General features: G+C 43.1%; 2 protein-coding genes across 3 annotated transcripts; one reads left to right on the top strand and one right to left on the bottom strand.

Annotated features, from left to right (window-relative positions):
* The first annotated feature begins 32,685 nt into the window (after window positions 1-32,685).
* On the top strand, window positions 32,686-50,540 carry TMEM179 (transmembrane protein 179). Its single transcript, XM_076345561.1, has 4 exons — window positions 32,686-33,158; window positions 36,814-36,951; window positions 38,476-38,554; window positions 40,602-50,540. The coding sequence occupies exons 1-4, from the start codon at window positions 32,857-32,859 to the stop codon at window positions 40,779-40,781; spliced, it is 699 nt and encodes a 232-aa protein (XP_076201676.1). The 5' UTR covers window positions 32,686-32,856; the 3' UTR covers window positions 40,782-50,540.
* A 2,592-nt stretch (window positions 50,541-53,132) lies between these two features.
* On the bottom strand, window positions 53,133-62,583 carry C7H14orf180 (chromosome 7 C14orf180 homolog). 2 transcript variants are annotated; one of them, XM_076345559.1, is made up of 4 exons: window positions 62,272-62,583; window positions 59,770-59,893; window positions 57,812-57,838; window positions 53,133-55,034 (listed from the first exon to the last, which is right to left on the bottom strand). In XM_076345559.1, exons 1-4 carry the CDS (start codon window positions 62,581-62,583, stop codon window positions 54,832-54,834), a joined length of 666 nt encoding a protein of 221 aa, XP_076201674.1. In that variant the 3' UTR covers window positions 53,133-54,831. The 2 variants fall into 2 exon arrangements, with proteins under 2 accessions (XP_076201674.1, XP_076201675.1); XM_076345560.1 differs by having other exon boundaries at window positions 53,133-55,031; window positions 62,272-62,403.
* Window positions 62,584-71,631: the final 9,048 nt, after the last annotated feature.

The raw sequence follows: 71,631 nt of genomic DNA, 5'->3' as shown, positions 1-71,631 counted from the left end.
CAGATGCTGGGCGCTTAGTGTTAGACTGCTCAAATTTTGTGCTGGGTTTGTGGAAACCCAACAGCTGATGGTGCACGCCTTGAGGTTCAGATATTCAGCTTCTCCCCAGCTGGACCCAGACAGCTGAGAGGTCAGAGCTGATGAGATGAGACCAGCCCCAGCCTGGAAGCTGTTATAGGCACATCGATGCTGGACTATGACCGAACCATCCACTTTGCTTCCCAGCAACTAATGATGCTCAACAGCTTTCAGCCCTGAGCTGGGCTTACACCTGCCTGCTCAGCATGGTGGAGCTTAGTAGTGTTTGTACCCAAAGGTTTACTCTGCCCTTGAAAAGATCTGTTTTCCAGAAGCTACCAAATAGTCTTTAGTCCTTTGTCAAAATATGAGCCTTTAAAAATGGCTCAATAGGTCACACAGAAAGAGACCTGCTTGAAATCATGAATTGTTTCTCAAAACCTTGACCTTAATCTCTGAAAGGATGCTACCTTCTGCATAACTCAGGCAATACTACTAGACATATATAACTTGAAGCCATGCCTGTGCAGGTCTCTGATGCGTACAAGCTTTTTGTAGCACCTACTTGGCAGAGATGCGGCAGCTCTGCAAGAGTGAACCGGGTCACCTCCCGCCTCGTGCATCAGCAGCAAAATTGGGAGCTCAGTTCTGGTGGCAGGACCTTTATCAGTGGTGATGAATGGCAGAGGGGATTTTCATCTCTTTGATTAATTTTGCAAGGCTGACAGTTAGAAAGATCACATCTTGACTTCTGTGCCGGGAGGTTTAAGTAAGGGAGTCCTGGGGAGATGTGGGTGGTAACTTTACTTCTGCAATGCCCAAACCTCGAGCTCTCACAGCTCCTGCATGCCCGAGGGTGGGAAGTGGGCATGCAGCTAAGCTGGCAGGCTTGGAGAAACCACGCTTGCGCTGTCAGGCTGGGAAGAGAAACACTGATGGATCTGAAGTCATTGCCTTTGTAAAGGAAATATTGAGGCAAGAGCAGCACATTTTGCTCACAGGAAGAATCTCCTTTGCTTCTGTGGGATGTTTGGTAAAAGAGAAAGGCAGGATGGGTTTGACCTCTTTTGCTAGGTGTTTACTGGTTTGCGAGATGGAGGTTTGTGCCCCAGGGACTGCTGTGGCTGTGCCATGGCTGGGGAGGAGGGAGGCAGACTGCAGCAGCTGGAGGGTGCCACAAGTGCTGCTGTGGGCATGAACCTGGCATGAAGTGGAGCAATGGCTGGACAAAGCCTCAGGGTGAGGGTTTTAAGCAAACATATGTGAGCTTTTCTTTTGCTCCTCACCTCCTCCTTGCTGCTGTGTTTCACGCATTCTCCCTGCCTTTCCCCCCATGTCCGCTCCTGAGCACCTCTGTCCTCGGTGTCCCAGGTCGCATATATAGGGCATTTCCTTGCTTTTCCTTCTGCCAAAACCAGTTATTCCTCACTTGGCTCATTCTTCTCTCACCCTCATGCTCTCCTCTACAGCCACAATAAGGAGCTGGCTATCTCTTCTTGAGATATCTACCTACAGTCTGGGTCTGAACATATTTTATTAGGGCAATGCAAATCTAATGCTGCCCCACTGCTCAAGAGAAACTAGTTCCTGCCTCCCCTTAGGGCACTGTGATCTTCTTCCTTGTGCTCCAAGGGCATAATATGTGAATAATATGTGATATTTCAGCTATGACCATGAAACTCAACAGATGAAGGAGCCTCCAGTACTTCCACAAACACAGAATATTTTTCTCCCCTTTATGGCAAAAAAAAAAAAATCTTAACTAGGTTACAAACAGTGTAGCATGATGAGCAAAAGGAAGGAATATGACAATTTTATCCCAGTCCCAGGGGATGCTCTGGGCTGCCTATGGGACTTCAGACACTGAGTGATCTTGCACTTCATTTCTTATTAGACTGGGGAGTCCCAGGCACAAATCCTAAAGAGGGCAGCAGAATCAAACCCAGACCTCTTGCCTATGGCCGGCTGAAGCAATGCTAGTGCTGCTAATTGAATGTGCTTTATGTACAAATGCAGTTCAGTACATACATCCAGAACACGCCGCGTATCATTTGGTGATATACAAACCGACTGGGACAATTTACAATGGTGATTTTTCCACTGACGGCTAAATTAATGCTCTCTATTATAGGCATTTAATCAATGCCAGCTCCCTAAGTCTCTAAACAGGCCACCAAGATAGAAGATTGATTGGTCTGAACGCATCATATATAAAACAGGAATACTTCATAAGAACATAAATGACGTGTTTGTTTCCCAAAGCCACAAAGACAGCTCTGTGGTAAGAAGGAGTGTTGACAGCCTCTTACCGAGACACAACGAAGGGACGAGACTTGGGTTTGTTGTGGGGTTTTTGTCTTGGGCTTTGTGTTGTGTTTTTGTTTTTTTTTTTAAGGCAAGAAGACTGAAATGACCTAGAGATGGGGAGGAAGATCCTGCTAGCTCTGCACATGGGCATGGTTATTTGTCTGGAGGGGAACCTGGAGATCCTTGTGCTGTCTGTGTGGCTTATGGAGATGCTGCGCTTGCACTGTGCTTCGTGGCAAAATTAGCAGATCATCATAGAGCTCTGAAATTTGGCTTTGTAGTTACACAGGTGGCCAAAACTCCAAAGATGCCAATCCCCCACCCCATCCCCTTTATTAACGTTATTTCTCTTTTTATTTAGAACAATATAATGATTTGCTGCTTGGATCAGCTGAGAGGCTAAACCTCATTTCCAAGCCATGGACTGGGCACCCAGGGGCTGTTGGTGCAAAGGATTTGCTGGGGCCATGGGAAGCCAGGGTCTCCCTGAGTGTGTGGGTGCTCTTAACTGGGACAAATGCAAAGTAAAACGTATTAACACAAGTATCCCTGAAAAAGGTATAAACTGGCTCATTTTATCTCATGTGAGCAATGGGTTAAAGTACACAGGGGGTCAGTTTGCATTGCTTCCTGACCTTTGCAAAGTCATTAAGCCGAAGTACTGAGCACTGATTTGATTTTGAAACTGAGACCCGCCTTCCTAAATCAATAGGATAAAGTATACCTTCTATTATTATGGCTAAACACAACTCTAGTTGCATAAATAAAAGGGGAACACACAAAGTCATGGTCACTCTGTCAGGACCCTCAACCCAAACTGTCTGTGAAAGCCAGTGAGGCCAGCGAGGCTCAGGCACTTAAACCTTAATCACGCTTAAAATGGGATTTAAGTGTCCATATGCCTCAGAAGTTTATTTCCTTTGGCTTCCTCAGGTCTGTGAGATTGTGATTAGGAAATCAGGCTAACTTCACAGCTGGAAAGATTGTCACCGTATTCCTCCCAACTGGATGGCCCAGAGCCACTCTTGGTTTCTGCTGATGGAAAGCCAGAGCGCTCAATAAATAAGACCTGGTGTCTTGAAACTTCATTACTTTACACCCACAGAGTATCTTGTATATGCCACTGAAATTAAGGAGGAAATAGGAGTTTGTGGTAGTGTTTCTGAGGTAGCAGGGAATTAGTAGCATCCTTTTAATATATTCTGACTTTGTTCCTGCACTGCTCCTGAGTTCAGTCTAGCTTTTTATCCTTTGTCCTGAAATCCTCTGCTTTGTGAGCTGGTTTATCTTCTCAATAAGACACATGAGGGTATCATTTACAGCCCAGTAAATTCATACCTCGCGCATTCGGTGGCACATGGCCTTCGGGCTCCCGGTTAACAACACACAAGTGTGACTCACTGCACTGTAACTCACGCTCTGTCACAGCTCCTGGCTTAATTACGAAGCACTAAAAATGTGAAATAACAAAAATAATTACTGTAATAAACTAATGAAATAAAATATGATTTGCTGAAATTAAAAAAAGTCTCTGTCCAGGCTGAAAGGTCCAAACATTAACTTGTGTGTAGGGACTAATTATGGTCTGAGGTACGTGACTGCAATGATGACTTCTGTTGGACTGCTCCGCTTCCACGATCAGATCTTCATTGTATGGGGAATATGTCCTTACATTTGCATAACACTTCCAACAGATTTACCTGAAACAGGTAACATTTTAATTCACTTGCTTTTTTTTGGCTTTGAAATGCAGGCTTTAAGACATCAGCCACATGCATTTGACTTCTAAAATCAGCATTTAGGCTTCTGAAATCAGCACCTGTTTTTTTCATTGGAGCAACCAAATATGAGGTTTGGTGTCTCTTTTGCATCAATTGGATGTATATTAAATGTCATGAGGACAGCAGTTTTCATTGACAATACCGTCAGGCAGGGCCAAATTTGCCTTGTTGACAGGAGCTAAGATGTTTGGGGAAACAAAGCCACCATTTGCCAGGGCACTGGCAGTCTCCATCCGAGAGGTGTGTCATGAAGAGGCATAAATTGCATCTGTAACATGCAAATTGTGTCTTTAAAAGCAAACTTAGAAGTGACTGAAGCATCAACCTGTTTGCTAAAGTTGCATTCAGAGCAATATCCCTGTGACTTACCAGTGGTGAATCCAAAATCTAAAGCAGCGTGGGAACAGGCAGCACCACAGAACTGTGCCCTTACCTGGCAAAACACCAAGAGTAGAAATTCCTGTTGTGCACTCATCTGACAGACTTGCTACAACAGTGCTTGGTAATTTTTAATACTGCTTTTCACAGAGATTAAATCTTTTCCTTTAGGATTTTTGTGTTTTAAAGGGTTACACATGATCCCAATTGTCAAACAGGCCCCAGTTCACCCAGCACAGAAGGAACTTCTGCTTCTCCCTCAGCGTTATCTGGCCATGAAATAGCATTTGGGTATAGCAGCTACTCACTAACCTGTGAAACCAGGAATGAGAATTGTGTTTAATGGGCCTCTTAAGTAATGCATGTACTCAGGATTTCACACGTTTCTGGCATTACCACTGATTGTGGGCTGCCATGCAGATAACTGCGATTTGCAAAAACGCACAATTGTTATTAGGATTGACTCTTGCTATTATCCGTGTTTGTGTGTCATTTACAGTGAGAGCAGGTTTTAAAATGTAATTAAGGGAAACGCTTCACAGTTTTTGCCTGCTTTCATTCTTAACCATTGAAGTTAAAATAAGTTCTAGCCACCAAATGTTATACAAGGCCTCAGTATAGCGCTGGACTCATTAGAAAGTGGGTGTTTGGCAGCACTACTGCCCTGGTAAACTCCATTGGCATATCTCTGCTAAACATAGACTGGGGGCAGCAGAATTCAGTCTTCTTCACATAGTCCTGAACCTGGTTTCCATCCCTGCTCACGTGATTCCTCTGAGTGCCTGCAACAGTGGGTCTTCATTGTAAAATAAACCCAGCTGTAGGTTTGTGCTAAACACACCGCTGTTCCTTACAGGCCAAGTGGGCGCCAGTTCATTAAGCAGAGAGCACAGGAGAGCAGTGGCTCAGTTTCCACCCAGGCTAACTGGGACCCAGTGAAGGGAAAGATTTTATACTTATTCTACAGTGTTTAGAGCTTTTATGGAGTCTCCACACCGGTCATGAGTCCTTCCTGTGTTCACTCTGGCAGAGGTATTCAACCTGGACCCTCTCTAAAGCGGCAAATAGAGTTAAACCATGAAGTATGAAAAACACGCCTTGGGGACCAAAAGAGCATCCCCGTGTGTCACCTTATGGGAGGCAGCCCCAGTGCAGCTGTGCCCAGCTGTGTGTTGTCAGAGGAGGTGCTGAAGGAGATGTCCAGGTGTAGCTAGCAGCATTTACTCAAATCTACAGATCGTCCTTTAGGGTCATGTTAGAGACTAGCGCTTGCCTTTGCACAATAACAAGAAATTTCAGGTTTAGGATTATCAGATTTTCCAGCTACTCTGCAGAAACAGCTGTCAGCAAATCTGTGACAGCAGATGTTGGGATGTTATTCAGTGTACTGTGTGCTAATCTGCTGCTCTGCCCTCCCCAATTAGACAGTAATTTTTTGCTATTACAGGAGGAAGCTTGGACAAATACTGTTATAAGAATGTGCAGCAAAGTAGTCTGGGTCCTTCCAGAGCAAGGAGCCTTAGGCAGGTGCTCACTTTTCCAGTCAATTGACCTTATTTAAAGAGTCCTGTCAAGACAATCATTTCGTGCTTTGCTTCCCTGCCACTCCATGGGCACTATCAGGGTGGATTGTCTCAAAAGAGCAGGGAAGAAACCTGTGGGGACAGGGACTGTTTGGATGTGACAGCAAAAGCAACACACTGCCTGAGCTGCACTCTGGTAATCTCCAGTGAAGGGCCTGATCCAGCTTGCAGGCAGATTGGTGTAAATTGTGGCATACCTTGCAAATACCATCTCCTTTGTATGTGAGATGTACGTTATGCCTTTGGGTATATGTGAAAGGATCCGCCAGCCAATCCACAGGGCTAGCTGCTAATGAAATCCAGACTCATGCTGTCCTTTGACATCCCAGCTGGAGCTCTGGAGACAGCATTTTCTAGTGCTCAGCCACTAAAGCTCAAACTCAGAAGAAGCATCTAATGTAGTCCAGTTTCATACAACTCTTTCTTGGCAGCAGTGCTGGTTTAAGCAGATCTCCCAACTCAGTCTTTGAAGCTTAAAAGGTCTGAAGTCCCCACCTTGGACAGTGTCTTCCCTCTTTATGATCCGGAAACATGCAGAGCCAGTCTTGCTAAGAGAAACTCGCTGGCTGAACTCTTTCTGTTGATCTTTGCGACTGTCATGATGTCCCCTTGTTTCTTTGTTAGGTGAGTGTAATTCTTGAGTGAATCCATACATGGACAAATCCAACACATGATTTCTGCATGCTTACCTGTAACCATGTCATTGGACAGTCTGAATTTCAAAGCGTTCTAGAGTTTGTACAGTCTGGCAAAGCTCCTTAGAAATCTCAGATTATTTTTTATCTCTGCAATTTTTGAATAAAATCCAAAACTAGCAGAAAGAAAAATAATTATGCATTTTTACCCAAATTAATGTCCTGTATTATGGGAAACCCAACCGTTACAGAACTGAGATTACAGATGCAAAATTAGAAGCAAAAATGAGGCTGGTTTCTTGGATTTTCTCTGTCCAATAAAGACTTATAGAAAAACCTGCCTGTCACCTGGCTTGTAATGTCTATGTCTACCTCAGAGCTGGTCATGCAAGGCCCTTGCTACAGTGAATGGAAAGAAGGTATTTAAGGCCATGGTTCATCTCATCTATTTTAGAATGAGATGAACGATGCCTTGGAAGTGCTTCTGTGCCTGTAGACAGAGTCAAGGTGACTTGCTTAGATACAGAAGTCACGTTGCTGACTTCTTTTGGTAAGAAAAATCCCGCTTGTGGTGATGATGTAACTGGGTTTAGAAAAATACTGTAGAAAAACACAAAAAAGAGAAGGAAAGGCTGTATTTATATTGCACCGCATTTTGTACTCAGTTATTATTAAAGGCAAATGCACATTTTTAAAAGCGACCCAGGTCTCTCAATAGAATCATCTGTGTGAGCTGACAGGAAAGGTCTACAAAGCAGTATTTCATAACGTCTGGTAAGGATGCTGTGCAAACTCATTGTTTGCCTTGATCTGGAAAGAACTGCCCCTGGAGAGGAAGAGGAGGAAGCAAGATACAATAACTATGGTTTCTGAGAAACTTTGCAAGGAAATGAAACAATAACAGGTAGAAGATCAACAATTCCAGGTAAACAACATGCCAATATATTGCTTTTACATGTATGGGAATTTTCATCCTTATATTATTAAACTCCCACAGCTAATGTTGTGATTAGTGTTCTCCTTCCAAAACAAGTTAAAAATTAGCTGCAGTGTCTGTGGAAGGGATTGATAGGACCTCCCATATTATATACAAAAAAATAATGATTCCCATGGTGACATTCTGGATAGAAAGTTCACTGCTTTTCAATTTCCATGTGAAAATACACCAACATATCTCTTTTGTTTCAGCAACACCTGGGATAAGTCTATACCACAGAGCAAGGCTGTTGCTATCCCAGAATGAACTGCTTTGCACATGCTCGTCATAGTAATTACTGCACTTTTGCTGACTCTCGCAGTTTTATCCCACATTCACATTTGCATTGATTCAAAAAGTTTTCAACTCCAGTGAAAAAAACCTCTAGTTTCAGCTTCCATCCCCTTTCTTTCTTGTGATTATTGTGACCAAACTGGTGATTTCCTGCTTGGTTTCTACCCTGGTAGAATTTAGGTTTAGAAAAATAGTTTTGCTGAGGCCATAACCAGATGTTGTTCTGCTAAAGCATGGCTGCTCACCGTTTATGGTCCTGACAACCTCCTATTTCAGAGATGGTCATTGAGTCACAATCCCATCTCTCTTTAATATAAACTGTGAGCCTACAACAAATGACGATCGCAACTCAAAAATGCACAGAGCACTCATAACATCACAGCCGGAGTTCATAAATCGGCCATAGGTGGTCCCCAAACTGTCTCAATGTGCTGGTCTGTCTGCCTTCATGGATGCGCTCCCTAACCCTCTCTCTCTCCCTTGACCAAATGCTGGCCAGACAATCACTTCTTTCAGGATCCACAATGCAGTACTTACAGTGAGATTAGTTTTATTTCTTTCTGGTAAGCTCACTTGCTGGTCTCTCTTGCACAGAATACAAGATTACCCTGAAGAATAAAATAAAGGAATTAATTGACATTTTAATTAATTACAACTTTTAATTAATATTCACCAGGGTGACAAGTATTCTGGAATGCAAAACAGGAGTAATTCCTGAGATAAAAAGGGAAAGGCCCTGCAGTTTGTGTTCAGGTTAAATGAAGACCTTGTAGCTGAATATATGATTATATCAGGTATCTGCTGACTCCATTCAATGCCTGAAACTTTTGCTTATTTTGAAACAGCATGGACAGTTCTTTATTAACAATATCAGGAGCTGTGAGCAGGGCTCAGAGGCAGAGTACACTGAGTAGAAAGCATGGTCCATAACCTAAACAACTCAATGACTGAAAACCTTGGTTGATCTCAAGCACTGTACCACAGAGAGAGAGAGGTCAAGGGATGGACATGACAGGTGCCATCTCCTTCTGTTTGCAGCCTGCCTTCTCCCATGTGCTGAAGAAACCCATGTAGGAACACACAGGAGATCTGCAGCCTGTTGATGGCTCTGCAGGAGCTGAAGGACTCCCCACAGCCACCCACCGCCCATCCTCAGTATGAAATACTGAGCAAGGATGTCATGAACTGTTGCGTGGATGTGCTGTATTTCATTTGCATAGTGGGGGTCCCTTGCCTGAATTGCTATAAAAACTGTCCTGTAATTTTCTCCCAGGCATGAACTATAGCTCTTTGACAGGCCTGTGAAAGATGGGCTCCTTTTACTCACTGGTGGTAAAGAGGGGGAAGGGGAAATTCTCCCTGTATATGATTCAGTATTCACTTTATAATGCAGTTTATATGTTAGTAATACTCCACTGATTGCAAGGAATAGTTGGTGCTTACAGGCTGTGATCCTGAAGGATGGGGCAGGGCTGTACTACGGGCAGAATCAGGTGTTTGGCAAAAGAAAGAAACCGTTGGTTTTTTTCTGAGTTTAAACAACTGTAGCTGTTTGTGGAAAGAGGTGAACTAAGAGCGGTGGAGGGTTCCCTGTCCTGCCTTTCCAGCATGAAGATTTGTATCTTCTGCAGAGATAACTACTAAAATGGAGGAGTGCCAAAAATTATCTTACTGCCAAAAAATAGTTCTTAGCTCATTTGACTTTGCAGTAGATTTGAAAGGATGAAGGTGGAAGAGACTTTGCATCCCTTGGCTATTCTCTGAAACATAGAAATTTCCCTTCACAAACGGAGGGCATGATCACACAACACAGTCAAGCTGACCCAATGATTGATTTTCACTAAAAAAAGAGCTCTCCCTTCTTCCTCTCTCTTCCTTTCCTCCTCACCCTCACCTGCACTCCAGCAGCAGCCCCAGTCTGCCAGCCTGAGCCTTGCATGAGCCAATGCAACTTTTTTGCTGGGTTAGTTTTCTGCCAGGTTAGTGAGTTCAATCAGTTCAGTAAGAACCGCGAAAACCATTCCAGTCACAAAGAGTGAAGCAGAAACACCCAGCGGGGAGCAGGGGAAAAAGAAAGCACGGAGGCTAGAGGGACAAGGACTGACCTCTCACAATGCAATGACCATTAGACTGGCTCAACTGTGTGATCCAAAGGTCTTGGAGAATGTTTCACTTCTCAGACAACTTTCTGATAGCTCAACAGTTGGGATACTCCTTTACCAGCTCAGAGGAAGTGTTAGCATCTTGGACAGTGTTTTCATCTATTGGGGTGCCATACAAAAATTAGACCATGATACTGTAATCCTTTCTCAGGCAAAACTCTCCTGGGCTGCAAATGATCTGTTGCAACACCAGAGCAGTCCATGGCAGAGGCTGAACCTGCTCCTTTGGAGATCATTGTTCAGTTATGCTCTTTTATTGATGGTGGCGATAGTTTCCAAGCTGCCCATGACTTGTCCCAATCCTTTAGTGACCTAGAGGTGGTAAGAACCATTTTTGAAAAGAGTTAGGTCTACACTCATGTGCTTTGGAAGTGGTTTGAAGGAAGCTGGGGACCCTTCTTGGGCCTCTCTGCTTATATTGGTTGTGTGATGTTACCACAGTGGAGGAGGAATAGATGGAGTTGGACTTATCTGTCCATCTGGCAGCTAAGCTGTAGGTTATGCTCTGAGACACAGAAGACTTGTTGACTCCTACACCAGGAGGAAAAGATGAAGCTGAAATCACTCAGGAAGTGAACGGGGAAAACAGTCACCAGACCTGATTTTGTGGCCATTCCAGCACTCCAGAAGTCAAGAAAACCAACCGACTTCAGGATGAAAATACAGATCCCTCTGTGCATCAGCTATGCAGAATCAGTCCCTAAATAGCAAAGGAATTTACTGCAATCCAATCTTTGCCAATTAAATGTCTCCTGCTTCTAAATTGAAGGAAGCTTCAATGTTAATTTGAAAATATTGCTGGCATTTATCACAGTAATTACTGTAGCCATGTAAAACTCCAGACGCCATAAATAGTGTTGATACTATAGATTAAATGCTCCCAAGGTACGTATTACTGATGCTACAAAACACACATGCAGACAAAGATATTCTTCTCCAAGCTCAGCATTTGTTGGGCTCATGCAAAACCGTTTGAGCACACAGTTGCCTCATCAGATTTCTGAAAATGACTGATGTTCCTTGTCAAAAGCCATCCATCTTTACCAGTGACTATATTCTGGAGGAGCAAAAGAAGCACACCTGGGCAAACACACTCACAAGCTGTAATATGAAAACATGCTTCATTGCAATTATGTTTTTCAATTAGTAACTTTTAAAGGTGGGAAAAGTTTATCTCAGGGACTTTGAATTTCTATGGTCTTCAGTTTCCAAATTCTCAGTCTCTGAAAATCAGATCTCTTTGATCTCTTAAAGATATTGTGGGTATATAACCCATAAATGAATCATTCCGAATTATTCATCAGCTTAGAAAATGTTCATCTTAATCTACCGCTGTGGACCTCTCCACCCAAAAGCAATGAAAGGTGTCTGTGTCGGTAGGAAAACCCAGAGTCTTTATCAGACACCCTTCCCTAGTATGGACAGGCTTGTGCAGACACATATGAAAAGGTGGCTAGGGCAAGCATTTAGGGATGTCAGAAATAAGCTAGAAACTGATAAGATAACAAACTGTGAGGTACTTGAAACCAGAAATTACACATTGGCCAAGTTTACACATGTAAAGTGTGACCATTAGTGTAATCAGCTGATGTCAATATTATCTATAATACTATTGATTATAGGCACACCTGACTGGGAAATATGCTGCCCTTCTGTGAACATTAGTAAAGGGCATTGTTGCCAAAGAAGGTAAAGAGATTTCTCTTTAGATTTGGCTCTGGGTGCTCCCTGCAGACGGCCTGCCCCATCAGCTGGCTGATGGTGCTGATGAAAGGCTCCCTGGGCTTATGCTTTCTGTAGGTTTGCCTGTTTACAGGAGAAGGCTGTATAAAGCCTGCATACAGCAGGAGATGGCTGCACCGTTGGAAGCAGCAATATACATATATAGTGATGTGTATTGCGTAAAATACACATTTATCACTCCATTGCTCTTTATTAATAGGAGGAAAGATACTAAAAAATAACTCAACCCCAAGACACAGAATGGAGATAAAGCTGTTTTATAGCATCTGAAAGCATGTGGAAAATTGTTGCATAGCTGGAACTTATTTGGCACTAGGGAAACTATTTGTTGAGCTGCCAGTAAAACTGTAGAAGAGGAAATACTTCTAAGAAGACACCCAAAGAAGCACCAAGCTTCCTTCCCCTGAAAATCAAGGTCAAATAGAGTACTTGAAATCATTAGGAACACCTGAAAAAATGAGCCCATTTTGTTGCTGGGAATTACTCAGAAAATGGTTGGAAATACAATGTGTTTGTAAGGACCAAATAGCTTCCTACCACCTGGGGAACTGCTCAGAATGTATTTTTTGTGCACAGTGACTGGCATAGCTTGGGCAGAGTTCCCAAAATTCAGCTTGATGGCCTGAAGGGTGAGCTCTGTCTGTAATGCCATTGCTCTTGCTCATGTTTAACCCAAGAGGAGATTTCATTGCACATTAACTTCCATCCAGGAGATGTGGCTGCATGGTCTGGCACAAACTTGGTCAGCTTCTGCAATGCAGTGCTTCGAAAAGCTGTATGGCTAATCTGACTTCTTAAAAGGATACATATTTTGCTGTGGAAAACTGCATCCAATTTGCTTTCATATGGAAGCATTGGCTTAACATTAATATTTTGTGTCCTTTAGCCACAGTGGCGTTGTCCTAAATACTCGTACAAGTATTTTTGCATATAATGTTTATATAGAAAATATTCAGTGACAGTAAGAAATCACAGGCAGCCAGCACACTAGAAAGTTTATTGTTGTAGGGATTTTTTTATTTTCACTGAAGCTACACTGGCTTTTTCCAGATGACGAACTGACTTCAGAAACAGAAATAAAACTGTATATTTCTACATGATTTAAAACTTTCTTTTACTTTATATTGCATTTCACACAAGAGAAAGAAGGGTGGGGTTTTTTTTTTGTTTCCAAAGTGAAATATATCAATGTACATTTTGCCCTGTTTCCATTTGCCATAACTAAGAGTCTTCTGTGATCATCTTTTGCAGCCAGTATGTTGCTGGTTGTTTAAGAACTTGTGGTCATTATGGAAGATAAATGACAGTCCTTGGAGCCCATGGCTGAAGCACACATTAGTCACTACTAAATGATGTATAAAAAATATTCAGCTTGCAAAAAGATAATGGTGGTTCCTATTTGAAAATGCAGAAAAATGCACATATCTGGAGCACAAAAGTGTCTCATCAATATCTCTGTGGGTAGAAAACTAACCTGTCAAGAAGAAAATGTTGAAGAGATGGAGATATTTATGCACTCACAGCACTGATCATAATGATGTAAAGGACTATTAAAGCAAACTTAAAATATTAGATACTGCAACTATGCCACTTAATTGTTTTTTCCATGCAGCCTAGGAATGCTCTAAAAATATTTAATATGGAATTGTTCATTCCACATCTCTGACCTCCAATGAACCTGCCTTTCCCCATTTCACTGTTATCCATAAATTTAATAGTCATTCCTGGTTTGACCTTTTACTAATGGCAAACTCCTTCACCCCCTCTGACGCTGGAGCTGAGGACTGGGACTCACAGGGAGGGAAGCCCAGAGGACAGAGTCTGTCTTGGTGACTCTGGCATTGCCAGGGCTGTAGCAGCATCTGCAACACTGATGCTCCCCCGCAATGGGGACCTCATGGCTGCACTCTTCTCTAACCCTCTTCTTCCAGATGATGACTCCCACACGAGACATCACCCCTGCATTACACAGAAAATCTCATTGCCCTCCCAGAAGAGGGCAATTCTGCCATTTCCTTGGTGTGGAAATTGGGTGCCATTATCCTGTTTCAGGGCTCCAGCCCCCAGCCTTTGGTTAGCAGCAGATCTTGCCGAGTGAGCCCCATCGCAGGACCAGGCTGTTGGTGTACGATGGTTGAAGACCTGCGGTGGAGAAAGCAGCTGCCTGCAAAGAGAGGGGCATCTATTTCTAGCCAGTGGCTCACGTCCTTATGGGCCTCTTTTCCTTGCCTTTCATTCCTGGCTCCCTTAGCCTACCTAACGAAGGACCTTTTCTGCATGGCTTGCTGGTAGGGCTGAAGCGACCTAAAGACTGGCAAAGCCAGTCCTACTCCACTCCCTCTACCCTTAGGCTTAGTGTTGTGGCCTTGCCTTCTCCCTTGTGCTAGATCTAGTGCTCTGACTCTTCACTGAGCCAATTTGACTCACTCATCTGGAAGAAAACAAATATAAAGATTTTATATATATACATACATACACACACACACACACACACACACACCAAAAAAAAAAAACCCTGGATTTTTAACTACCTTAATTTTCTGCCAGTTGTGTGCAATCAGTGAGAGGTCCTCTGAGGACCAGGGCAAGTGAACGGAAACAGCAGGAGAATGGAAAGGAAAATGGGGGAAAAGTGATGGGGTGGAGAGAGCAGGACCACCCTTTCCCAAGGCAGTGAACCATTAAAGCTGCCCAGCTGTGCATTTGAACAGTCATTTAAGTATACAGGTCCAACACAGGGAAACTTGACATGAAGCTGGGAGAACCAGTGGGAGGGCGGGCAGCAGTTTGCTGTTGCTGTAATGGGTAATTTGGTACCCACCTGGAGGGTTGGCACTTAGACCTAGAGGGCAAAATCAATTAATCAGGCTAATTTTAATTTTCTTTTTCATTAGTAACTACAAATTCAGCTGGAAAGGAGAAAAGTAGCAGAGTGACACCTGTTGAATGTTACAGATGCCAGAGAAAGCTACTTGTACTTATTCCCTATCAACACCTAGAGGCAATACAAACTCCTTCATGGAAGCCCTTTCTGCCTGTGCAATGCTCTCTGTCACTCTGTGCAGCTACCAAACGATCTTGTAGATAAATATTCACCTTTAGTTCCTTCCTGGCACTCTTTGCTTTGGAGGGGACGGTATGACACCACAACCTGAAAGGTTATATAGTCCTTCTTTTACAGTAAAAGCCTGTAAGGTGCAAAAGGGAAAAATTGTTCTGTAGATCAGTAAATGGTGTATGTTGGTCAGTCAGATGCTGCCCAGCTGCTCGAAACAGAACCTGGGGTCTTCAGCTGCTCTCAGCTATGCTTGAACAGTCTGTTGAAGCTGTCCTGTTGTAGCAGAGATGACCTTGGCTCTGAGTGCTTTTCTCCATCCTGTAAAGATGCCACAGTTCTTAGCGTATTGAAATTTTGATATTCGGTCCCTTTTTCAACTTCTATAACCCATGAGAATAGGGAGATATTTTGCAGAAAGGGAAGCCTGGAGAATTTGCCTGTCTTCTGCTAAACCTTGCCCGTGTGGTCTGCACTTAGGGGAGATCAAAGATTAGTTTAACTCCCTCAGCATAACAGAAAGCTGTTTGGCACTTGTACACCAAAACAACAAATTGAACCTGCCCACCCTCTGACCTGTTCAGCTCTTCTATAATGAAAAGCAGCCAAATTCAGCATGTCGCAACTTTATTATCAGAAATGAGAGAGAGGTCTCTTTAGCAACACTTTATTTACTTCAGAAGTAACCTTGAGCTGTCAGCTGGAGAGGAATACGTTCCCTCTCTGTATCCACTTCACATTTCCCTTGCTTCCAAGGTTCAAATTCAAGGCAGTTTCTGCTGCTGCGGGAAGAACAATAGCATGTTGCTGAGTGCCTGGTTAAGATATTTATAGGTGCACATTTAGAGCCAAAGACTGTGCTGTAGCATTATGCTTTCTAGACACAAAAAACGGTTACATGTTTTCGGCTAAAATGGTTTTTATTTGAAATGAAGACAGCACCATAAAAAGTACAAAATCAAACTCACCCAGAGGCAGCCTGCTGAGCATTTTTGATAAGAACTCTGCTGCAGGAACAATGAGAGCAAAACTGCTGCCTTTCCAGGAGTACGAGAAGGGATTTTAGGAAGTCAGTCCCCCACTAGCAAAGGTAGTTACCTGACAGCTGCTTATTAGAGCAGGTTGGGAAAGGGTGCTCGCTCTCATTCACAATGTTTCTATTCTGAAACAGTGCGCAACCAAAGTCTTTGAAGTTTTCACTGAAAATGGGGAAGGTGAGGGAGATTCTGGAAATGCAAAGCTCTTGTTCATCTCTTCCCTTCCTCTGCCTCCTGGCCAGGGCTTTTACTGCCATGCTGCTGGGGAATCTGGGGTGGAAACCAGCTTCGAGGCTGTCTTACTTTGCATGAAAGCTTTTTATATGTGTGCCCTGCATCCTAGGGAGCAAGGAAGATAGATTTTAAAAAAAAGGTGAATAGAGGAACAATTAAATAGACCAGAACTCTTTAGCATGGAAAACAAATGACTGATTGATGTCTACCTACCTGGATTACCTTATGTAAAACAAACAAACAATCAAAACCCCCAGATGTGTCAACTGGGAGATATTTTTAATTGAATACATCATTGTGGTTTGAGTAATGATGTGGTCTCTTCCACAAGCAGTTGACTACAGAGATTAAAAAACTTACTCAACATAAAGCCCAGCCAACAGAAATCATCACTGAAATTGTTTTAAATGTTCCACATGTGGGGGTGAAGTGCAGCTATGTACTGTTATGGAGAAAATAAAAACACACAGTCAGGCAGGATGCTAAGAGAAAGAGAAGTCCAGTAAGTTTTTAAAGCTTCTGGCTATGACCAATATGGTTTTATAAGGCAAATTATCTATTGCACATCTCTACGAGTTGGCCCTTAGCCCTTGAGAGTCCTTTTAACTTATGTATTTTGCCCTTCTTCCACTTTCTTCCCCTCTAAGGAAGAGAAAAAGTGACCTCTGAAAAGCTTGGTTGAGGAGAGAGCACCCAGGATGCTGGAAGACAGTTCTGTGGTGGAGCTGATTTGATGGCCAAGGAAACACTCCAGGAGGAGATGTTCTACTGGGGTTTCTGGCTCTTGCCAGTCACAATGAACCTCTCTTGGATGTGCTTGGAAGAGAACAAACTCTCCTCTAAAGGAACAATATGGGACCCTGCCCAAGCTTCACTAAATAGACTGGGAAAAAGACAAAGTTTATGAGCTTAGGCAAATGGTTTAGCCTATCATCATTGGCTGGAAATTAAACTTAAAAGTTTACAAGAGAGACAGTGGCTTTTGGAAAATGATGTCCTGTAAAATGTTAGCAGCTGAGGCTAATTAAAGCTACATCTTCCTTTGGAAATGGGTCATTTGTACATTTGCTCTAGGATTAAAACCAAGGCTCACTTTGGCTTTTGGTGGATATTTGTGAACAGTGATGAATAGCTTATATATTTGTTTTAAAACATCTCCAGGATTACAGCTTAGAAATGGAAACGGAGAAAAGAAGCAGACTTTACTAGAATAAATAAAACCCTGCAGTCCAATTTGTCATTTGAATAAATTATATTAATTACACAATGTCTTGGAATTTTGTGTGCTAGGTTTTGACAGGGTTGGCCTCCGAATTATATCCTACACTGGAGAAATTATCACTAGATTGAAGACTCTGAGTCACATCAGCAAAGCAGCACTCCTCGCAACACATTTTTGTTAATAACTTCTGTTGCAAAGTCAAACAAAGCAATACAATTGCAGCCTGACAGGGGAAAGAAAGGCAATGCAAACAGCCTCTGCAGCACTCACGCTATCCATGAGGCACAAACCCTATCAGGGAGACAAGAGGTTTTTACCACACCAGATAATTCTTCTCCCAGTGGTCAGGAATTAACAGAACAGCAACCAAATGCAGGGCATTTTCATTCACTCAGACAGCTTCTCACTCCATGCTCTCAGCTTTCAGGAATCCCATTCCTCCCTGCTTAATTGTCCCCCAGCACTGAGCACTGGCTCTTCTGTGGAGTACGTAATCCCACTGCTGTCTGGGCATCTAACACCTCCCTTGCAATGCCTGCGTCACTAGAGGACTGCTTCTTTATAACTAGTTCCTTCTCTTGATTTCTTTCTAAAAAACATGTTGATAACCTGAAAGCCTGGATCACTTTAACAAAACAAGAAAGAACGTGAGGCTGCTTCAGTTTGAAGTTGCTCTTCTGGTGCACTGGAGGGAGCAGATGGCAATTCATGTGAGGGAGAGCACCCTTGCCCAGGTAGCCCTCAGAGAGCAAAGAGAGAGTGAATTAGAGAATCCTAATTGTGAAGCACCATCAAAAAGCCTCTGGGGTGGACCTGTTTTACACTGCCCCATCTCTGAGACCTTTCCTGCCCCTATACTGGAGGTTTGCAGCAGTGGGGTGATGATGCTGAGGAGCTGGCATATGCTGGGAGACTGACAGCCAGCTCTGCGAGCGGAACTGGCAGCATCCCCCCTGCTCCTGGGTGATGAGAGCGGAGGCCTTGTCATGGGATAATAAAATATTCATGTTTTTTGGAAACATGTATTTCCCTCACACTTGGGCACTGTTCTCCATGACTGTGGTGCAAATCCCAAATAGCTCCTTTGACATCGGGGTGTGTCTGTGTCCGTGTGTGTGAGACTCTGGTTTTACACCAGTGTGAGAGGTATTAGGGAATCTGACGCCTTCTACCAAAACTGTTTGGAAGCTGTTGGTTCAGGAGGAGCCTGGCATTAAGCAGAGTCTAGGGATTGCTATTTATACATATATTTTAAACTGCAGTTGTACTCAGAAAATCCGCTTTAAAAATAGCAATATGCCGTTGTATTCCCCTGGTTGCCATATGAGATGCCGTGTGTTCCCAAGGATATGTTTGGGTTTTTTCCTCCCTAACTGCCAGCACTAGAAATTCAATCTCAGGTCTGAGAGCAAACCACATCCTTGTCTTCTCACATATCAACACCAGTAATAAAAACCTGAAGATCAAAGTGTGCCCTTGGTGACACATCTACAACCACTTTATCTGCAAGTGATCAGCCTTTGGTAGGAATCCTGCCAGCACTTCTGTCCTGGGTGCCTGAGAAAGGGCTGAACCCAGATTGCTCTTTGTGTTGTGTCTTCCTCGACTGCAAAAGAAAAACAAGAGTAAACCAATTACTTTTAAAAAGGAATGGATGGGGATGTGATTACGTGTAGTATTACCTCACTGTTACTTAACATAATATTGCATCAATGTTATTAATCTGTCAAGAAGGTGCTGATTTTACCTTTGTGGACAAGATGTGCACTTCAGTGCACCTGGACTGATAAATATCAAACTCTGGTGTTGCTGTTACTGTCTCTGACAAGTCTCTTTTAGGTGTGGGGAGTAGAGGAAACTAACTCTGAAACCTCTAAGCCATGGCTTTAAACCCAAGGGTTTTCCTGGCCCAAAGAGGACATACCCATGCAGAAAACAGGCTATTGCTGACCCCAATTATACGGAGTGCTTAAGTAGCTGATGAGCGTTTGACACATGACATGCTCAAATTTAAGCATTTATTGAAACAGGTCCTACGGGCAGACAGGGCTGCGCTTGCTACGCCAGGGGTTGCAGACCGGGCTCGTGGTGCCCTGCAGCTCTGATGTGCGCTTGGAGAGCTGTGCAGCTTGAAGGGATGCACCCGCTGCGGTGGCTGTGGGTCCCAGCCCTCATCTTGCGGGCACCAGAGCTGTGCCTAGCCTTGGATGTAAATTTAATCTTGTCGGGAGCTAACGGACTGAGGAATTTGACACACCTTTTCCCCCTCTGTAGATGGAAGCCATATGGCTCCTGACTCTCACAATGTTCCTCGATCTGAAGTTGAATGAGCATTAACATATGTTCCCTGGAGTAATTAAAAATGTGATCATAAACATAGTCTGACTTATTGAAGGTAGAATGTGTTACCAGGGGACCCACCTCCTGCAGTGAGGCAGGATCTTTGGAGAAAATTAAGGAAATGGGAATTGGAACACGCTTTGGGGGCTGCCAAGCCCATTCCAAGTGTGAGTTAAACTGGAACACTTTAACTCCTTTTTTCATATTCATGCAAGATAGGTTTGATGAGATGCAGGGAAATCTGTTTACACTTTGTCACTATGAAGAAGCTGTGCAGATTGGTTTTGCTGGAGGCAGCTACCAAGAACTGAAGTCTAGCCAGTGCTAAAGAGGAAAGCATCTATCTGTGGTCCCAAATGCAGCTAAAAGTGCAGCAGTTTGTGTTCAGCATCAGAAAGGAGGGCACCAGGAAGAAGAAAGGAGAATTGTTTTGTATAAAACACATTAGCTTAAAGCTTTCTCAAGAAAGTTTGAATTAAAATATTTTAGGGTGTTTGAATTAAGACACTTTATGGTGTGGACAGAAGCAGCTGCTGCAGCTTAGCTGGTGTGAGGTAGCTCACTGAGCCAGAGGAACTCAGTTATGTATCCGAGCCCTAAGAAATTCCTATTGCTGAGCTAGAGCTGAATTTGAGGGATGTTCAAGAATTTTCCTGGGAAGTACCTGAGGACTGGATAGGCCTGGAGATAAAGAAGCAATCCCTAAGGCTGGAGGAAGAGGTTTTGTGCTTCTCTTACAAGAGCTGTATTTCATGGACTCCCTTTACGAGCAATATAGAAAAATATACAATTTTTCCTTAGGGAAGTTCAAGTATCCCATCCTGGAAAGCTCTGTGGAAAAGGAAGAAGATTGCTATTTCCCATCTCTCCTGAGAGAAAGAAGTGACTGGGTGTGAAAGCACTTACAGAGGGAGAGCTTTTCAAAGCAAAAAACCTTCAGAGATGCTCCAAAACGAAAAGCTGTGAGAGCTCCCAACAGTGCAATCTGTTTCAGTGAACTGGTGTAACTTGCTTGTTGCGTGCCTTCCTCTTCAAACAGGTGCTTATCTTCATATCTGCTGGGGGTATCTTGCTAATTGGTAAGATCTCCTTTCCCCTGGGATTAGAAATAGGGGTACTCTGCACCAGGGATCATTGCACAACCATGCCCCCATGCTCTGCTGCACCCCATTTGCCTTTATTCTGTCCCCTGCTCCAAGCCTGGAGCCCCATCACTTGCACTTGGGTTGTGCCTGACACATCCTCTCTGTTTCAAAGAACTCTCCAAAAATTAAAAGCAGACTGAAGGCTGACTTTGGGGTTTTGCACTGTTTTTTCTGCTGCTTTTTTTCCTTCTGTCCTGTGGGACAAGGTTTCGTGATGTGCTACTGCTTTGCCCTGCCCTTGTGTCCTGGTTTTGGCTGGGATAGAGTTAATTTTCTTCCTAGTAGCTGGTACAGTGCTGTGGTTTGGATTTAGGATGAGAACAATGTTGATAACACACCGATGTTTTAGTTGTTGCTAGGTAATGCTTACACTAGCCAAGGACTTTTCAGCTTCCCGTGCTCTACCGACTGAGAAGGCTGGAGGTGCACAAGAAGCTGGGAGGGGGCACAGCCAGGACAGCTGACCCCAACTGGCCAAAGGGACATTCCATACCATGGGACGTCATGCTCAGTACATAAACTGGGGGGAGTTGGCCGGGGACGGTGACCGCTGCTCAGGGACTGGCTGGGCATCGGTCGGCGGGTGGTGAGCAATTGTACTGTGCATCACTTGCTTTGTATATTCTTTTATCATCATTATTATTATTATTATTATTATTATTATTATTATTATTATTATTTTATTTCAATTATTAAACTGTTTTTGTCTCAACCCACGAGTTTTTCTCACCTGTGCTCTTCCAATTCTCTCCCCCATCCCACCGGGGGGGCGGGGGGGAGTGAGTGAGCGGCTGTGTGGTGCTCAGTTGCCGACTGAGGTTAGACCACGACACCTTGGCACAGAAAGGTGAATCTCACTGAAAGCCCATTGCTGGGAGAGTGGCTCCCTGAGAGCTGGCTGGGCTGGGGTTAACCCTATGGCCACGGGATGCAGCACGACCTGTCAGTGCTACCAAAGGAGGAAGGATTTGACATTTTATCCTGTGGACATGAGTGATACGGCCACTCTTAGAGCCAGGAATAGCAGTGGAGCTCGAAAGGGTAACCCAGGCCACCAGGCAGTGCCTGGGGAATGCAGCTCACCTGCTTCCGGAGAGCAATAAAAACTAATTCCTATCATTTGTGAGAGTCCTGGCCAGCTTGCCCAGGCATATTTGTTCCCTTCCTCTAGCAATATTTATTTTAAAATTGCATTGTGACTGACTCCTCAGTGCTATGGTGGTGTGTCCCATCCGTTCAACCTGAAAAGAAGTAAACCCAACCCCTTCCACTGAATTTTTGCCTTCTGTTTTTTGGGGAGCAAGTTGACAGCAGCCTTGAGATCTTGAAGTTCTGGTAGCCAATAAAAAAACACCATAAAAAGAAAAAAAATCGTGTTTTATATCAGAGAATAAATTTTAGGAAACTAAATTGTGAAAGGCTAATCTGAATGCCACTGAAATTGGTGGGAAAACTAATAATATCAGGTGTAAAAGGATTTCATCTCAGGAAATACAATATTGATAAGTGCACAGGGGATTTTCAAGGTTTCAAGATGAAAATTTCCAGTCAATGTTCATGAATATTACCAAACAGATATTCTTTAAGTGATTAAAGGCTTTTCTTGCTTATGATTGGGAAATTCTAGACAAGGTGTGTTGACTTCTCCAAATTAATGATACATTAATGGGAGAAAAAAAGGAAGGAACAAACTCTTAAAACCAGGTTAACATCAGTAAAAAAACCCACCAAAGCCCAAACATATCCATTTGAATTCGATGTTTGGTCTGATGATGTCTGTTACTTTAAGTTATTTTCTGTATATTTTGGAGAGCAGAGGGTTTTTTAAAATGGCTTTTCTAGAGAATTTCCCAACATATCATAGGTCAAAAGCCAAATAGAATAAAAGGCAAATTTGATATAAATAATTTACTGCAAATATTTTGCTTAGTGAGTGATGAAACAGAATAACAGAAGAGATTTAGATCTTCTGCCCCTCTAGGTCATGATATTTTCCTGTCTGCAGGTCCTTTCCCATTCTTCACCCATTCATGTCTCCATAAAATGTCTTGAAAAGAAAGTGAGTAATAGCCCAAGTCCCGATGTCCAGGCACCGTCAAATGGCTGGAGAAAAAAAATGCGACAAATGTAAATGTAAACTCCACACTGCTATGTGATAGTAGGGCATAATTTGCATAAATATTGTTTGCAAAGAGCAATTAGCACTTCATTTACATTCAGTGAAGTAGCAATTTGCACATTTTCAGGAAACAATTTCTTTACCCATATGTGCAAATTTTGTGCACTGCAATTGACACGCTAATAAAAAGATGTTAATAGACCAATTTTTTTTTACTTTATATCACAGTGTGCTGAAATATTGATTCACTCTCCTGAAATATTGATTTGGTGGGCTATTTGTAAAACTAGAAAAATGCAGATTTGAATTTTTAAAACTTGCTTTTAAAAAAAATCAGAATTAATTTCAGATGTCTGCAGTCTTCATGCTCTTTAAGTGCATATTTTAATGGGTATTTTTGTCAGAGAAATATAATAAACATTATTAAAAAACGTTAGCAAATTCAGTCTCCTAATCTGCAATAACAATGAGTATATTTGCATATCGCAGTATAAAAATAATACAGTCCATTTTCTAGTGTCAATATAGCACTCAATTCTCCATTAAATGTTAATAAAAGTATATCACATTTATATAGCATTTTTTTCAGAATTCAGAAGCTTCCTAATTAAGAGACAAATTTTATACTTATTCGGGGTACAGAGCATTTTCTTAAACAACAAGAATTTACATGGGAGCTGGTCAGGGAAAGAATAGCCCCGTGTCAACCAGCTATTGTCAGTGGACATTTCTGGCCTTTGCAGCAGAAGAGATTGACGTTAAGTGAATTTTTTAGACCTCCTACAGCACGGTCACGGGCGGTTGTTTTGTTTGTTGCGTTCCCTTCAATATTTTGTCATTTCTACCATGACGTGTGCTTGGGGAGGGGCAGGGATTGGAGATCCCACAGAAGTTGGGTTGCACTGTGGTTGGTAGCTATTGAAGGAGAGGAGAGAAATCTTTCGGGCAAGATTATTGATTTTTGGAGTGTTGCATTTTTCCATTCTCAATCTCAGTTCCCTAGAAGGGTTATTTTTGGAGATTGTTAAGTCGCCCATTCTGAAGAGGGGTAGGCATTAGGATATAGCAGCAGAGAAGGATGCAGACGGACGTGAATTCCCCTGCCAAGCAGGCTGGACGCAGTTTGCCTCTGTTCTGCAAGCCACATAACAACATGTCATAGCTAGTAGGTCTTGCATCTCTTAGCAGGACACTATCAAATGAATATGTTAGCTAAATTTGTCCTAGTTATGGCAAGCTCAGAGTATAGAGAGAGTTGAATGGGTCTGTCTGTTACTGTCTGTGTAGAAACAGTGTTAGTGGGACATCCAAACATCACAAGACACCTCTGAAAATCTTGCTCATACTGTGCATTTTAGTAAAAGGCATTATTTGTCAATTGTTGATCAATCACAATGAAAATGAATACCAAATATGACAAGAAACAGCAAAAACCTCACCAAATCCCCTTTTTACATGCTTATTAAAGTAATTGTTACAATAATGAGCTTGTATTCCCTGTCTTTTCATCTCTGCCACAAGATAAGGTATCACTATGGTTGCACCCAGGAGTGTGACATTCAGACTATTTTGATGTCTCATTATTGCTGTTGTTGCCTTTTTACTTTGCAAATCACAGATCTATGTTTCATCTCCTATGTCAACTATTCAAAGCTCTGCTTTGATCAATGTAAAATGCGTGTGTCCCTGACACAAGGTGGGACCTCTGTTTGAACGTACAAAGTAGTTAATTTTGAGCTCACATGTGAATCTCTGATTTGCTAATCATTATTTTACTCTATTTTTATTTTACCGTTTTATTCTTTTCTTTTGTTTGTTTTGATAGCATTCTACAGAACTTTTGAGGCCCTTGGCAATAATGCTGCATAACACAGCTGCATCTCAGCTACGCAATAACTTCTGGGGACCTCAGGATTTACCCAAGCAGTGGCTGTTATCCTCCCTGTACAGACCTTTAAATACAAAGTCCACCACAGCATTTTATAACCGATCCCTGTACATTACAAACAAATAACACCCTAATGAGAAGGGGAATAAATAGTTGAACCTTCAGTGTTTCTAAAGCCTCAGAGGGACTACATTTTGCAAGCACCTCATAACATTACAGGAGAGGCTAATGATAAGACAGCAATAATGACATGAAATATTTGGGAGTCCTCTGACCTTCAGAAAGCCCATAGGTTTATTGTTTTCAAAACCAAACAGATCTACCCAATTTTCTGTTGATTACCAATAACTAAATCCAGTGACAGCAACCGATGCATACCCGACATCCATGCACGGGATAAGCTGGGGCCAGCCAGTGTGTGTTAGCTGGCAAGTACTTTTGGCTTGGACTGAAATATGGAAACCACCTGGTTTGTGCAGTTTCATCTACTGAGTTGAAAACTGCACCAAGCCAGGAATATGATGATCTGGGGCTCTTTTTTTTAATTTATTTCCACTTCTTTCTCAGTAGCCTCGAGAGACGATGTACCAGGTCAGACCTCCTGCTGGCTGTAATTAGGTTAGTCACCAGTGCCTTCAGCTGAGGAGCTGAGCTGAGGAACATTTGTCTCTATCTCACATATGAGCAATGTGACTAATGAGGCCACAATATACTCCAGAACTATTTGAGGGCCATAGTCACCTTATTTCCCTCTATGTCTTTGTGTCCTGTGTTTTACTGGGGCTGGCTCTCAGCTTTCACAGCTACCTGCCCAATGTGCATTTTGGCGGTGGGACTTTAGTCAGGTTGACAGAGAATGTCTTTTGGAAGCTGAGTGTGGGCTGTGACATGACTGTGTGGTGGAGAAGCCACAAGACCCTTGTACTTTACCCTTAATCTATGGCTCCAGAAACAGTTGAAGTCCACTTTCCCCCATTATAGCTGCATTGTCCCGTCTACAGGCAGTAGCAAAGCCCTGTCTTAACGTTTTGGGTTCTTTTTTGCTCACTGCCTTGTCAGGGATAAACAGTCACCGTGAATTTCCTCCTGTCTCCAGGAATTAAGGATGTGCCTCTCTGTCCTGATTTATTCACTTTTGAGACAGAGTTTAATTTTGCAAACCATGTCTCTCCTCAGTCTTTGCATTTATTTTTGGCAGGAGCAGTTGCCTGCGGCACAAGCACTGAAGACTAGCTCAGTGTTAATAGTTGTCAGGGAAAATGAAGAGGCTATTTCTCACATCAGACTTTCACCCTGCGTGACAAATGCTAGTTTGAGCAGATTAAAAATCAATGCATGGTACAATATGTCACACATAAAGCAACTACATGTTATTAATCGGCATGCTAGCCATTAGCTGCTCTTAGTATACGTCTATGTGAGTGGAACAGAAACGGGTGAAGACAGGTGGGTCGGAACCTCCTCTGGTATAAAGTAGTGCAGCAGCATTGGAACTAATTGAGATATACTGATTTGTAGCACCCAGTTACTTGGACAAGGGTTTGAGATGCTTTTTTTTTTCTAAAATGTGATTCAACATACATTTAATTAGAATGAACAGCAGAGATACTCTGTGATATGTCTCCCCCTGCAACCTAAAGCATTTTTAACTCATTTAAAAACATGATGTGGTTTACAGAGGGATTTTTTTTTCTGCTTTTCAGCTGTCTTTGTGGTGGATCCTTGATTACTGACCTTGAGAATTTCTGAGGAAAATGACTCCATCTTAAGATACAAATTAGTTAGTGGCTGCACATAAAAATGGTTTTACAAAGAAAACCAAAAGCAGCAAAGGCTGAAGTTCTTCTTCAAAGTCATATTAGGGCTGGGAAATGTTTGCATGATCTTCAGGAAAAAAGCCCTGAACATCACTTTCAAAAGGCTCGGAGTCGGAGCAGCAGCGCCACGAGTGCTGGGCACCCCCTACACCAGGCTCTGGGCGCCAGACTCGCTTCTGCAAAGTGTCAATCACCAGTAAAGGCCTGAGGATAAAACAGTTCGGAGGTCTTCCCCAAAATTGCTGCTAGATTTCTGCATGTCGTAAGAATTACCCCTGTTAAACACACCTTCCTGCAAGAGGTAGAAACAGAGAGGGGGACGTGGACAACACAAGGGACTTTGCTGCTGTGTGGCTGGTGAGGCCACAACCTTGCCTGCCAGTTCTGCTCGGTGCCTTTCATGCTACCGAGCAGGCAGTGGCACTACAAGGAGGCACAGGATAGCCATTTTATCAAGGGAAATAGTGCCTGCCAGTAATTGTCCAGGTAGAAAAAAGCAGTTGAAATAGAGCAGAACACTGCGACAAACTTTATCTGCACGCAAGGGGCTTTCGGATGCTGAATGTCTGGAAGTACAGAAAGCACAGGCTCTGAAGTGCAGAGTTTTGAGCAGATCCAGCGCTTTTCAGATGGACAAGACCTCAGCAACTGCTTGACTTCTGCATCTGGTGATATTGCAGTCTTTGGCAGTCACAGGTTAAGCTGCAGATGTAAGATATTGATGTAATATATAATGACCCCATTTAATCTAAAGCAGGGCAGAGTTACATTTATCCTCAGGCTGGGTTTTGATTGCTCGGACTCTGTGGGTTCCTAGTTCGCTGATCTCTCTTCTGTTGTCTTTTTCCCCCCCTTTCATTCCTTTTATTCTTTTAAGCAGTCTCCAACTCTCCCATGCTTTTCTGACATTTTTTTTAGTGCCAGAAGAAAATATACATTCACTCCTGAAGCTTTTTTTTTAATGCACTCTTCACCTGTGCAGAACCTGGGATCAGAGCCTTGCTAGTCTGTCCTACCCTTGTCATTACCTCTGTCCCCTTAAAAGAGGACAGGAGAGGAAGGTGAGCAAATAATGTGCCATTTTGGGACTGTGTCCCTGCTAGTTGTTATAGCTCTAACAGGCTGTAAGGTGCTGTGTGGAGTCTGACATGCACTAGTCACACATGCTCTGAAAAGCTCAAGCATTTTTTTTTTCATTTATATTTTAGCCACAGCCTGGCCTTGTTCAGTTCAGAATGTGAATAGGTTTGAATATGTTTGTTTTTCTTTGAGTATCAAAATACAGAGGTTATTGTATCTGGACACATTAATGACATTCTGTTGCTTCCCGATAACTGCTCCATTAATGTCTGTCAACATGGCACCTTCTCTGTCCATAACCTCCTCGTACACAAGACAGCTTTCCTAGCAGAATGGAGATACTTTTAAAAAAATGCTTGCACAAAAAAAAAAAAAAAAGGCAAAATGTCAAGATGTTCCCAGATGAGATGCCCTGAGAGATTCATGACACAGTAGTAGCTGTGAAGAAATGCAGATGTGACAGCTGGCTGACAGTTAGGTACTTTGTCTATATTCCCTCTGAACTAGTGGCAGACACCTTCTTGCAGACAGTGATTACCACGAGAAGCCTCTCCCAAAAAGTGGTACTTGCAGTAACTACCATAAGATGATACGTGGGATGCCTGGATCCTTTCTCTTAGTTTCAGAGGACAAATACCATAGGTCAAGACTTGTGGAATAATAATAATGGATTGATATAATAATAAAACAGACCAGAGAGTCTGAATAAAATAGACTCCAGAGCCTGGAGCTGGTTTGCTGCATTAAATGGGCAAACTGCATTTGCTAAACCATTTGGTAAAATGGGCTGAGGCAGCCGTTTGAGCTCAGGTAAACCAGGGAAAAATTGCCTTTGGGTGACTGAAGGGATGGCTCAAAAGCAGCCATTTGGACTGGTTTTCTCTGCCTAGAATACAGACATATTGCTCCCTGGGCATCCTTCTGCAGAGATACCACTGTGACTCTGTGCCTCCTCTCCAGAAATAAACAGCATGTTACAGGTATCAAGATGGTAGCCACCTTCTAGACATGTAGCCATTATTTTTCTTGGACCACAGAAATGATATATCCAAGGTAAAATAAATATATAAATAAATAAAGTTTCTCACAAAAATATTTTTGCCTGAATAATTAATTCCTCAGCAAATTTTCCATAATAAAACATGTCCTAATGAGCTATCAGGAGGAGAGGAAATTCATCACTTACCTCACAAATATCAACTTGAGAGCACTGCTCATGTCAGATGGCATAATTAATGACTTGAGAGGGAGTGTGGAGCAGCACAGCCAAAGCTACAGTCTCCATCAGTCATTCCACATCAGTCCAACGCATACAGCGTTACTTGATCTACAGAGGATTAGCCAGGTGACTAGAAGGAGATATGGGGCTGAAGGGAATACAGGCAAATATGGTACATCTGACCTTGATTTATCCAGGTTGGTTTGCTGCTTATCACTGAGATGGCAATGGCAGTTGATCCTGCAGCCTGTTTTGGTTTTTTGTGACTTTTTTTCAGACAAATAGAATTTACAAACTTTGGACTTCACCCTCCCTGATGCTGAGCAAGTCATCTTCAATCCCATGTCAGCACACAGTCTCCTTGGGGTTTCTTCCCTACAGGAGATGGGAGTTCAATTCCTGTGCAGAAAGCCCAGGTGGGTGCCCTGCAGCAGGCAAGCCCCTTCTGAGCTGCGGGTAGGAGGTCTGGGATGTTGTGTTCAAGATGCTGTTGATCATGGTGGGGCTGCAGTAGGAAGATATCTGTGCTGTGCTCCTTGTGCTGGCACCACCAGAGCTGGGGGAATGTGCAGCCTCCTCTCATCACATGTCCATCTCTTCTTTCTGTCCTGGGTAATTGCAAGCACTACCCCACTGGCTTCCTCCACAGTGTGAAAGGGACCAAATGCTGACCACATGTCTGCTCCAGTGGTAACCCCCTCCTAAACACGTTTACAGGAGCCAAGGTATGGGAGGATGCTTTGGAGGAACAGCTCTCCCTACCTGGATGGCAAAGCTGAGACAGCAGGCTAGTAATGTCAGCTGTTGTAATGAGAACCTGAAACGGCCATAGTGGGTCAGACCAAAGGACCATCTCACCTGGGATCCCATCTCCAAGGACAGCGGCACCACTACGTAGCAGATACTTGGTTTAGGGAAGAACAGAGGATTCTGGAAAATGCAGAGTGATCATTTTGTGTCTCTACTTTCTCAGCAACCTGCTGCTCAGGGACTTCCCGAGCTGCAGGTTACTTCCCCAGCTCCATGTTTAGCAGCCCTTGATGGGCTTTTTCCCATTAGTTTCTCTAATCTCTCTTTGAACCAGTATTTATTTTTGGCCTCTGCAGTGTCCTGTGATGAGTGCCACCGAATAATTATGTGCTGTGTGAAACGTGTGCATCTTTTCTTCTCTTTTAAAATTTCTGCCTGACCTGTGTATTTGATGTCCTCCATTCCCTGTGATATGAGAAAGAATGAATGATCATTCACCTTGCCTTGAGCCTTTCTCCCCCAGTTTCACCATTTTAAGGAAACTAAGCCTATTTAAGTTTTCATTGTAAAACACCGTCAGATTTACTCCACTAAAACAGCTGTATATTTCAGAGACCAAGTTCCAGCCCAGCGTAATTTTTTTTTTTTAGGATTTACATGAGAGAAGAGTATAAGAAATCCAGACAGCTGCCAAATGAGTGACAGCTGACAGGTTTGATTTCTAGCTCTTTGCTCACTCCAGTGTGTGGTTGCTCCATCCAACCAAGTACTGTGCTTCAGTAGCTGTCAAACTCCTAAGTGCAGCTGTTTTACATGACTGTTAACATTTGCAAATGCCTAACTGTATTTTCTGAAAATCTCCGATAAATGCTCTCTTGAGTTTGTTCATCGGCAAAGACAACTTTATGTGCTCTACAAGTGACCTTCACGTTTCACCTCTGCAATAACCCTCCCGCAACAAAGCTCTGTGGTTGCTGGTGGTAAGACCTGAGCATTGGGCTCACCCAAGGCAAAGCGCCCTTGGCATCTGCTGGTCCCTTCTGTGGGCTCCAGTGTAAGCAATAACTGAGCTTTTAAGTTGGTGTTGACCTCCCAAGTTAACTTCAGAAAACATTATCTGGCAAATCTGATGTGTCAGGTTTCAAAGAAAAGAGTTTTCCAGCTCAGTCCAGGTCTGATTTCCTCCCAGATAAAGGACAAAACCCTTTGGAAACCCAGCACTTGGAAGCAAGGTTAAGAGCAATAAGCTTTCTTCCTTACTACCAGACTGAAATATCAGCAAAATCTTTTCTGTTAGGAGTGCACGTCTATCCCCACAGGGTCAGGTCAGTGCTCTATAACTCATCTTGCAAAATTGAAATACAATTTTTGATGATCAGAGTTGGGTAAGGATCAGAAAAATGGCCTGACACATTTCATATATACTGACAAATTTTTTTATTCAAGAAGCAGGATCTGCACAAAAAATACTTTCCTTGTATGGATAGAGCAAGATTTCAAGATAATATGCATTACAAATGATTTACAATTAAGCTGAATTAATATATTCTCCGAGAATCCCTGCAGTGCCTGTCTCAGGACTGTATGTGTAACCTCTTAACAGCATAGAAAAATAATTGTTTTGTTGCCCAATGGAAACAGAAGCCTGAAATCCCATGTGCAGTATATTCTGGGTCCCAGTCCCTCATCTGCTCCTCTAAACACTACCTGGGAAGCGGCACAGTGCCTAAAATGAGCAGAAACAACCCTGGGATTAAGAAGTGATCCGAGACCTGCAGTTGATCTCAGACTGCATAGGGCCAGGAAATTGCATTAGGAAAGGCCTTTACCTGGAACTGGAGATGAATTGCGGTGTCTTGTGTTGGAAAGAGGATTCATGTTTAGATGGAAAAATGAAATTGGGATTGAGGGGAAATTCTAACTTGGGGTCAGTTTAATTCGGATTTTTGTGCTGGGGGGGGGGGCACTGAGCACGTCACCCCCCTCTCTCTGATGCTTTTTGCTTTCTTGCATCCTGGCCATGCAGTTTTGGGCCCTACAGCTGAGGGGATGCTCTGACGTCTTTCCAAGAGTGGTGCGGGGCAGGGGGCTGGTCCCTGGCAGTGCAGAGCAGGGTGGATGCTCACCCCTGGGAATCAAGTGAGTGGTGACTTTCCCTGCCATGCACGTACTATTGCTGTGCTGATCCGTTCTCAGCTCGATGTCCAGCTGGAGCTTAAAGTTATTTTCTTTCACCCCTACTCTGCCTGCCAGCCAGAGGACAATGCAGATGATACCAAACCTGGGCAGCCCCTAACTGGCACCAAAGCTCAAGAAAAGTTACTCCACTTCTGGTGAACCCTTGCTGCCACTTGCAATATCTTGTTGCAGGGGGTGACCAGCTGGGCTAGGAACAAAACCACTCGGTCTGCAGGTCCCAGGGTAGCTGTGCACCCTGTCCCTTATTGCCACCATCTGAGGTTGGTGGCCAGATTTTTAGAAACTGGGGCCAAAACTTGCTGGGATCCAGCAGCCAGGATGAAGCTGGTTGGGTTTTTTGGTTTTGTTTTTTTTTTTTGTGGTGGAGGGGTATGTGTCACGGCCACCAACATGGGTGACATCAGTGTCCTATGTCATTAGGGGGATACCCCACTGAGAGCCGGTGGTACCCAGCCCTGCCGGGGAGGCACAGACTGATTTAACCCCCTGGGCACCAGGGTGTATCAGTGACCAGATTTTCCCAAAGAAGAAGGATCCCCCACAACAGCTCTTCCTCTCCGCTCCCCCCGCAAGCCCTGAAGTCATCAGCAGGGGCAGCTCGGGCGGCGGGAGAGGCAGCAGCTGTGCCCGGAGGAGGCATTGCATTGCATTGCATTGCACTGCGCATCCTCCCTCCCCACCCCCTACTGCTGCAGGCTTCCTCCCTTCATCCTTCCATCCTCCTCCCGCTGCCGCCCCACATCCCTCCCTCCTGCATCCCTCCCTCCTGCATCTCTCCCTTCTGTATCCTTCCCTCCTCCATCCCTCCTTCCTGCATCCCTCCCTCCTCCATCCCTCCCTCCTTCCCTCCCTCTGCCTGCGCAGAGCCGCGGACATGGCGCTCAGCAATTTCCTCTTCGCTCAGTGCATCTGCTACTTCCTGGCCTTCCTCTTCAGCTTCATCGTGGTGGTGCCGCTCTCTGAGAATGGCAACGACTTCCACGGCCGGTGCTTGCTCTTCACCGAGGGCATGTGGCTCAACGCCAACCTGACGGTGGAGAGGCAGCGCTTCACCGTGCAGGAGTGGGGGCCCGAGGCCGCCTGCCGCTTCAGCATCTTCACCGGGCTCCTCTCCCTGCTGCTGGCCACAGTGCAGGCCTGGAGGACCCTCTTCTTCCTCTGCAAAGGGCATGAGGAGTAAGTACCCCTGGGGAGGGCAGGGGGTGCTCATCCCTCCTGCAGGCTGGGGCAAGTGGGAGCAGCCTGGGGGCGAAGCCCTGGGCTTTGCACCATCCAGATCATCCTGCTCCCTAGAGGGGTTTGGGGTGGGGCGGTATATTGCCTGCATCTGTCTGCACACACACCTGTGTCCAGGGCCCTCTCTGGAGGATGCTACCCTGCAAGAATTCGGTGTGGGGGGCCAGATTCACCGCTATGCGCCTGCTGCCCTTTGGCAGTCTGGAAGTAGCATCTGGCCAGCTCTGCTGTGGTGGGCATGGAGGGTGCTGGGGGCTGCGGGGCGATGCTGGAGGCTGGGGCTCGCAGGTGCCTCCTGACCATGGTCCCACTACATGTCCCTGCAAAGGGGTGCCTTCCCCAGACGTACACCGGGTATGTCAAAAACCTTGAAACAACATGGTTGTGTGTGGGAGGGGGCACAAGGGAGCGGTTGGTGGTCCTCCTCTATTTTTATCCTGCTTTTGTGGTGGACATGGCAACTATTGCAGGGAACAACTATTGCTTGGTTACGACATGAGAGCAATGCTGAGCACTCCCTGCAGCAGCCGCAGGGCTGCACTGACAGCCGGTTACTGTGCTCAGACAAACCAAGGGGCATCAGAGCCCAGCAGGAACAGCGAGAGGCTTGGTGGTCCAGGCAGCAGCTCCAGAGTGCTGTGCTCTGTGCTTGCCTCTCTGGTGGCCTGTCCTGCCACCTTGGGTAGAGCCCCTGGCACAGGTAACTCAGCCTGCAGGTGCTACGGGACCAGGGCCCTCCAAGCATCCACCTGCACAGAGGTGGGAAGGCAGGAGCATGCATTGGTGGCTGGCTAGACTAGGAAAGCCATTTTCCCATGGTTTAGGGACCATGCCAAGGGTAAATCACTCATTTCGAGGTCTATTTGGATTGGAGGTTTCTTGGGTCAGTGGCTGTTATGCACGTTTGGGCTTGTACAACACCCTGATGTTGGTAATATTGGGGACTGGACAGCAGTGTTGTCTCCCTGGCTCTTTCCAACCACTCTCAAGCTGCCTAATACTAAAACATGCTATAGTAAGTATAGACTAGAAACTTATTTCTATATTAAAACTTACCTTACAAGATCTAAATATAACCACGGACTTGATACATTTGAATTCAGCTTCCTCAGGTGATCAGATGCCTATAGAGGATTAGTTGAATCCAGATGCTTTTTTCAGTTTTGCTGTTCAGAACTAGTTAATTTTTGGAAGAAACCAGCAGTAAAACCCTTGTAATAAGGAAATTTGGATCAGATGTTTGGCCTGCTTCTAAACGTGGCTATTTAGTTCAAAACCTTTTGGCAGGCCCCTGAATATTGTCCCTTTAGGATCACTGCTGCCGGGCCAGCTCTGGAGCAAATTGGCCTGAAGCAATCAGGAGTAGCACCCTATGCATCCTAGCAAGGTGGCCAGCCTTCATGTGCAATGGCTTTGAATGATTGCTGTCAGATAGTTAGGACTTGCCTCAGGGTCAGACTGAGCTCAAGTTGCCTGCAGGAGTAGGAAAAGCAAGTGCTGGCTGCCAGCCATGCTCTGGGCCCGGGACTATTCAGCTCAGCTGAAAGGTAGAGGTACAACTCAGATACTTCACTGCTAGGATTGCAAAGCGACTTCTACTTTGAGTGTAAGCTTTTATCATTACAGGGCATTCACTCCATCTAGAATATGTAGCTTGAAATTCTGACCTAAGGAGAAAAATAGGTGAGGTAGAGAGCCGAATCGCCAGAGTTGTCTACCAGGATGCCCTGGCCTTAGGAATCTCCAGCACATGGTGATGGTTACTGATTACCTGGTGCAAATCAAGTGCCATGCTGAGCGCTGCTTTGTCAGTGGAAAGTCAGATTCTGGACCTTGGCACCTCTTACGCTGCAGGGTAGGAAGTAGAGGGAGGACTAGAGGTCCTGGGCTGGTGATGATCCACTGAATAATCCTAGTAACAGTTCTTTTTCTAGAGCTGTTAACTAATTCTGGTGTCAATGCTGTTTTTATTCAGTGGACAGCTCAGGTCTTTTCTGCCTCTCAGGCCAGCATACCATGCTAAGGTGCACACAGTGGATATGGCTTTAGCAACACTCGGGATGAAATCCAGGCTAGGTGTGAAAATCAGGGCAGGGGCAGTGGACGTGCAAAACCATGGTGTGCTCATACCAGCTCCCTCTGCCATATGGGTGACCCTGGCACTCGGTGGAGGTGAGCTGATCTAGTCTGCCAAATCTAGTGAAGCCAAAGGACAAGAGTAGGATTCATCTCAGTGTTCACCTAGAAGTCAGATGTCCTGGCATTCAGCTCCCACTACAGTCTGTAAGGGCACTTCTGGAAGGTGGTTTATTTCACTTCTTTTCTATCAGAGTTGGGATGGGATGACTGTCACTTTGGACAGAACCTAGAAAGACCCTCTAAAGCCACGTCAACCCAGGAACAAACATCCTAACCCCACTGGTAATTGTTTCCTCATCTCATTTTAAAGAAGTCCTCCTGAGGTCACATATGTCTCACCGTGTATAACCTGTAGAAATTAGGATTGTCCAGCCAAGAACCTTCCCAGGATTCAAACACTGACTCTTGGCTTTTCATTTAATGAACCACCAGGGAAAAGAAATGACTGGGTTTTTTTGTTCTCTGGGGTGAGTAGAGTCCTTCTATGCCCAGCATAATGAGAGTGGCACTGATGGGAAATTTGTTGTATTCATCCTTGTCACCAAACCTGAATAGGATGACCTGCCTCCTGGAATTGCCAGTCTTCCTCCGACCTAGAGTAGATGTCCAGTTTTTAGATAATGAGGCTTTCCAAGTGCCACCTAGAGCAGTTTCAAGTAGAGAAGGGCTTGGTCAGAAAAGGAATAGAAAGTTTTCACTAGCTAGAATTAAGGGGGGGGGAGTTAAGCAATGAGGTTGGAAAATGAGTGGACAGTTCCCTGACCTTATGGGGCCACTGTAAGCATCCCACCCTCTACCACTCCAAACACAGCACGTGCCTAGGGCTGGCCCTGTTTGGGCAGACTTAACGGAGCTAAGGTAAATTGACATTCAGCTGGCAGAAATAACATACTGACACCAAAGCCAGAGAAGTCCCAGAAGAAGCTGGCCTGCTCTGCAAATTGCCCATAAAACTGAGATTCGTGTCCTATGATGGCAGTGCTTTGTGTTACATTGCTTAAAATGATTATAGCTATCAGTACTGTGTTGTTTTATTTTTAGTTTCCCTCTCCTAGGCAATTTTTGACCCAATGATCACTTTAGTAATGAAATAATTTTAGCTCCAGTTACTATATAATTTGAGCTAATGACATTTATTTTAACAATGATGATTTTCATCATTACAGCTAATGAAAGCCATGCTGTGTATGAACAATCACCACTTAGTATTTATGATTTAAATCCCCATGCTCCTATGGTGAAAAGAAAAATCAAAATCAAAAGCATTTACAAATGAAGATAATGTGACTCAGAACCATAATCCATAGTTTTTCAATGTATTAGGTGTTCTTAATTAAAGCAGATATGTTTCAAATGGAAACTGATATCTTTGTGCCCAGTGTATGCTGCTTAGAGAGACTGCTGATGTTGTGTTTCAGCTGTTTATGAGTTACATTTTTCTTCCCTTTTATTACAGCTCTTTCTTTTATGCCTTCCTGAATCTGCTGATCAGCGCCTTTGTGGTGTTTATCACATTTATTGCTAGCACTATAGTGAGTGTAGGATTTAACATGTGGTGTGATGCAATTACCGAAAAAGGAAGCATGCCAAATAGGTTAGTATTGAAGAATACATTTTCTTCCTCTTTTTTTTGGTATATGCACAGATGAACAGTGGTGTTACAAATGGTAGTTAGTACATGCAAGGTGAGAAAGGGGAGAAGGCGTCTGTAATGTGGAAATCCAAATTTTTTTCATCTGGAACAAAAACAGCAAATAAAACTTTTTTTGCTTTTAGTTCCCCACAAAGAAAAGTACAGTTGCCGTGGTGTTTTATGGTCTCTTTAAGAGTCACGATCATAAGCAAAGGAAATCCATTAGTTTAAAAAAAATTATTTCCAAAGGAGAGCTAAGTTTGGAAATGTTGTAAGAGTGTGGGGGGGTATGGTCTTGTGAGCAGGGCAGGGACTGGGAGTCAGGGCTCCTGGCTTGCTGTCCTGGCTCTGCCACTGACCCACCGTATGACAGCGGGCAAGTCACTCATCCTGCCTGTGCCACAACACACCATCATCCAAAAATTGGTATAAAGATGCTAGCCTCATAGTGGTGCTATGGATGCCCTGAGAGCTGCAGAATGGAAAGTACTTTGTAAGTACAAAGTACAGATGGTTGATACTTTCTTACAGTGCACAAAGTGTACAGCTCCTAAAATGGTCTACTGTATCCCATGATGCTTATGCTCCTTATAGGAAACATGATAAGTTGAGGTAGATTTTTTCCTATCAAACAAATGACAATGAAGAGGGAGAAAAAGGTGACATTTTATGTCATATGATATTGAATAAACATACTATTTAAAGCATACATTTATGTTACACATTGTCATATGTTGTAAAATGCCATAGTAAATGTTCTGTTTAGGGCTGCAACGATTAATCGAATTATTTGAATATTCGATTAAAAATTGAATTACAAAAAACACCTAATCGAATATTCAGATAAGAACCCAAGATGACCGACAGCACTGAAAAGGAGAGAGAAGAGGCTGCAGAAATCAACCAAGAGATAGAAAGACAACCTCAAAATCCTGGGATTTTTTTCACACCAGTAAAAGTCCAAGTTATTTGTAAAATCTGTAGGCAGCCTCTATCTTACCATCAGAGTACCGTCTCCTTGCTGGAGCATCCGAAACAAACACACCCACACAATCCCTTCTTCTGAGGCTTTTCCTGATGAAGTCAAAAGGTAACGGAGGCTCATACATTTTGTTTCGTTGAGGGGTGAAGCAACCAAGCTGGGGTGATGCCAGATGTGCATATGTGGGAGGCTTGGGGGTAGCGGGAGAAGAGGGTTTTAAGTATATTATTGTCATAATAACTATTATAGTTCCACTTACGGAAGATTGGTGTTATCACTTACATAATTATACTTTTTTTTTTAAAGAAAGTAATTACATGCCTCTTTTAGCCTAGTTTTAGAGAAGATTGGCAAGCAACCTGGCTACTGTAATAACTTGAATATCTTTTGATAGAACACGCCGTTGTGACTGTTTGAAACACGTGTAAGATGTTGCTTCATGTTATGTTTGGTATCTCTGAAATAATTTTCTTTTTTCTCCTCCAAATGCTTTCCTTGGGTAGCTGTGAGGAATTACAGGATATAGATCTTGAACTGAACTTAGAAAACTCTGCTTTCTACGACCAGTTTGCTATTGCACAGGTAGGTCAGACTAGGTCATGGTTCTATCATCTCAGTTCATTTGCCATTTGCTCATTGATCTGGGATTGCTGGAGCTGAACTACCATTCCTCTGAAATCAATGGGAACGTTTCCACTGACTTCAGCAAGTGCTGAATCAGGATGATAGTGATGGACACATTTGCATTTTAAAATCAAAATAGATAGTTTTTAATGCAGACATGTCAAAACCTGACTCTACCACTGATCATGTTACTCATGATGGAAAATGTATTGTTTCTCCAAAGAATGAGCTCTGCAAAAGTTGCAATTGCTGTTCAGAATAATGTCTGACCTGCACCAGATCATGGGGCTACTAGATTTGCCTTCCATGAATTTGTCTGAGATCTTCTGAGCCCTTATAAATATCAGACCATTGCAAATAATTAAAGATTACTGTTATTTAGATAGGGTTGTTTTCTGATGAATCTTTGAGAATTAGACCTCTAAGGCTGTCAGATCTTTCTATTGAATACACTAGCTCTAAGTCAACAATCAGTCAGTTAACACTGGGACTTGAGCACTTGCTTATGTGAGCACTTACTAGTTCTGCAAGGAGGATAATCCCATCCATGCAGGGCTGCATCCATACGCATGCTTCTTATGTTGTCCCACATGGGAAGAGACATTAGCTTGGCTGGGGCACTCCTTGAAGGTAGCTGTGCCTCTTAGGCACAAGCTAGTTTCCTGCCTTCGTTGCCAGCACTGACATCTAGACACCCAGCTCAGACATATCTGTGTGTAGGACAGAAATATGCCATAAAAGTGACCCTTTTATATGATGCTAGCCAAAGGCCAGGCTGTATTTTGTAGCAGATTTTGCCATTAGCTCGTAATCTGCCAGCTAATGGGAGGGTAGCAGAAATAAGCCTGTTATCTGTCTATAGCTTTGAGTTCATGGGAACACTAAATGTCCATGTCCACCTTGTGAGCTTCCAATTCTTTAGATATGGTCATATAAAGCCAAATTAGTATCTCTTATTTCCAAGGTTTGTAGAATAACTCAAAAATATTCTTTACTTGTGAACTGAGATAATTGTAAGTATGGGCAGAAATACTTAAGAGAATTTCCAAAGTGCATAAGATATATAGGAACATAAACTCCATTTAAAAAATAGCGGCCCTTGCTTATCTAAATTGGCTATTAGAGTAAACAGCTGTATTACTGTCTGGAAGTGTTTAAATGGTTGTATTTTTTTAATTAAAAATGCAGCATGTCAAAACTGAAATACAGGGATTCAATTAACGTTTCTTTGCTAAAGGCATCATAGAATTAAAATGGAATTTCTGCCAGAAAGCCTTATTACAGATGAGCCTCCTCTGAGGCAGGGAGGCCAACATTCAAGTACCTGTACCGATCACAGTGTAATTATTTCTATGAAGTTAAGCAAGAGAGACTGACAAGTTAGTGATGGAACCTATTGCAGATCTGAGGCTGTAAGCCCGGGTATCTCACACCAGGTATAAATGAGCCACCAGGAACTTGGATGGATTGGAGTGGGTTTCTCTTGCTGTCTGAGTTCATGCTAATGTGAACCAGTTACCCCAGAGTAACTGTTCAATTGGTAAGATTTTCTCAACAATATTTTGAATAGAAATATCTTAAAATTTATACTTATCCAGGGGTAGTGGAAGGCCCGAAGGACTTGGGAAGAAAGTTTTGGAAAATGTCTTAAAACATATTGCAGTTCCAAAGTGACAAAAGTGAAATAATCCCAAGAACTTTGGGCCGACCAGAATGTCAGATATGGGAAGTTCAATGGATGCACCTGGATTATACAGATTTCTTTTTTTCATTATTGTGCTTAGTGCATTTTTGCTTCAGTTTTTCTAGTACATAAAGAGTTTTTCCTTTTAAGCTAGGAATAACTTGACAGAGTTGAGGAACAGTGTGGCCAGGACCTCACTGGGTGTGACTTGGTGTGACTCCATGGGTTTTGGTCCAGCTGAGATCTTGATATTCACCTGGACAGTTGACTTTGTTTTTACAACACAGTACTGACCTCTTTATCATTTCTTTTCTTCTCTAGTTTGGTCTCTGGGCTGCCTGGCTGACTTGGCTGGGAATTACCATTCTGGCTTTCCTGAAGGTTTATCACAACTACAGACAGGAGGACCTGCTAGATAGTCTGATCCATGAAAAGGAGCTGTTGCTAGGAAGATCCTCTTCACGAACCTCTTTGCAAGATGAGAAAAGTGGCATGATCTAAAGTGCAAGCAAATTTCCAGGGCAGGATCTAGATTTTATTATTCAGTAGTGTGAGCTGAAGTTGAGTCAGGGTACTGAGTGTGTGAGATCTTTTCTTTCCTGAAAAGAGATGTACTTGCGAATCACCCACTTCCTCCATGAGAAATTGTTGGCAGAAATACTTATATTAGGACACAGAGAATGAACGGCCCCATGTGCCATTGGCACAGCAAACTTTCTGTCCTGCGCAGGCACAATCTGTAACCTGCTCTTGCCAGCAGAGCCCCTGTGTGCTATCACTGGCTTTCAGGGCAGGGGCCATTTTTGAGGACTGATCTGGCAAGACCAGGCTACAGAGTCCAGGCTATTTCTTCAAACTATTCTGCAACAACAGTTGTAACTGGGGCTGTGCCCGGTCCCTCTTCTCTCCCTTCTACTCCCTTTTGCCAGTAAAGCTGCCCCTATTCTCACTTTATTCTGGGTAATTGCAGCTCTGGTCCAGGTACAGACTCTCACTGTCTCTGCTTTTGCTAGGTATGGATGCAGTGCTGACAAACCCGTTGCTCCTGCTCTGATTTTGGGTTTATTTAGAACATAGAGACCTGTATTCCAGACTTGCTATTTAGTATTGGACAGTGTTAATCAATTTCATGAAACCACTATATTATTACAGTATCTGTCAAAAACTGTGTATCATTTGGAAGGATGGTGGAGAATTTTTGTGGTTTTGTTTCTTCTTAGATTTTGGCATGACCAACATTTATTATGCCTCCTGAAGTGTAGTGTAGCTAGCAATTGCAGAAGCTTGCATACTAAGAAATTAGGCTAAATAGATAGTATTAATGCTTGTGCATTTATAAATGTAACTTGGTCCCTAACATTGTATACTATTCAGTTTTGAGTATTAGAATTTACTTGTGATATTTATTTCATACAGGGTATGCAAAATTACTGTAAACATTTGCATTGTAGGTATCTATATATATCTATGAACATAGCAAGGAGCTCGAACAGCTGAGTTATTTTATAGGTAGTTCAGTGTTGAATGGTCCGTTCTCCCCAGTCCATGGGCAGGAGACGATGAACTTTGCTGTGAAAAGGGAGAAGAACTGTTATTTTCACAAAGATCACTAGTGACTTCGTTGTTGCTTTCAGTTTTGCTTGGCTAGTGCTTCAACAAATAAGGTGGATGGTTGAGACGAGAAGTAGATCCAATAACTAAGAAGAGTCACTCTGATGAATGTGGGATTTGCATGGCAGAGAAGTAAAGTTGTGCTAGAATTAGGCAGTTATCCCCAGGTACACATTGCATAGAAGACCCCCATTCAGCGGAAAACTTAAGCAAGCAGTTAAGTTTAGGCTGAAGAAGATTTTTTGGGAGTACAATGACACTGCCTGCATTTGAGTTGAGACTGCATTTATTGCAACACAAGTGCAAGCATGCACAACTACATTGCCTGGTAAATAGGAAGGAGGGGAGAGAAGGCAGCAGGCTTCTACTCCGTCAGAGCTCAAGCCTGGGGCTAGCACAACCATGCAGATTTACTGTTGTCTTCTGGGGACTATCTGATGCTTGAAGTTAAGTACCAGCTTAAGCATTTGGTTGAAACAGAATTTGAAGTCATAACAAATCCCTAAATTAGTAAGCATTTTAGGGCATAAAATCTAACATTACATTTAACAGCCAAATTGTTCTCATTGGTTTAGGGAAAAAACCCTCCATGGGCTCTCAGCAGTGAGCTGGCTCTGTGAACATTGTTTATAGCCCCAGCTGGCCACAGCTATCTGCAGAGAGATCTTGTTTTTCAGCATGATTACTGCCCACAAGGGAATGCAATTCCTTTGAAAGCTCTACAGTGGTGGCTTTTCTGTAGTTGTGAATTGACATCAGAGGAGGAGTTCCTGAAGAGGGAATCAGAGATCAAGTTAGTTAATACCAACTTAAATTTCAGAGATCTGGACTGTTGGAGTGCCTTTTTTAATTCATTTGGCCTAATAAGAGATACATCTATGCCCTTTACCAGGGCATGACCTTCCCCTTCATACCCCGAAGAGCTTGGGTCCTGAAAGTTAGCCTGTTCCCTGTGTTTCCCCGGTTGTTTGTCCAACTGTAAAAGACACTACTTCTCCTTTCAGTCTCACTTTGAATTTAAGATTCAGCAGTGATGTGTCTTCCCACAAATTACTTCAGTGCATGCCTTACTCCTCACGTGGAACCATGCTGCCGCTTTGTATAATATATTTTACGTATGTGCCAAATCAGGCTTAGGCTGAAGTAACATGTGGGTTGGGACCACTGCTCTTGCCTGGGGGTTTGAAGAACCAGGAGGCAGAAGACAGCAAGTGTCTCCTCCTCATCCTTGCTCTGAGGTACCAGGGCTCAAGCCTTGTCTCTGGTTCTGAGGAGGAAGAAGATGCTGCTCATTCATGAGGTTGTCCGGAGCTCTCTTTTCTCCTGTCTCAGGGTCTTTTCCTCCTTTCCACTTCCATGAGAACCAGCAAACACTGGTCCTGAGGTTTCTACTCTTGTTAACTTTTGTGGTTAGCATTTTCACAGCATTTGTCACCCTGACATTTTCTCCCTGACACTATCTTCATTGTTTTGCAGCTCAATAGACAAAAAGTAGTATCTTTAAAGCACCTGGGGCAGCCAGGATCCCACCTTGAAGTAAAAGTCAATAGGAATGAAATACTTCGTTTCAGCCTTTGCAAAGTCCAGCCCAACACAAGTACACGTAGAGACTCACCTGTTAACTTTGGCAGCAAAGCTTAGCCTCCCTAATTCATCTACCTGGGTGAATTCTTCTAACCCCAGTTGCATTTCAGCGCCCATGAATGCAAGCATCTTCGCTGTTGGAGTTGGCATGTAAACTGAAAAGAGGCTGAGGCTCTTCTTTGAGGTCCACATGCATCCCAGTCTCTTTTCCCCAGCTACCCTCACTTGACCAGGTGGGGTGAGGTTGGCATCGAGCTTGCAAGCATCAGTGATGCTTAAAAGCAAAGCTAGTTTTAAAGGAAGCCCGTGGGCAGGTGAGAAGGCAGAGTGTGTAGTGAGAAGCATTCTGGCTGACTTGAGGGGAGGAAGGGTATCGTGCAATGCCCAGTTATTGGACCTGGCTGGGCTTTCTTGTTTGCATTTAGCTTTCTGCAACCTCTTCTTCTAAAGCTTGGACACTCAGACCAACCTGGTGATGCCAGGCTGAAAATGTGTTAGAATAGCAGTATTATTTATACACACATACCTACCTACCTACCTATGCTCTCTCTCATACACGTCTCTCTTGTACATTTCTGACCTCTGCTTTTAGTCATCCATCCCAGAGTGTGGCTGCAGTAGGAGTTTCTCTGAGTCAAATGTTGCATTTCTGTGATATTTCAATGCCGCCTTTAATTTGCCGTCTCCAAAAGCAGGCCTCTGGGAACACTCTAGCAAGAGGTATATTCAAAGAACTGGAACCCTGTGTGGTATTTATACTTGTATTTATTTATTGTCACATGGTGGAAAGGGAAAAAACTTTGTGGCCTTTGCCCATGCAGCCCCTCCTGCTGCTGCCCATCGCAAAGCTGTGAGCCATTCTGGTGGAGAATATGGGATGCAGTTGTTTAGTCACCGTGTTCCCTGTGATGCTAAAATCATAGTCAAAAGGTCTTTGTTTTGGCCTGTGAAAATTGCTAGTAACGCAGGGAGAGCCTTACTTGGTCGAATGCAACTGGATGCTGCTTTCCGAGGCACCGGGGTGTTGCCACGCAATTATTCTGTTACATCAAATATATTGCCCACGTCCTGGCTACCATCTGTGGTTAATTTCCCTGCCAATTCCCTACCAGCAGTCCACATTGGGTTAGAAAAATCTGACCTAACAAGTGTCATCTGAGCTTTTAGATCAATGCTGTTTATTATTTTTATAATGGAGAAACAACTGAAGCTGTTTTTTGGAATAGAATTTCCTCATGAGGGCACAAATGCTCATAACTTCTTATCCCACTAATTCATGAGGCATCTTTCAGCTGTGAACTTTCAATAGGAATTGCAAAAATAAGAGCAGGATGATTTATTTTAAAAACTGAAGGACACGTGTGTTATGGCAATGTTTCTATGGTCCCTTAGAAAACTGGTTGCTATAATAACCACTGATGGATGCTTGAGTATACAGACCTTGTCACGAAAGCATTCAGTGTCAGGGAGGTGGTGTATGTGTGTATGTACAATGTACACACATATGTGCCAGAAATAATTCCACTGCTCTTCTGTCATATGGATATAGGCTCTTCTCCTAACAGGCAGCTTAGGTTGGAGTAGTTGTTAGGTTGCCTTAACTTTCTACACTGCCTTTTTCTTACTTAGTATTAGGATCTGTGCAATGATACATAGGTTATGATACCCAGAGGTGGATGTGATGTGAGCGGAGTAGGAAAGCGCTGGCCAGTGCACAACTTCCAAAGGGCTGAGATGGGTTTCTAATGAGGGTTTGCAGATATTTTAACTTCTCCTCTGTCTCTGGGTAATGTCCTGATGTTAGCCTGTATTAGTCCTGTTAGGAACAGAGAGTCACATTTCCCTTCAAGGCCTTCCCTCACCAACACGAAACACTGTTGATTTAACCTATGTAGTATTCAGGATGGAAGCAGAGCTGCAAGGAATAGGAGCACACGCTTTACAGTTGTATTGCATCAGCAAGGGGTCCTGATTTCCCCTGATTCAGGAATTCTGCACCATGGACTCCTAAATGACCAGTGACCCTGGCATGAACATGGTCCTGTTATTAATTCATTTAAAATACAGACTTGCAGACAACAAAGAGAACATATTTTGACAGGAGCATCAGTTGTTTGGTTGCCAAACCATACTCGTCTGCAACACAGTACAATATTCTGGCTCAAAACAGCCAGCATGTCTTTTTGTAAACAGTCATTTTTTTGCTGTTAGAAAAGATAAGGTGACAAAGGGAAAAAAAGATGTATTTATAATACAGGTATTTAGTACCGGGAGTTTAGATGGGAGAATCATTGGAGAACTTATTTATTGTCTTAATGGTTGAAGAAACTCAAGCAGATCTTTGGTGTAGCAAGTTAGTGTGTAGTTCTTGAGGGACAGAAGGGCTAAGCTGATTTATGGCGTCTGAGAATCTAACCAATCTAACCCTCTGTATTTAAAATAACCTGAAAACTCACCTTAAGAAAACATGTACATTTACCCTGTTTCTTCTAAATCCCCAATGTAAATAGCGGGTTAGAATACCTTAGGCTGTGTTATTCTCTGAAATGGAGGGCTAGACTGGACAAACTGATTCCTGGTTTGAGCGTTTTGGGGTTTCCTGGTGCAATAGCTGTTGCATGTGAAATGCATGACTGGTTGAGCGAGGACACTCAGGATTCCCCTGGACACCTGAAGGCTCTCATCAGTGAGATACGAAGCCATGCTTCACCTTCATTTGTCCTCCAGAATCTCTTAGTCTTTGTTGCATATTGGTCCAATCTCAATTGTTCGCACCTCATGCAGCTTAGCCCTTAGGTTGATGGTTGGGCACCATCTCCTGATGGGGGATGTGCGTAGGAGTCTCCTCAGGCTGATCCAGGTGCAGAACGCGGGGTCCCCTTGCTAGGAAAGTGTGAGCCACAGGCCGTTGTACAGGCTTTATGCTGGAAACAGGGCTTCTGCGCAACCTCAAATCTCACATCGATCTACATGATGGGTCTCAGAAAATGCAATATCAAATGTGCAAATTCAGAACGGATGCCAGCTGCAAAATGTTCAGTGCAAGAAAGTACATGCAAACCTGGTGTTTGGGTAAATGTAGCTTTTATCGTCTCCCTTGTCCAAAGCCTCCCACCTCAAACATATTGCATGTAAAATCACTTCTACTATTTAAATGATAAATTTAACAAAAATCCAGACAGTCATTCATACTGGTAAGATTTACAGTATTTTGTGACAAGCCAATCTGGATTTTGACAAAACTTTTGTCTTTTAAATCAATGGACTGGGTGTGAACATCCTTGAGCTAATGGGAATCCTGTCTGTATCCAGATCCTAAATTTGTGCCTCAGACCATTTCCTTTGCTGATGGAAACAGCCCATTTTTATCTCATTGGAATGTTTGCTTTGGAGACCACGAATGTCCTTTCCTTATGCTTAGGCAATCTGGGAAGAGAGGCAGGTTTTGCCTGGCTAGTTTCCACACCTGCATGCAGTGAGAAAATGCTCATATAGGTTCATGAGCACTGAAATTGTTTTAGAATTTCTGTTCATGGCCCTAATGCCTTGAAGTGCATGTTTCTGTTTTTGTCCTCCATAAGAAAGAGGAAACTTAACCTGAGCTGTATTTTAATGTGCACAAGTACACATATAAGAGATTTCTGAATTTTTTTTTGAAGTGACAAAATTCCACTAAATAATCTGTGAATCTAACAACTGCATAGAAGACAGCACTTTGATGTACCCCTGACATAGAAGGGAAAAACACAACTGCACTTTCTCAGAAAACTTAACATTTGTTTCTGAGAGGTTAGACAGCAATTTACTTAATATATAGCAAGTGCTGCTTATTTCAGTGCAGGCATGTAGTTGATAGCATCTTTCCATTCTGTTGTTGGGAAGAGTATTTACATAGCAATGCTTTCTCTTTAGTTTCTTTTGTCCATGCCAAAGAGTGTAATTGAACTGCTATTGCAAACAGATTAACGTGAATGTATTCACCTGAGTGCTTAAACTTTTCTACCTCTCATAGCTGCTATAACTGCTATAACTGCTTGAACTGTTATTGCACACAATAGTCAAAAGAACTGAATCCATGTGAGAGTCTAAATCCTATTTTCATAGATAGCTAAAATATTTAGGATTTAACTCTTATCAGCTTCCTGTCAGATTCTCGTTCCTAAAAAATGGGCATAGGCACCCAAGAAGGGCTGTGTGAATAACCCTTTTGATTGGTCAAATAACACTTTTTTTTCTTTTTTTTCTTTTTTTTTTCCCCTCACCAAAACAAAAAGCCAGCAACTGTGATTTGTTAGACATGGAAGGTTATACGTTACCTGAAAACCTGCATTTCAGAAGGGTGGCAGAAAGCAATGAGCTACCTGTTAAAATGCCTGTAACTGTCCTTTCCCAGCCCTCTTTCCTGGCAGGTAACTGCGAGGCACAGGTTTAACCTCCCCCTCTGCCTTGGGAGACACAAGCCTCCATCTCCATGGAGAATACTTCCACCATGGTGTTGTCTGGGATCCCCCTCAAATCCTCCTGCTGGAGCTTTTCTACATGGCTTGAAATTCCTAAATAACAATGTTTTAGCCTGGTGGTTCTGGTGTTTATCAAGGAGACAAAGTACTTGGCAAGAAGAGCTGCTCACTGAAATAGCCTGAATTATTTGTATATGGTGGAAATCCAGTTTGAGAAGTTTTTGTTCCCCCTTTCCGCTTGACTATGTTGTAAAGTAAGGGTTGAGACAACCTGCCAGGAGGTGGGAATGAGGAGTCATCATTGCTGTTGACCTCTTGGGTGATTTCTCACACAAGTGAGTAAACAGTTGTGTGACAGAACTACTCTTTATCTGCTCCTTATTTTCCCCTCGTTTCCCCCCAGATTTGGGCAAGTTTGACTCCAGTTTGTATACAGATTCTGAAGAGTATTTATGGATGTGAGAAAAATTGCAGCTCCTATGGCAAACCTTACCTTTTGTGAAAAAATAAGAAAAATAAGATTTTCTCTGTTCTCACTTGGGCTCTCTGAGGTATGATGTCAAACCCTTCCCTTTACATAAGCCAGGCCTGACTCGGGTGACATATTGCTCTGGTGCCAGCCTCGAGGAACCTGGTGGAGTTAGCTGAGGTTTTAAGGCGGGGAAATGTTTGAAAATCATCTGTCATGGTATCCCACATAACACAGTCCAGAGCTCTTCCCCCACTCACTCCTGCAGCAGAGGGAATTATTTTTTCCTGTTAACACTGTGAAGTCCAATAGTTTGTGTCTGAAATACAGCACATCTTCCTGCAACACACTGAATCTTGATTTCATCAGTTAACCCTTTCCACTTTCTAGGCTGCTGCAACAGTTTTAACCGACATTGTTAAAACAGTGTTCAACATTTGACTTCAAAAGGTGCTAACAGTCTCATTAAACCACAGTGTTCTGGAGTTGCAAGCAGTCCTTTTCTTAAACAATGCTGAGAAGCTCCGTGCTGAACAGCATCCTTCCAGGGGGAGGACCACTGCATTGGGGTCCACAGCCAGTGCAGACTGATGGCATCAGAGCAATTCTGGTCAAATACTCTCTGAATAAAACTATTGCTATTTTTCAGCTCAAGCTACACAATTGAGAATTCAATATATTGTGATCTGAAGTACACCTAAGAGATTTTTGAAGGTTTATAAACAAAACAACAACAAAAAATAGACAGTTCCACTGATACCTCCTCCCCTAGATACTTTCATCTCCAAAAACATTCCTGCAAACTTCACAGAGGGTTTTATTGTCATCAAGCTGATCAGGCCTTATTTCTCATGTCTCTTCCTATTGGGTACAAGGACTGCTGAGGGGGACAGAAGAGTGCCATAAATCAGAATAGAAATAGATAGTGAGGAGAACTGTTAGTGCATTTGCTATGAGGGATTTCAGCTTTCAGGCTGCGATGTGAGGGATCCAGCATGACAGTGCCTGCTCTGGCAGTGCTGGCACCAATTTCAGCCTTTGTTTGGCCTGCTCAGCCCCAGCCTGCTCATGTAGCTTCACAAACTGCAGAGCATCTCCTTGAAGCATGTGTTTGCCTACACTCAGCTTCTGGAGAGAGCCATCTGTGTCAGCTGTGTAGATATCTAGTGTAAAGGTGCTGGCATTGCCACCAGGTTTGGAGAGGCTGCTTTGGAAACCTCTTCTTTCCATGTTGGCAGATCCAGATACCCTACAGCTGGCCGTTTGCCCTGTGCAGCTCGTGGCTTGTGTGGGAAAGGGAAGACTGTTCCCAAATCTCTGTAGACTTGCTGTTTTTGAAAAGAGCTCATTAACACCCATAGTTTTAAAAGGTTTGTGTGGCACCACTTGCAAAGATCTGAAGCTGATCTTTCTTGCTTATAAGTCAGTGCAGAACCTGAAAACATTTCAGCCTCTCTGAAATGTATGTCCTGTGACTTATGCATTCATGAGCTGCTGTCTCTTCTTATAGCCATGTGAGAAAAGTCTTATAGGAGTCTAGATTAACCATTGTGTTATGCTGCTAAAGAGGTCCCCGCATCATGGGTATTTGGGGACAAAACTGAACACTTTTTCATAATTTGTTTAACCATTGAAAGCAGTGGAGGGGTAGATCCTTCGCTGGTGTATATAGCTTAGCTTTGTGAGCCATGCTGGAGCCGTGCCAGTCCACACAAGCTGAGGGTAGAGCCTGGTCTGTTTTGAATATTCTCTCTCTTGACTTGTATGGTCTTTTGCGGTGTAATGCCTGCTGATTTGGAGCTTTAATTGCATGCATTTGACAGAAACAGAATTGGAGTGAGGTTTATTATTGTTTTGATACAGTCTCAAAAGGAAAGCTTTTTACTAGCATTTTAATATAGCCCTTTGTAAACACCTAGCAAATAAAAACTCTGAGTCCAATCCTTCTGCTAATGGAGTCACTGACAAAGTTTCCTTTGGCTTTAGTAGGAACTGGGCTGGGTTCAGTATAAGTGATACACTCTGGTGTTACTGATAATGAGTTAATGTGTTTTATATATTGATGCCTTTTGCTGGACAGTGCATTGGCTTTTTATGATCTGGTGATATATACAAATAAATTATTTGTAAAGTCAATATTTCTGTGCCTGTTTTTTGAAGGCGTATTTAACTTGTTGCAATGTAAGATAAAAAGTAGTTCTCAAAGTCAGTGGTAGCGCCTTATTTCATGTACTCATTCCCCAGCATCTCCATGCCACAGCTTGCATGGTCAAGGATATGGCCAACCATCCTGAGCTTCCTGAGCCCTTTTGGTACTATCTTCCAGCAGTGAACCCTAATGCCATAGCAGGCAAGGAGAAGATGCTCCCATGTCAGCATGAAGCTGAAAGGCAACTTGTTACCAAATGCAGAGGGGGACCACAGGCTGCATGGGCAGGTTCATTTTCTAAATGCCAACTGGTTAATTTTCTTCTTGTAACATCAGCCTTTCTCTTCAGGGTTGGGCCTAAAGGTTCCCAACAGCTATCTTGGAGCAAGGAATTAATAAGAAACAAGTCCACGCTATTATTTTAGAGGTTCCTGAGTTATTCCTTGAGGGCAGCTGGTAATACCCTTTTTCTAGTCACATGCTGCCAGCCCTTCTGCTTGCTTCGAAGTGGCAAAAGGCAGAAATGACAATTAAAATTGCTGCTATGGGTTTCTCCTGCTCCATTAATTTGTTTCCAGACTAGCAGGGTTGGAGAGATGAAAGGAGGGAGTAGGACTAGAAGCAGTCTTTGGGGCTGCCTTTTACCAGCGCTAATGCTGAGTGCATTAAAAGGTGAATGTAAAAAAATCTAGTGTCATCTCACTGCGTCCTTTTCTATCTCCTCTAATCGTATGGTTATGGATGCACCTGCTAGTGCAATCAGGTGCTGTTGATGTGGTGAACCTGCCTGATAGAGGGTGTTGGCAGCTGCCCTCTGTTCCTGCTGCAGGAATGTACTGAACACTGTCAAAACAGCGCTTATCCCGTACTGTTGTGGTCTGCTGATTTCTGTTGTGCGTTAATTTAATACCCATTGCATAAGGGATATTAGGCAGCACTTCTACCTTTAGGCCCTGTCGCTAGCCCATTTTCATGCACAGACCTCCTTCTACTCTCTTCTGGACCTTTGACTCTTGCCACCCCAGGCACTGCTCCTGGGAAGCCCACCTACTTGCTGCCCACTTCAAATACTGCTGCAAGAGTCCTGTCCTCCATCACTCCTCTTTCAGCCCTTTAAAGCAAAAGCATGACCATTTCCCAGCTGGATTAAATAATTGTTCAGGACTGGATGGCTTCAGGACTCTTGACTTCTAAAGCGATTCACCATGTTGGCACCAGCGTGAATTCAGGCGAGCATCTCGACCATTTGTAATAAATTATGTACTCCTTCTCCTTTTTTACCTCTTTATGGGCAATTCTGAGGAGTTATACTGAAGGGAAATATTACCCAGCATGGCTGATTTTGGGTAACTTTATAGCTCCTATCAGCTCTTCCAAACTCATGGATTCACAAAGATATCATACCTAGAAAAACAGCATTGAACAAGGAGAAAGCCCATCCAGAGGTGAGGATAGATCTGTGATGGACAAAGAACAGAAAGAAAGGGCAGAGTGGGAAAAGGTTGTGTGTGTGTATGTGTGTGTAAGCAGGCTACATGAATGGGAAAAGAGCTTCAGTGTGAGGAAATAAAACAGGTAAGTCCACAGTGAAGCTGTGCAGAAGTAATTAAATGCAGGCCCAGGAGTTGGGATTTTTTCTCCTATTCCCAGCCTTGTTATTTACCTGCTTCATTCACTTACACAGATGCATTGGCTTTCTCAGCTTCAGTTTCTTCACCTACAAAATGCCACCAGTCTCCCAGGGATGGGGTTTAGCTTTTATTTATTTCAAACGTACTGGCTTTGTAGCGAATTTGTTTTGGCTTTCTGCAGCCTGCCACGTTTCTGACTGACTGCAGTAAACAATCCTGACCCAGGAGGCCTGGCAAGGCCATGGCGAGACTTCAACAGACAACTCAAGTGCTGCCTTTGCCTGTGTCCAAAACTGTCCCAGCCAAAGCCTAGGCAGAAGCCAAGAATAGCCGTTCCTCTGCTTAATTTCCCTGACAGCCTGGATGCAATAGCCATTCTCACTCGCACGGATAAAGGTGGGCCCCAGCAGGAAGAACATGGCCATTTTCCGTTTAAAGCAGACCCAGGGGAAAGGTGGTCCCATGCCCTTATCCTGGGAAGCCATGCAGGGAGGTGAGCACAGATCTGGACTTCACACTGCCTCCACATCTTTCCTTACAGTCCTAAGAGGAGTTCCTGTTTTACCTTAACCCTTTGGCTTGTTTTAAAGTTACTGAAGCCAGGTTGCTAAAGTACTGGAAGGGTTCACTCTACTGCTCTTGTTCTTGAGATTGCTCAGTTCTTGTCAGCTCAGGCTTTGCTTTCTTATTGCAATGTGCCATGCCTTGCAGTGAGGCAACCATCCCTTCAAAAAAGGCCCCTGTTTTGAAGGGGCTAGTTGCTACATTCTGGGAGGACATGTTAGTCCAGAGTCAAAAAAGGAACACCACTGCTTTGCCAAAGAGTTTCAACATGAACATTAAAAAGATCATAAACATTAAAAAATGCAAACAGAAGTTGTAATGACCCCCTTGCCCCGTGCATGTACCAATCCAAACTTTTTCATCAAAGATTCACCTGCACACAAGTTTAAAACCTTTCTTCTTTATTACCTAAACAGCAGGGCTGAGATGGGGGACAGGGAAGGGAAGCAGCGGTGAAACTTACCCTCTGAGCTGGGGTACCTGAGCGGTTTGCACAAAGAGCCCCTGAGCTAAACACTCCTCCTGCAGCAACCTCTGCTTCCCAGACTGGCAGCGTGTCGAATGCAATTGCTGTGGCCTTTGACATCTTAGGAGGAGCATGAGAATAGTCACTGAAGTCACTTCTTTCTGTCTCTGCAATCTTTTTGACTCATTCTCAATCAAGTCACTGCCCACTCTCCTCTTGAGAGAAGGCTGCATAACGTGTTCCTGTTTATCCTCTGCCTGGTTAAAGTCCCTGGGCTGCTTGGAAGAAGGTTGTTGGGGGAGAGAGGTATGGCCCTTTTTTAAAAAAAAAAATCAATTAAAAATAAAGCACCATCTTTTCTTTTTGGTGAGTTGCAATGGCAGAGGAGTTCAAGCCAAGGTCTTGCAGGCTTCTCTTCCATCTTCTCTGCAGTGTTTTCTTTCTCTTTTTTTTTTTCTTTTCTTCAGCTCTTACAGGTTCTGATGTCACCCTTATCATACCAGATAAACCCAAGCACACATCAGGTGCCACTTGACAACAATCTAAAAAAAGCTGGTTGTACTGGTTTTGTCTAGAAAGAAAACATAGCTGCAGCTCATAAGCTTGCACTCGCTTGTTCTCCTCTCAGACACCCAGAGCACCATTCCACACTTATTGCATGATCTCCATTAAAAGGGTTCCCTTCAGAGAGGTGCATACTATGGTGGGCCAATGGAGACATAAATGGGCTTTGCCTCCCACGCCTTTATAAACAATCCGTATTACTATTATATAAGGCTTTGAAGACCCAGGCATAAATGCATAACCTCTGACCGAATACAAGCACTATCATAAATCTTGTAAGCTCAGCTCGTGGGGATTATGGACTGAATCAAACTCAGAGGATTAAACTACTGATCTGATAATTAGCCTGGGATTCAATGCTGTTATTTATGTTAGGCAAATAAACTATTTACTGTTTAAATGAGTTTTCATGTTCTTTTTCACACCTGGGAGTCAAGTAAAACATTAAGAAACAGCTTTTGCCCATGGAGGAGAAAATGCATGAAGGGAAACAAGAAAGCCATTGGCAGATATTTTACTAATAATTGTTTCAGGTGTATAAATATAGCAGCTTGCCAAACCTTTGGCCACCAGACAGTGCTTGTGCAATAGCACAGCTTTATTTCAACTTTTGCAAAATAGCTCTTAGGAGACTTGAGGAGAAAGATGGTTTGCTATTTAAAGCCTTGACCTGAGACTCAGGAGACTTTTATTCAGAGCTTGCTGCTGCCTGCACAAATCCATGTATTTCTCTCTCTACTTTGCTCCTCATATCAGCAGTTTATAAGCTCTTTGGGGGACAAAATTCAGACACTTGCTTGGTGTTCAGGATGATGGAGCATGAGTTTGGTGGAACCTCTAGGTGCTGCTATGACTGCCCAGTAATGTGAAAAAAAAAAAAAAAGAAAGGAGAAGCAAGTGGCTGCTGGACAGGGCACAACAGGGGTGGTGTTCTTGCTCTTTGAGGTGGATCTTTACGTGTTCCCTGCATGTGGCTGGAGTAGACTGGGAGCTTTGCGCTGCCGCATACTGGTCAGCAGTGCTCTGAGATGTCTGTCAGGCTGGAGGACATTGCTACTGCCTCATAAACCAAGCCCAGCATTTCTGAGCAACGTGTCTAATCTGAAGAAAGAAGATAACAAGTCGAGATTGAAATTCCTCCAGGACTTTGACATCTTGCTTCATGCTGGTGTAGTAGAGACTCACAGCCAGGATCAGCACTGCACAAAATGAGAGCCACAGGAGCACAGGCAATCCAGATGATGACCTGTCATCTACTGAACGGTGATGAGGAGAAAAAAGAAAGCAGCATTATTTTAGTGTCATCTTAAACACTTCCCAAATTTGACCCCCTGCTGATGCCTTTGTCCCACATTTCTGGGAACAGCAGGGTACACAGGGCTCTGGTTGTGAGTACTTCCGTAGGCATCAGTTAAGTGATAGTGAGTCACACCTCCCAGTGGAGGGTGGTGAGTATAAAAGATCTTATCTAATGGAGCATTTAAAGAGTTTAATTATATACAATAAGAACAGGATTACTATAGCTAATACACGATCTCAAGTTTCCCTCCAGCAATTATTTTTTATACCTTTAAGCTAAATGTTAGGTTAAATACTAGGAGAATATTAAGCTACCTCATCTAATTATTTAATGCTCACAAATGTTACATAAAAGAGAGAAGATCTAGATTTCTGTCCTTTTCCGTGGTAACTAGCTTGTTTGGGGCTCCTGCTAATTACAGTAAGAACTGAGACGTGGGTCCATTAATTGAGAGGCATATTTAGAAAGCTGTGGTAGGTTTAACCTCTCTCTAAGTGCTAGGTGTGCTAATTACACTGGAACATCCTCAGCACTTGCTCTTAAGCAGGAGGATACTGTAAACATTTTTCTTGCCTTTAAAATGTAGTTCAACGATGTTTAAAGTGCCGTAGATCAGGCACACTACACATGTGGAAATCAATGGGCTACATTTAGCTCGCTGACATCCGTGCCCCAGCCCTTGCACGTGTGTATCCATCCATGGGCCTCCGGGATCCAGTTTGATTCAGATCTGGCTGCTCTGTTTGACTGCATGGCCATTGCACAATCGGTATTATTTTATAAAGCACTTTGAGTATTAAACATGCAGTATAAAGCCAAATTCATGCCTGAATAAAAACCCATAGTGTGCAGCTATTTTCCTGCCATATGCACATAATCAATAAGGAAATAAAAATGTGGTGTGTATTATTATGGGTAAAGGGCCAACATTAGCTGTAACATTTAAATTAGCTTCTACTATGAGCCCTGGAATACACAGCAGTCAATTAAACTGTCATACAGATGTACAGAGAGGAAGGTAGAAGTCATAAAACCAAGCAAGAAACACATAATAATATATCAAAAAGCGTATGGGGAAAAGGTAAAATGTTAATAGGCAGTCATTTTATAGCTAACCAGAAACCAAATCAATGTCCCATAATAGATCTGAGTGAATTATTTGCAGCAAATAATTTATTCATTTGAATTTAGCCCTTCTTTCTGTTTGCAAATTATCCATGAGCAGACTTCAATTTTTATAAATTTGTTTATTTGGTATTATTCTATGAATGGTTTATATGAAGGTGTTTAGCCAGGGAATTACTCACCACTTTCTGCTTTTGCAGAGATTTGTGATTTGGAAGTTGGTATTTCCCTTGTGTGATCTCCCACACCACAAGATACAGTTCTTGACTGGGTGACTACCTGCCTTTCAAAGCATGGGGCCTGGCTGATGAGCATACCTGGTAATAATGAAACTTTTCTGTGAAAGCTAAACAGCTTTTCACATCAGACCTTTTCTGTGAAGTGCTTATAACCTTTTTCAATCTTGCGAAAGTTACTTTCCATGTGAAATTTCTGGGTGATCTCAAATGCAAACTTGGCTTTTCCTTATGTCCTCTCAATTAGGGAGTATGTTCAGTCCAGGAACAGAAAAAAATTATGTGGAAGAATAATCCCACCCACAAAATAGTGATGAGCTATACTCACAACAGCTTGAGCACATCACTACAATTATGTGCTTAAATGTAAGTTTGCTCTTTTCTAAATTACAAATAGAAAATTAATGCTCAAATTTGTTAGTTCAGTTTGTTGGAACAGCAGACTCAGCCCTCGCCACGTGCCCAGTCTAGGAAAAAGGCAACTCATCTGAGAAAAGCACTGGACCGGGATACAGGAGATTTTGGTTCAGTTCCTGCTTTGGACATACATTCCCACTGTCACCTGAGGGATATTTGGTCTTTCCTCTTCCACCTGGCTCTTTCCTGCCTATAGTACCTTGTTCCTAGCCCAATAACTGCCTTAGCTGATGCTGCCATTGGCATGAGCATACAACCCCTCTTCCTGGGCAACAGCAACAGCTAGGGGATGTGGGGGCATTTGCTTCCTTTTGGCCTCCCAACACTATGGCTCTGTGCCTGTGTGTATACATACATGTATACATGTACCCCTCTCCCCTTACTGCATTGCATACAGCAGGGTCTGGATGTTGGCCAGGACGTCTAGAAATGATCACCATCATAAGAACATCCAGATGATACACACATTTGCTTGAGGGTCTGTGAGGCTGGCTGGCCTCAAACATCCTTGCAAACAAAAAAGAAAAAACGTATTATTTTTATTATTTCTACCCTGCTGCCAGCATATAAATGAATTGTCTCTTCCCTACATATGAAAGTCAGCAGGGAGAACTATTGTTTCGCTTGGGGTGCTTTCCCTGCATATCTTAGTGAAAAATCTGTACCTATTCTATTGCCATAAAATATATTAATTATATTTAAATTAAAAATAGCTTCAGGGATTTAATTTTTGTTTCCACTATTTGTCTTACTAGATGTCTTGTTTAAAATACTGCACCAGACCTCATCAACACCTTGTGCTTCATATGCTGAGAAGAAAAAGCAACAACCACTGACAGTATGAAATGCTCTGTATACAGAGGATATATTTGCACAGTGCATACCAGCAGCCACAAAGCAAACTCAGGTTAGTGCCATGGATGGCTCACAGTTATAGTGTGAAACTTCGACTTACCCACTACGTAGTCACAGCAGGAAATGGCTAGAAAACAGAATAAAAATGTTCTTACATGCCTGGAAGGGCCTCTTTGCAGCAGATGAATAAGAAAGCAAGCACCAAGTGGTGTCTCTGAAATTGCCTGTCGCCTTATAGATGCTGGGCTACCTCTTACACCGCTTTTGTCTGTACAGATTTATGCCAGATGAGGATCTACCCACTCCATGCAAACATAGAGGTGTAGGTGCACTTCAGAAAAGTGAGAAAAAATTATTGTTTGGGGGATTTCAGAGACAGAGATTGCTGTTGTTGCGGGGAGGTCAGGAGTCAGCTCTTGCAAAAAAGATGTCCCTATTCCACATCATTTCTAGACGGGAAAGGAGATAGACCAGCAGGCTGAGAGAAGAATGAAAGTTAAGAAAGCAAAGCCCACTGTCAGATGTAACTTTCATCCAGCGGTATCCTGGAATTGCCTCCGCTTGGCAGCCAGGACCCAGACACAATCCAGGACGAAAAATCCAGAGAATGGAAAAATTTCAGTAGTGCCAGCAACCTTCATCTTACCAGCCTCTACATTAATAACATTGCATGGACAAACAGCAAATCGTCTAAATTACAGGCTGTTTGCAACACAGAATACTAATTATGTGTTGGGACATTTCTTATGTCTTCATGGAAAAGAGTCAGAGTCTTATCTGTCCTTGCAGCTCCCTGGAGCTCAAGCACGGCTGTGCTGAATTCAGAGCCAGTGAGAGATGAACCAGGTCCCCCGAGCTGGACTTACAGGATTACCAGTGCTGATGTGGGGGCATGGACTCTGGCAGGGAGCTGAAGGAGATATTACATCTCATCAAAATCCTGCTCTTGAGCAGTCAGATGAGCTTTGGAGAATTTAGGGCCGACTTACTGAGTCTTCCCAGGAGTTCAGTTTTGATGGGAAAGCCCGGGCCATGTCAACAACGTTATCAAGAAACAGCTTTTCACTCCCGCATTAGGAGGCACCAGAAACAACATATTGCAAAACCAAGGCAAGCTCTGTGTACAAACACAGTAGTGGATGCCAAGTCTTGTTTTTAGAAGCTGAGTAGCAGTCCAAACAGGTGGCTGACATAGAAATTTTATGGCTGACATAGAAATTTTACCATTCTGTCACCTGTGTTTTTACTGACTGACGTATCAAAACCATACAATTTTAGTTCCCTACCAATAAATACTATTTTTCTTAGTTGGGTCAGTTTGTGACAGTCAGAATGAAGTAACAGTTCTTATTTGGTTATGAATTGTATATAGCACATGCAGAAGTGCAAACTGGATCCTTGTGCTAGACCTCTGGTTAAGGTCACTCCCAGTTGACCTACCTGCAAACTGTTATTTTTGGCTCACAAATGAAAGACCAGAGGTCATGTTAGCTGTATCATTCCTTGGGTGCCCTCGCTGGCAGAAATGGTTACATCCTGGCTGTTTTTAACCCCAGTGGGCCAACCAGGCTCAGACCTTTACTATTGTAAAGTAATTGAGCCATGCCATCCCATGGCATGCATGCTGCTCAGAAACATGAAAGGGCTGGCTCCTTCCCCACCATTACATCCTAGTTACCCAGAATGACATAAGTGTGTTTAAATTTGGTCTGAGATCCTTTTCTATGAGTGGAAGCATTGCTCTGCGGTAGACCTGGGGCTCAGCCAAACCCATGGTCTGCAATGATCCCTGTGGGGGCTGACTCAGGAGTTCACCATGAGAACAGCCCTGAGGCTGCTCTAACGTGACGCAGGAGTCTGCCTCCTCCCAGGGCAGGCAGGCAAATGGACCAGATACAATTCTGCAGAGCACAGAGCAAAAATTGCCAGTCCTCTGCTCTGTGCTGAGCTCAAAATCACAAGTAACATTATCAAAGGGGGAAGCTGATGTGGACAGACAGGGTGAATGTTAAAAAAGCTGGAAAGGTCATGCCAAAAGGCTTAATAGCTTGAGCGTACCATGTTCAATGACTTCTGGCTCACGAAATCGAACCCTTCTCTCTGCTTTCCGCTTTTCCCCCACAGCTTGGTCCACAGGTGGCCTTTTCCTCAGTATTGAAGGAGGATAGCTACTGTCATCTGTCTAAAGAATTGATCAAAACACAAAACACATGGCTATTCAAACTGGAGTAATGCATCTGGGTGAAGCTTTGAGCTTTTGTGGTTATATTACCGTGTCCCTCAAAGGACATGATATGAAACACATCTGTTTTGACGTTTATAGTCAGACCACTGTGATATTTATAGCAAGACAATATGGATATTCCTTCATTGTCATAGATCTTCAGTACTCTAAAGCTGTCTTCTCAGGAAAAAGGTTGGTTAAAGTAACAGACAGCAAATGTTCAGAAAGGATTTCTCTAAATTGGAGTGAACAGTTACTGAAGGTGGCTGCTCAACAGCCCTGGGGTAGACGGACATAAATGTGATATGAAATATATGAACCATATCATTGTGAGCACCTTTGAAACATTCTTCTGAGCTAAGCAGCTCCGTTCTGAATGCAGTGTTGCCATTTCAACAACTGACACTATGCAGCAGTCTTGAGTTTGGACACTATCCTGATGGGTACGAGAAGGTAATTTGTTTGTACTTCGGTATCACCATTATTTTGTTGCTCTGGTTTTTGCTTGGAAGCCATACTCAGTCTTTGATAACGGAATCAAATTGCTGTGGATTCTGCCAAATGACAAGAAACAGAGCTGCAATAATAGTAATAAGTCCCTCTTCTGCGTAGGAATGCTCCCACAGTCAACTCCCCAAAGTGAATCCAAAGCATCTCGGTTCAGAGACATCCATTGTCCTCTGAAAGTGGAGAGCAGATGATAAATTTTCTACTTTTCAAAGACCTAAGCGGGTGGCAGACATTCTCCATATTTTATTTTTACTTTAAGATCGAAGTCTTCTTCTCTAGCCCTTTCTCCCCCTTCCCTCCGTTCCTCTGCTAGGTAAAGGGTATTATTTCCTAGATGGTTTGTTTGCTCCTTCTGGCCACTGTCCCTGCTCCTTTTTTTCCCTCATGTGTCATTTCCCCACTCAGTGATTGCATGCTCTTTCCTCCATGTTTTTCTTCCTGCTTTAATCTTTCTATTCCTCAATGCCTGCTACTTTTGCCCATTTTTAGACTCAAATACCCTTGCTCTACACCTTTTCTCTTTAGATGCTTTCCCCACACTCACCATTTCACACACCCACTCCTTGGGCTGCAGAGGCAAGATTAAGTCCCATTAACTACAGTCTCGGGGTGTCAGACCCCAAAGTACAGAGGAAAAATAGGTTTCACTATGCATCACACTGGATAATCTCAGAAAGGCCCATAGCATAGCCAGCAGGAACTGCCATGGAGTGAGGAACGTCTTCAGCTTTGATATCTTTTCCTGAGGGATTTATAAACCAGATTTCATCTTAATTATCACTGATAAGGATGCTTTCTCTGAACTTGAGGTCATACAAGCATCCATACCACCTCTGTCTCGTGACTGGGGAGAGTATGTGTTGGAGCTCTGTGGTTTTTACTCAGCAGCTCAGAAGCTGGAATACCCATCCAGGGTATGGGAAACCTGGATCCAACTTCTTTCTAAGTCCAAAGGAATACGAACCCACATCTCTTATATGCACGCCCTCATCATCAGAGCTATGGTGCACGCGTGGGAGCAGGGAATCTCAGTCTCTGACACTGAAGCCGTCTTGTTTGGCCTTGAATAATTAAATATTGATTGAGCTAAAGAAAGAACGAACGAAAGAATTACTTTACAGCCTGGTGTTTGGGTGCTCCCTTGGGGGTGGGAGAAGTCTGCTCCTACCCTTGCTCCAATGAATACTTAATATGAAATATTTAAATATTCATTGGAGTCACTGGGAACAGGGTCTCTCATCTACCAGGTGAGTACCATAATCACTCTGCTATGGCCACACACACACACACACATTGTGGTATAATGAATATTTAATTACTCTGTGTAAAATGAAACAGGTTTAGGGAGACACAGCAGAATGTGCTCAGCTCAGACTAGCAGTGATTATAGCTTTAGCTGGGAGGGCTCCTGCAGTGGCACAGCTAAAGAAACTAAACCTTATATTTGAAGAGATTTATAACTCCAAGTGCAGCTCTTGTCCACGTGAGCTTTTCCAAACAGCTAACAGTTACATCACATCAGAAGAGAAAAGCATAAACAACTAGCTGGTTGGGTAGCACCTAGACAAGGAAGACCTTAAAAATGAAGTGGCATTTACAATATTTACTAGACTTTAACAACTTATGGAAATCAAAGCTACACAGTGTCAGAAAAAAATGATGCATTTTCCCCTCAGACGGAAACCCAGTGTTAACATACTGTGACAAGAGCTGGAAACCTGCCAAAGTGTTAGTCGGGAAATTATATGCCCTTAAAAACAACCCATTTGTGAAAAGCTCTGGGCGATGGACACAAGGACTCTATCGCCCATCGAACGATTACTTACCGGCAGCTTCTCTGCACTAGGATCAGAAGGTGGGGCTGGACATATTTGGGACATGTACTCTGGATGCCAACATGAAGCCTCCCACACGAAGCTTTGGTTGGAAAGCCACTTGCTCAAGAAAACAGGGAGGACCAGGGGAAAGCGTCTGGAGATCCCTCTGCAGCGAGGACTGAGCAGGCAGTTCCACCAAGCAGATGGGAGCAGCAGCAAATGACAGAGGAGTGGAAAGAAGAGTTTCCGCCCTTCATACCAGCGTTGGCTTGGGAAGGATGACGTTACTTGAAATGTACTCAGTAGACAAAAATAGCACATAGTGATAATACTGATTGTGCAGCTGAAAAGCAGGGCTTTCCTGGCAACTGGAAAGGGCCTGAATGGAGCAAATCACAGATAAACACCTACATATTTATATGCGTAAACATGAAGATGAGGCTGTTCTTTTTATAATGATTGCTGCATTTCCATGATCCTGTTGATCTCCTTTCCAGAAGCCATTCCCAATCTCAAAAATCTTGCAAGTGGGATTGCTTTTAATCCTTCTCCCGTTCAAAATATGTGGGTAAAACCATCAGGAAATGATATAGATGTAGTGGGATCACATATATCTCCCTCCAGTACAGTTATGGCCTCACTTTATATGTTCTACAAATTAGATCCATTATTATAGTAATAAAGTGGGATTTTAACATTAGACATTTCTACAGATATTATAATAAGATTATTGATAGGAAGAGAGGTGATTTACTGTTCAAGAGGCTTTAACAGCCCCTTGTCAAATGCTGAAGGCTGGTCATCATCAAATATACAATTTCCAGTCAGAAATACCTGCCTTGACTGCTGAAATATGGTGGTTTACTGTCTCTACAAGCAAAAGCTTGAGCTTTTTATGTTGTTCTTTTCCTGGAGCTATTTATTTGCTGTGACATGTCTAAAGTACTCCAGTTTTGTGCTGTTTTCCAGGTGGTTGGATGGATTCTCCCATGGCATGCTCAGACTGGAGCCCTCGCTTTGCACTTACCCCGTGGAACAAGGCTTGCAAGATGCTGACATTGGCACTAGGAACCAATGGGCACAGCAGCTCTGTGGGCTTCACTATTTTAATCTTCCTTTCAGGGATATGGGGAGTGGGTGAGTAGATGGGAAGGGTCGGGATCCTCCTCCAGAGCAAATTGGGCCAGCACAACAGGGGAGGTATCCATGGTTGATGTGGGGCCAGCAGCTCCCTTTGAGCCTTGCTGCCTTCCCGCAGCTCAGCCTCTGCACGGGTCTGCAGCGCTTGCAGGGGCTGCTGTCCTCAAGCCCTTCCCTTTCCAGCAGTGAAAGCAGTGTCAACATGGAGAAGGACACATTTTGCTGGACTGGGGCTCTTCACTGAATGCTCCATATCTAAAAACCACCTGGAGAGAGTCATCTTACCTTCTCTTTCCTGTACATTGGGGTGATGGAGGGCTTTTCCTCATGCTGCAACCGGCTCACAGCTGTAGGCCTTGTGAAACGCTCTCAAAATCCCTTCTCTGGTGTGTCCTGCAAGTGTTTCACAGTGGTTATTTTGGGATATCTAAGCTGAGCTTTTGGTGGGGAAAAGTCATTTTTCAAAACTTTGCTCATAGTAGATCCTAGACAGAAAGATGACAAAGCCTTCCAAACCGTGGTCCCTAGCTTCTCCTCTGGTTCCTCCTTCTTTCCATTGTTATAATCACTTATATAATTAATAATATATATATATATAAAATATATATATAATTAATATAAGAAGGAATTTACATGCCTAATTTGGCCAGCAAAACTGGTGGAGGTGGGAAGAGGGAAGTCAAACTCTAGTCTTCATCTAACTTTCACTTTCTCTATGTGAATTGTCTCATTTATTTTTACTAGTGTCATCCAGCAGGCACATAAAAAGGTCTTCTGCAGCCTCTTATTCCTGCAGAGAGGGGCAGTGAGCTCATGAGATTTTAGACCTGAATGAAAAACCTTGTTCCTGTCTTTTTCACTGAATCTGGTTTTACTGAAAGAAAGGTCTCACATTTTTCTAAACAATTGATCAGGGTTTTTTGGTATTTTCTTTAAAAAACCCTGAAGAAAAGATGGGGGGTGTGTGTGTGTGTTTTCAAGAAATGGACATGTGGAGACAACATTTATCATTTTTTATGCCAGAAACCGTTTCTTTTCAGTTCTAGAGATTCCCCTTAAATGTAAACAATTTTTCTGTTCATTTGATTGAAAAATAATTAGGCAGCTTATAAATGTTTTCATGAAAGATTGCTATCCAAATGCTAGGAATGATCATTTCATAGTGCCATTCTCACTTTTATCCCACAATGTGTTAATTATATTGATAGTAATGGTTGTAAATGCTTGAATAATTAGTAGTTACCTGGGCACTCAAGTTCCAGTGGATAAAGATGTCAGGAGTTCAAATCTCATAACATGGACAGATCCATTCCTACTACGTGCTTTTGATTGCAGTTTAACAACCTAAAATTGGATATACATTAGGAATAAAACACAGTTTAATGCATGAAGTGAAGGATTCCAGGAAAATAATTTCTCTAGCTTCTGAAATCACTGATAATAAATAATAGTTACAATAGCGGGATAATTTCTGCTTTGGAAGCTAGAAGAATTTTCTTTAACATTGCCCTTCTTTTTAAAGTAATTTTTCATCTAAGCTTTGGTCTCATTTCATGCAACATATGTCAGAAGCAAAGCTGGACAAAGAATTCATAAATGAATTATTATAGCTGATGAGTGTCACCTCTATTTCTTTCAGCTAATTGTTCACAAATCGATAGTGACTTTTGTGAACATATTCATTCTTCAGATTTATTCAGTGGATAATTGCTGGGAGTAATTCTTTGTCTGTAGATTGCTTGGAAGCATTTCACTGTGAACATTTAATAGTAAAAATCTATCCAGGCTTTCAATACAAGACAAACTAAAAATATCTGTAACTACTGATGGAGTCCTTAAGCATGAACAATATACTGCAGTCTTAATGAGCAACACCAGCATTTTCAGGAAGAATTCCACTACTTCCCATGGTACATAGGAGGGAAAGCAAAGACATCTCAACTATCTGCGTAGTGCTGACTTTGAATGGCGCACACTGTATATGCAAATAAGTTTTTACAAGAAAAGGGTTGCTTAAGTGTTTGCTCAGCAGAAAAACAAAACAAGCCTGAACAAAACATGATTGACTTCCCAGCGAATAAATATGAACAGTCCACAGAAAGGAACTAACTGCACAGCCAGTATTTTTCTGCAATAACCCAATGGAAGATGTCTAGGAAATAAACATAACATGATAAAACAATTTTACGCTCAGAGGATAGCTGTGTAACCACATGAACCCTTTTTCCATTTCCTTCTGCAGAAATAAATATTTTAGACAAGCAAAGTACTTTGTAAATGATGCCTTTGTGGGGATTTGTCTGGCCTGGTTCAATTATTTTGAAACCTAGCAATTTTCTCATATCATTGAATCTAGTTTTATTGCAAATAGGGTCATAGAAATAGTCACTCATTGCGATAATGGTCTTAGTTTATCTTAACTATTAACACTTCCAGTAGGTTTACACACACGTATGTATTCAATATTTATAGATATGCACAGTGCATATATATTAATAATGAAGTAACTTTATCTCCAACAATCTGAAAACAAAATCACGTAATACCATACAGCGTGGGGTGCACTGGTAACTGGAAGCAGCATATCAGGATAACAGAACAGAAAAGGCATAAATAAATTAGAAGGGAGTCTTCCATATCTTCTTCAACTTCCAGAGTGTCAATTGAGCCTTTGTTCAATATTCTACCTTTTGTGGTTCTGTGTGCTCTTGATTAATAATTGAGACATGCACCTTTTGGCAGCAAGGTAAGTTTTGTGTTTGCCAAGAATGATTTTCCACCAGTCAGGGAATACATCAGGAAGTAAAAAGGTAAATTGCCCCACAGAGAATAATTAGCTGTGTGCCTTCTTCCCTTTTTCTGCCTCCGGAGAAACAGATTTACTGCTGAAAGGTGTGGGACACCCATGAGGTGTCATACGGCACCATTTCTGCTCCTCAGACCTTCCAGGGTGGAAAACACTGTATACATCCCAACCTCAAGACCAATATCAGCCATTTGGACTATACATTTCCATGTGTATTCCATGACCAGAAGAGTCATGGTTAATCTCTCATCTGATGGTCACTCCAAAATGGGACTTTTTTGTGGAGTTGGGGAAAAAAAAGGTCAACAACAAAGCATAATGGAGACAGAGCATTGAATGGGCAGATGGTCTGATAACACTTGGCGTGTATAGCCAGCTACGCTGAAAGCAATCAGTTTTCCTTTCCATATAGTTGTTAATTCCTGTGAAGCCCAAAGAGCTGTGTACCCAGGCGCGTTTGCCCTCAAGAAAGGGCAGTGTGGTCAGTGCAAAGCACACATCAACAGTCCTTGTGATGCTCCGTGAAGGACTCACAAGGTTATCCTCTCAGTGAAACCTTCTCTTTGCCCTTTAGATATTACCACTCTGGGCTGGAAATTTTCAGGATCACACAGATCTATAAGCTCCCCCTTGATGCAGATAGGCAGGCCTGGGGCCACCCATCCAGGAACTGCAGGCCTGGGTTGCTACTGTTTGCAAAAAGTAGATTAGGCATGGTAATATCATATGCAGCCATCTGATCCAGCACAACAAAGTCCATTTCTGAAGGCAGAGCCCTGGCTTTATTTGTTGATATAACAGGCACTTCTGAGTGATGATCGTCTTCCTGGAGCCATGGCACCGGTTTCAAATCCACAGTGTGTAGCGGTTTGTACTGGTTTTGAACTGAGTTCTTCGCTAAGGCAAAGACAGAAACACTGAGCAGAACGTGTAGTAGGGTTTTGCATTGTGGTGAGAACATCCCCACTGCAGGGCAGAGTGATTTCTGCTCCATTGGGACTGGCTAGAAATAATTTAACTCTGTTGAGGAACCTGGTCTCAATTCATCCCTGGCATGACTCCATTGACTTATAAAAGGCATGGATCCGTCTCCATTTCTTAAAATTGCCTCTCTTATTCATGCGCCCTTCTGAGTAGATGTTACAAATAACCACAGAGTACTTGTGATGATATATAGTAAACAGAGAGAGAATTTCTGGGCTGCTGAAATGAACTTTCTAAATAATTACAGAATGATTCCACATCCATTTCATAATTAGACTCCTGAGATTACAGCCAAGCTATTATTTGTGATTCAACATGAATTTTTATTTTGGAAATGTCCCATAAGCCATTAGGTTTATTCCACCTGAGGTTTTCTAATTCGTTCTGTTCATCCTGCCACTGGGATCTAAAATGTAAAGCATGTATTGATTGAACAAGAGTTACCAAGTAACCAAATGCTAATATCTGCTGTTGGCTCACTGTTTCCACATCAGCCAGTTCTGTTGATGTGGGATGTAGGAGATGGACAGGGCTGGAGTGAGCGAGGTCACTCTGAGTCAGCTTTTATCACACACTCATCGTATTTTAGGAACAAAAAGGAGTGGAACTGGAACCTCTGCTTAAAGCATCTGGGCTGCTGTTGATGGCAGGGCTGCCACCAGCCATGAGATGAATGAGAAGGATGAACTCATTGCCAGCAAAAGGATGGCTGAGCTGGCATAAAACAGAAAGGGAGGAAAAAAAGGCATGAAAAGAAAAACGCTCAGAAACAGCCAAAACAGAATTATCTTCAGGAATTACATTGTAGCAGTAATTGCTTTGTGCTCTCTGTTGTGTTGATTGGGGCTTTCTGTAATGATTCCTCGTTTCCCCAGGTGAGTGTTGGCCTGAGGAGAATTCACGCTAGGATGACTGCAGGGTATAGCCTGAAAAGGGGATTAGTGGTCTGGTCTAAATCCCAGATATCGAAAGGCTCCTGTTGACTTCTGCGAGCCACTGTCTGTCCTTAATGGATTTTAGAAACCTGGTAGCCATTAATGCCAAACTGGTCCTGAGAAGGGCAGCAAGGGCGACCGATGGCGATGGGAAAGGAAGAAGCCAAGGGAATGGTAAAGCACCTAGATGCAGGCATCACTGCGTAAGATGATTTGAAGGCACTGATGTAAATGCTCTTGAGCTCCATTTGCAGTGTCACCTTGGAAGGGGATTAGATTAGATTAATGACATGAAAGAAGAACAGAAAAATGGAGAAAAGAGCAGATTGAAGCGTAAGAAAAGCCCAAATGAGTAAAACATGCATGAATTGGAAAGAGTTTGGATGGTGTTATTGGACGATGAAGAATATAAAAAGCAAGTGGCAAACGCCTCTGTCCTTGGCAGCCACTTTACATTAATGTTAAGTCCATTAATGCCGATATTTGTTCTGGATTTAATTTCTTGTAATTAGTATGTAAGTCTCTCTCCTCCACCTCTCCAAGCCCTGGAGGCTGGTGTTTTCAGAGTAAAACAAGTAGGTTTAACAAAGAGTAATTGGTACAATTTCCAAAACTGGCCAAGTACTTCTGGAGCCTATATTTAATTGCATCTCAATTTAAGCTGAGGCGAGGAAATTAAGCAAGGGAAAATTCAGGCAGCACATCAAAGAACGCTTGTGGACATCAGGATATACAGATAAGTCAGGTTGAAAGCCAGTTACGTGTTGCACAAGCAAGCTGAAGATTTAAGTTGTGTTTTCATTTCAAAGCAGAGCATCCTTTGGCATGCCTGTGGGAGTGTCGGAGGCACCTGCTCATGCCAAGACAATTTGTGTCTTACAATGGGGTAGATGAGAGCAGGATGGGCTTTTACTGGAGAGTGTGGAACTGGGGTCCAGCTCTGATCCTTGACAGGTTTGGATCAGATCCTTAAAATGCGACGCCCCTAGGAAGCAGCTTGTTTCTAGCTGCCTTGTAACAGTTACAGCCCTCTCTCTTTTCCTCCCCATTCTCTCTCTCCTTCGTTCTTATTGGAAATTTGGTCCGGGACCAGGAAACCTCTCAGCTTAAATTAATATGTTGGTCAGAATCATCTCTGCTTCAACAAATGTGCTTTTTCTGATGTGGAGTGTTTTCATCAGCATATTTTTCATCATCTCAAAGGTATGAGCCTTTCAATCAGTCTCCTCAATGAAACAATGGAAATTACATTGCCTTTTCTTTTAAAGCTAGGCAAATGCAAAGGCAAGAAATAAGCTTCACAGGACAGCTATGGAGATGGTGAATTAATAGCATCTGAAGGGAAGAGAATTGAAACTGAGCTCTTGGTCTATCATGATTCTGGCTATGTGGCTGTTCCCTGACAGAGGCGAAACCTTTGGGTACAGAAAGCTGGTTCAGTGTCTTGCATTCTCTCTTTCGTGCATTATACCTGCTCTAGCAAGCATTTCTAGGAGAAGTATTGAGACTGGAGTACTCTTCTGCTCTCTACCTAGTGTTAGCATTTCTCCTTGTGTATTGGAGAGCTGGAAAAAATTAGATCCCTTTTGGGCTGCACTGGGCCAAAAGGCTCTTTCCATCTCTAAAATGAAAATGATGGAAAGGTGATGCCACCACTCCTCCTTCCCAGAAGAAGACTTCTGCTTCTGTGACTCCCCTGAGGCTGTAGAACTGAAGCACCTTTTCCTGACACTCCTGGCTTTGGCAAGCTTTGTCACTTGCTGCATGGATAGTGCCAGAGCTGGGAAATAATGTCAGCTTCTTTGAAGGACATATTTGACAGTCCAAATCAAAAAGTTATTAGCAAGGGATGCTATAAGACTTCTTTACAGAAAAGTTGCCTTCTGTTTGACTGACATATTTTCTTTACAAGTCTTTTTTTGTGCAACATTCCTAAAAGAAAGTAAAAGGACACCTGGTTGTTCCCCACTCCACAATCAGGGATGCCACTGACTCCAATGAAGAGTTCTGCATGTGGAATCCAGGCAGGATTTCACCTCCACTACTCACATCTATGGGACTGATAGATCTCCACTAAATGAGCAAAACTTATCTCTGTTCGGGCACTTTGGGTCAAGCTGCCTTTCTACTTACACCCCTGAAAGAATATTGCAGTGAATGGAAATTTATTAGTGCATGTGTAATGGCATTTGCTCTTTGGTTAAGTAAAGTAATATGAAATACAAAGACTGGGGCAAAGTACTGTTGATCCCAAAACACAGATATCAAGTTTCTTGTCTGACTAGAGCAATAATTTCTATTTTCCTCTGGTTAAAGTAAAGTTTCTGTGAGAGGCACAATCTGACTGTAAGGTTGGCACTCTGATCTCTTGAGCTATGGCTCTACTGGTTTCTGCCAAAAGGCCAAGTAATTTCAACTGTCACATTCCCACTGCCTGGTCTGCTATCACTAGCTTATTACAACTGGTGAATTTCCAGCATTTTGGCACTCCCGATGCACTGACACACAGCGTAATCTTCTGAATAATATACTTTGCTTGCAGTACACGAGTGAAGAAAGTATCTGTCTGCTTCACACTTCCTTCTCTTTAAATGAATTTTCCTCACATCCACCCATCTCTGCACAAAGACACATGGTTCCCATTTCTAAGCCCGGTAGCCAGCCTACTCCTCGCCTGCTCCTCCAGCCTGGGTTCCTTCGGGCTGTGCTGTGTGACTTTACCTGGCATTTGTCATGGTGGCAGCAAACACTGCAGACCTGGCTGCAGACTGCTACCAGAGAATGATGGGTGAACCAGGTGCTGAGTGCCTCTCCTGTTTCAGATAGGTGGGTACGATGAGAAAGACATGTTTTCTTGAAGCCTGCATATTTTCCTTGGATGCAAAACATGTCCCTTGGCTAAAGCACATACAAAAAGCACATCTGAGACTAGAAGAGGACAGGATTTCCTCAGACTAACCCATAGGAAGGTGGCTCCTGGAGCCGCCACTCTGTCGTGTCTCTCAGGAGGACCTGGTGTGAACCAGCATCAGTGTTGGAGAAGGAGATCAAGTGTGTGCCAAACTAATCAAGGCTGGTGGTTTTGCATGGCCATGATACTATCTGTTCTGTGCTCCCCACTGCTGTATCAGGAAGGACACCTTCAGCTCCTTTGCATTTACCCAATAGAAACCACACACCTGCAAGGCAGCAAAACGGCACCGCTTCCTTTTTTCTGGGGATGTGCAACGTAAATAAGCAATATAGAGGAGGAAAAAGAAAGGGAATTTGGAGAACTTGGAGCAGGTGGCACTGGTGGTTGTCACCTTTACTTGTCAGTCCAGAGTTGGATTTGGGGGCAGCATGTAGTGGAGGAAATGGGCTGGCCCTGGAGAGGAGAAGCTAGCATTCCAGTGTACCAAGCAGCTCTCAGTCCTTCAAGCCACCTGCTTACACAGGAGTCTTTTTGTACAAAACCAAGGCTGGAGGAGTCTTTGTACAAAATCAAGGCTGGAGATGTGTTGG

Source organism: Aptenodytes patagonicus, chromosome 7, assembly GCF_965638725.1.
Source record: "Aptenodytes patagonicus chromosome 7, bAptPat1.pri.cur, whole genome shotgun sequence".
Classification (NCBI taxonomy): Eukaryota; Metazoa; Chordata; class Aves; order Sphenisciformes; family Spheniscidae; genus Aptenodytes; species Aptenodytes patagonicus.
This window is presented reverse-complemented; position numbering and strand designations above follow the sequence as displayed.

Coding starts and splice junctions, on each gene's coding strand:
- TMEM179 (XM_076345561.1), top strand. CDS start 32,857: ATGGCGCTCAGCAATTTCCTCTTCGCTCAGTGCATCTGCTACTTCCTG. Junction 36,952..38,475: donor AAAGGAAGCATGCCAAATAG/GTTAGTATTGAA, acceptor TTCCTTGGGTAG/CTGTGAGGAATTACAGGATA. Junction 38,555..40,601: donor ACCAGTTTGCTATTGCACAG/GTAGGTCAGACT, acceptor TTTCTTCTCTAG/TTTGGTCTCTGGGCTGCCTG.
- C7H14orf180 (XM_076345559.1), bottom strand. CDS start 62,583: ATGTGCTATTTTTGTCTACTGAGTACATTTCAAGTAACGTCATCCTTC. Junction 59,894..62,271: donor CTAGTGCAGAGAAGCTGCCG/GTAAGTAATCGT, acceptor TCAATTCTTTAG/ACAGATGACAGTAGCTATCC. Junction 55,035..57,811: donor CTGCTGTGACTACGTAGTGG/GTAAGTCGAAGT, acceptor ATCACCGTTCAG/TAGATGACAGGTCATCATCT.